Raw genomic sequence first — 71,665 nt, 5'->3', positions numbered from 1 at the left:
AAAGTAATATTTTTAATTGGAGTTAGTTTGACTTGATTGATTAAATATCATGATTTTAGCATGTTTTATAATTTTTATTTTGGCAATTTAATTTTTAAACTGTCTTTTTTTTTTACAATTTGAAACAATAAAAAAATTTCTGTCAAAAAAATATTAATGTGGACAGCGAAAATAAATATTGTCTCGACGTTCACGCCATCATTTTTTGATGAAAAATTGTTCGGTATTTTAAATTTCAAAAATTCGGAAGCAGCTGTCATACATTAACAAAATTAAAAATTCGTATTAAAATTGCAAAACATGCTAAATTTCATAATTTTTTGAACAATTAAACCTAATTTTTTCCAAGTGGCTAATCAATTAAATTCTTTAGAATATTTATATATTATTGAGTATATCAATTATAGTTTTTAGTGAATTGTTATATTTTAAAAAGTAAATATTTTAAAGTTGAAGAAGAAATGAGTATAAAAATTGAAGGATCTTGTATTTAGATAAATTAAGTGCTCTAAATATAAAAGAACAACTATAATAAAATAAAATAAAATAAATAAGGATTGGGATTCACTCAAGTGAACTTGAGAGGGTAACGTTCACAATCTACACCGTTAATTGTAAAATGAATGGTGTAGATAAAAAAAAGTATAATTTTAATCAAATTAATCTATACCGTCATTTTACAATAAACGGTGTTGATCGTGAACATGACCCCCTCAAGTTCAAAATGAACTTGAGATAATCACAACCCAATCAATTAATATTGTATGCTTGTTTTATGAGTGTCTAAATTACAAATAGATGATAAATAGAAGTACATGCGGACCATCTAAGGACTATCTCCAACCTTCTGATAAAAAAAACTGCTTCACCCTGATAAAATCACAATCAGAAGAACCACTGTATATCAGTAGTATGGCAATGTGATTATACAGAACACATAATGAAGCCAAAAACAAAATAATTTACCAACATATCGAATCAAACTGGTCAACTTTTAGCAACGATAATCCGCAGGGCCAAATGCTTGTTCCGACATGAACAAAAGGGATTAGTCCTCCTGAAGGAAATGCTGCATCTCAATACTTGTATCGAGACGAAGATCGAGATTTTTCCCCAAAATAATCAGACTTCAGACAATGGGAACTTTTGCACTTGAAGGCATTGGTTAGTTTCAGCTATTTGGATATTATAACATAATCTCCACGCTTCTCCACAAGCCTTCCACTAGAATCCTCCAGCCCATCTCTATAACCTCCTCGGTCAGCTTTACACTTTGATGTTCCAGGCAAAATCTGGTCTTTCGGCATCTATATAAGGACACGAGACAATTGGCTTCTGGTCGTTAAATCTCACAACCTTTTGTGTTTCACGTCTAGCCAGCTATAAGTGCAACATTTCATGTCTGTATTCCGCGTTAATCATTTCACTTCACTGGTCGCACACCAACACTTTTTACACGGAAACGGAACTGAGGCAGGGAGTCTTCTATCTATATAAGGACACGAGACAATTGGCTTCTGGTCGTTAAATCTCACAACCTTTTGCGTTTCACGTCTAGCCAGCTATAAGTGCAACATTTCATGTCTGTATTCCGCGTTAATCATTTCACTTCACTGGTCGCACACCAACAGTTTTTACACGGAAACGGAACTGAGGCTGGGAGTCTTCTTCATCATCGTCGTCGTCGTCATCTTCACTCGAGTCATCTTCCACTCTATCCCAACGAGCATAGTCCAAAGTTGAGTGTCCCTTGGGTTTTGGAATCGCTTGCCATCCTTTAGAATGCAGCTCAGATGATTCCTTCTTCCTCTGTGCTTGAGCTATAACTTCAGAAGCTACAGACTTTCTGTGCTCCACTTTTCGCTGTGCTTGAGCAATAACTTCAGAAGCTACAGACTTTCTGTGCTCCACTTTTCGCTGTGCTTGAGCAATAACTTCAGCAGCAATGGTCTTTCTAGGCTCCAACTTTTGCTCTCTACCTATTGCAAAAGACCCATTAATATTTGATGTTTTAGGCCAAATGACTTCAGCCTCAATAGTCTTGGAAGGTTCTGTTTTGTAATTAGCTCCTATCACTGCCACAGGTGCCTCTTCTTTTTCATCCTGCTCTTTCTTATCTCCATATTGTTCTATTTCTTCCTCTTCTTCCAACTCGGCTTCAGATTCAGGTATTGGAGCCAGCGACTTTACTTAAGCAAAACAAAATAATTACTTCAAATGATAGCAAGAGTTTAATAAAACAAAACAATTACTTAAACTGAAAGCAGGAATTTAACAATAACAAAACTGCAAGCTTGGCAAAGATTTAGAAATTGGATCAAGTAATTATTCTTAAAGTCGAGAATCGTTGATCAATAAGAAAAGGTTAGGCATCATTTACTGTAGCGAAACAATTTTCAAAAATTCAGATGCATTTCCAACAAAAAGTTTACTTCAAAGGAAAAAAAAAAGGTTTTCTTTGATCCAAAGCTAAAGTCATTAAGCAACCTCAAAAGCCATGTTTGACACATCATAAATATTTCAGCAACTTCACAAAAATGTAAAATAGCAATGACCTTCGATTCGATCCACAATAACAGCAAGATGTCTATCCACATTGGTCAACTACATTGAATAGCTAACAATGATCCAACCATAATTACGGGTCCTTTGGTGCAAATAAATTCAAATTTTCATATAAAACGAATTCTATTATAGAAACAGTCAAACATTTTTTTGGTAACAAGGATCACTCCGCACTGTCAAACCCCGGGATGTGGACATCCCGCAAGCCCACATACCTCGAAAATTAGCCTAGTCTCAACCACTTCATTCATTGAAAAGGGCTCTGGGGTTTGAACCCACGACCATGGGGCCCAGATGGCCGAGACTTATACCACTGGACCAAACCCGAGCGGGCAACAATCAAACACATTGATGATCTACTACTACCTTAAAAATAAATCAAATACGAATAACTACGAAGAGAATTAAATAACTCATACCAATTGCGTCCTCAACCGAGTTTCAAGACTCTGATAAAGCTCCGACGAAGGATTCAATTCCATAAGCCTATTCACATCAAACAGAGCCGAATTATACTCCTTAAGAGTAACCAACGTCTGCGCCCGTAGCATCAACGCTCCAGCGTGCTTATGATCAAGCTCAAGCACTGCCGTACATTCTTCAGCTGCCTATGATCACGATGCAAGTAACCAACCACCACTGTTATTAATCCATCCTCAAATCAATTCCAATTCAAATAAATTTAAAAACCACTGAATTTAAAATTAAAGCGAATAAAACAATAACGGTTACCTTTTTGAAATCGTGCAATTTCAAATAACAAGCGGCTCGATTACTGTGCAGAGCGATCTTCTGAGCCTTGGTTTTGGCCATGGAGAGAGTCTCCGTGTATAACCCTAAAGCTTCCTCGTAGTTGCCGTCTCTGTAAATCTGGTGAGCTGACTCGATCTTGTTCGATGGTACAGCAGATGCCATGATCACGCGGCCAAATATGAAATCTCCACCGTCCGATGAACAGAGAGTGATGAAGTTTTATCACAGCTGTGAAACAAAAATTAAAATGAAATGATTAAGACAGAAAGGTTTCTAGAGAAGGAAAGGAACAGGAAGAGGATTTTGAGCAATAATAACTTTGTGATTAACATAAGACACGGATTTTATTCAATTTTTTCTCCTTTTTTTATCTTTTTTAAATTTTAAATTTTGCGTGCGTTACGTTGCTTCCTTTTTTTGAACTTTTGAATTTTGTTGGTAAAAAGGTAGCAGGCCTAGACCTGATCACGGACCGGTCTGGCCCGTCCAGATCCGTTCACCTTGTGACGGAGTTGAATATATAATTTTGGATTGGGATTCTCTCAATCTCAAATTCAGTCCGAACACATAAAACCCCTGTTTTTTATAATCGGATTTGGATTTTTATTACTATATGATTTTACATGCGATTAAGCACAATGTCTGACGAAACTCGTATAAATATAACATAGAGATCATGTTTGTGTAGTAAATATTTCAAATCGGGCTCAAACCTACATCAAAAGTACTCAAGCCTGGTCTGATATTGCCCGAGTTCGGCTCATGGATATATGTGAAATAATAATGAGAAATCATTCTATACAGAGTCAATGGTAGTTTACCATATTATTAAATGTGTGAAATTTTTAGTTAATTTAACTACATTGCTGCCATCGTTTTAATGATATGGTAAAATATTTTTGACTCAACATGATGAGCAAAAATGTACCTAAAAATCTCTCATTAATATGGCTTCTTGCAATTGAACCATACGCATTACCTCTATACATGGATGAATGAAACCTTTCAAATGTTACTATTTGACATTTCGTTACTATTTTTGAAAACGCTTTTGAATCTTCAAATTATATATTTAAAATTTATTATAAAAATATTTATTCTCCTATTTTCCGTTTCGACTTTTCTCGATTTGGCATTTCCGTACTACATAGATTGAGGCTATCCACTTGATAAATAACTTTTCTCAATTATTTAAATGTTACAACAGCATAAATTGATTCTTCTAAGTGTGAAAAGTTCTATCAGCAGCTAGACAGTTAGACATCCTTTGCTACTATTTAGGATCACTTTCATCAAGCACTGGCAAGCATTTTTGTAGGATTTCAGCTGCATGACCAAGCTCCTGCTCTGTTACAATCAAAGGAGGAACAAGCCTCACGACATTTCCTTTTCCCGCAGTTAATACAAGCACGCCGGAATTTCGACACGCATCTACAAGTGGCGAGGCCGGTACATCGAGCTCAATCCCAATAATCAAGCCCGCCCCTCGAATTTCTTTCACATGTGAGTTTCCACCTAGCTTCTGCTTTAAAATTTCTTTCAAGTAAATCCCTTTCTTTGTTACACTAGCCAAGAATTCCGGTTTTGCAATTTTCTCTAGGACAGTAAGGGCAGCATTACAGACAAGAGATCCGCCAGCGAAAGTACTTCCATGGTCACCGTAATTTATGGCCGAAGCAACTCTTTCGGTCACCAATACAGCTCCAATGGGTAAGCCTCCAGCAAGTGGTTTGGCGAGTGTCATTATATCTGGGAAGACACCGTATGGTTCATGTGCCCACAGGTATCCTGTTCTGCCTAAACCACATTGGACCTGTACGAGAAAGAACACAAATGATATTCCATGATTGATTCATCAACACAGACAAAATGTAGCAAAAATAGGGTAATTCCTACGTATTTCAAGCGTACCAAAAGATAAGTGACACGTTTTTTGAGTTTCTTACACTTTGAGATTAGTGTTTACACTTTGGGTTGGATAATTGGCATATCTACCATTTGGTATATATACTCAGAGTTAGAGTAGAGTAGACAAATATTTCAGACAAACTAGTATTTAAGGGAGGGATTACTGTTTAGAATTTCCTTAAAAAAGGGCAAAAAGGGATAGATCTAGAACATTTAAGAAGAAATATACACACTGATTCCAACTTTCAACCTAACTATAATAGTCTACTACCAAATGAGATATTCGTGATAAAAGATAATCACACTTACTATTACATTGTGTCCTATGTGCATACATGCCAGATAATAGTTCATCTTATCCACATTTTGACTATATATCGATAATGAATAACAATTTACCTCGTCAAACACCAGGAGAGCCCCAGCCTCATCACAAGCATCTCGCAAAAACTGTAGGAACTCCTTAGTCGCACTGTAGATGCCACCTTCACCTTGGAGAGGTTCAACAAAAACCGCAGCAGTTTTCCCTCGTTGGATTAATTTTCTTGCTGCATCTATATTTCCGTACTCTGAAAAGGTGACCCCAGGCATGAGAGGTTCAAAAGGTAACCTATACTGCTCTTTGCTTGTCAGAGAAAGTGCACCAATGGTCCTCCCATGAAAGCAATTATTGAAAGAAATGAATTCAGTGGCGGGATCAGTAGCATCAGGGTTTGAGTGTCTCTGATACTTCCTAGCAAATTTGATAGCTGCTTCATTCGCTTCTGTTCCAGAGTTCGTAAAAAATACACGATCAGCAAATGAACAAGCTACGAGACGCTTAGCAAGCTCCACCTGCAGCAACACCAAAACTAAATCTAAACACAGCAATTCACAAAAGCCTTACCAGCTGACATAACAAGAATGATAGATTGAACTTAAACTGAAGCATCTTTCTGTTAATTTTATCTCCGAGATTATGACCAACTTGATTCAGTTTCCAAGCATTAAACTTCGTAAATTTAAATAGGAATAATATCACGCTTAATTGCTTAAAAAATCACGAACTTCAGAGTATTTTGTAATTTTAACACGAATTTTCAATTTTGACAATATCGGACACCAACTTTCGTACTTTTGCAATACAAAACACCCAACAATTTTCCGTCAGAAAACTATTGACGTGAACGCCGGAACAATGTTTATTTCGGTGTCCACGTCATCATTTTTTAACGGAAAATTGTTCGGTGTCTCGAATTGCAAAAAAATGGCAATCCATGTATTAAATTGCCAAAATTGAAAGTTAATATTAAAATTGCAAAATAATCTAAAATTCGTGATTTTTAAGCAATTAAGCCCCAATATTATAATGCAAATTACTTCATTAAATCCTAAATTTCTCAGAAAACAACCATTCAAGAACCATAAAGTGAAAATTGAAACATAAACTAAAAAAAATAAGAATTTTCCATAAGAATTCAAACCTGAGGAACAGAATAATACACATTGCTGACATGAGTCAACACATTAACCTGATCAACAATAGCTTTGACCCAATCAGGATCAGAATGCCCTAACGCATTCACAGCAATCCCAGAAGTCATATCCAAATACTCTCGCCCTTCAACATCATACAAATTACAACCTTTGCCACTCGCCAAAACCACCGGCGCTCTTGCATATGTGCCCACCAAATACTTCGCTTCAGCATCCATTACTTCCTTACTCGCTGTCACCGCTGTTACTGCTCCTCCATTATCCGGTGCTCTCACGTCCACGTTAAGACAAGCAGACACGACGGATTTCCTGCCGTTGAATCTGATTACTTGATTGAATAAACGGCGGTGATTAAGTGAGTGGGATACTGCTGTATTTGGACTGATGTGTGTTGTGGATGAAATCATTTTTATTAGCTGAAATTCAAATTGTAATCGGATGTATCAGCATTGAATTTATATAAAATATTAATTCGAAATAAAAAAAGTAATGCGATTGAGTAGAGCATTTAATTACTCATCTTCTTACCGGAGACTTTCGAGTTGGAGAACTGAAACCTGGTTATGTTGTCTGGTTTTGGTTGTGCTGACGGCTCCTGAGTTTAGGAGTGAGAAAGAGAGAGAAGCATATAATGAGTGGGCCGTGGGCTTTACCGTATTTAAAATGGGCTTTTAATATAAATATCTAAGAAAAAAAGAAAAATTAATACTGTAAATAATAAAATAAGAACAAAGGATCACTTTACCGCCTAAACTTGTCACAAAGTATCAAGAACATCCAAATTAGCAAAACTGGATCACTTTTACCCTGAATTTGGCAAAACCGATTCAAAAACACCCTTATACTGACGTGGCACCTTAATTGGGGAGTGGGTTTCTAATTACTCATAACTATTCTAATTAATTATATTTAAACACTAATTAATCACAGTTACATTTTAATTAATCGGGGGCCTTTCTGAACCTTTTTCAAAAAAATCAAATTTTTTTAAATTTTCCGGCGAGAAGCACCTCAGAGGCAAGGAGCAGCAACTTCTGTTTTTGACGAAGAACACTGTTCTTCGTGAAAACAAGTATCTATCTTTTTCTATTGTTTATAGAACGGTCCCGAAACGTATTTCTTTATAGAAAACAAGTATCTATCTTTTTATATTGTTTATAGAACGGTCCCGAAACGTATTTCGAAGAGTTTTCGAGAGTTTTAAAAACGAATAATGCTATATAATCCTCCTTTTTAATCCACCTTCTTTAACCCGCTTGACGTGGTAGCAAACTAATGGATGCATTAAAAGTTTTTTTTTTGAGATATACACTTTTGGAAGGAAATTGGACGAATTAAATGTTACCATGTAAGGAGGGATAATGAAGGTACTACAAAATGGTGGGTTAAATAGCATTTTCTTTTAAAAACGGAAACATTTCCTAAACGGAAACCCGCACCTTCTTCAAGGTTTCCGTGCATCATTTAGGCTATAGATCTGACACCAAACTCACTGAAGTAAAATCACCAAGTTTAAGCATGCCGATTCAAATGGAAATAAGATCTATGCCAGTACACACAATTCCAACTTTGATACGGATGCAGATTAAATTGCAGAAGAGGACGAGAAGTTTTTACTGTAATGGGCAGCCATGGACGAGGAGTCTCTTCATGTACCATCCCTATCTCTTTATTTTTGTCCATATCAACCACAAAGAAAAATACGTTATTTCACCTGCGCATGGAAAACAAACAACAGCGGTTTGGATTTTTTTTCCTTCCGGTATAGCTGAAATTGATATTTTTAATCTAATTGTCAATTTGAGTGGCCAATTGATCTTTTGTCCGGTGAATAACACATAATAAAAGGTAACATGTATATCAGGTAAACAATCAGAAAATCAATGGTTAAGATTAAAAATCATATCATCTAAAAGTTCTAAATACAAATGGTATCAAAGAGTCGGTGGTACTCTAGAATGACCCTCATTAAAGATTCATCACTAAAGGTCATTATTTTAACGGTGTCTGTGTTTTATATTTTTATTTAAAACTTTATATTTTTATATAAATTAATTGCGAATTATTCAAAATTGACTCGAAAAATTTGAAGTCAAACCCAAACTATTTGAATTTCGCCTCGATCCGAGATTGAGTATCAATTAAAAAAATTCGTGAATCTAAACGAGGCTTACACATTTAAAATGATAATTTAGTTTTTATTATATTAATTTTTTATATCTTTAAATTTAAATATATATTACCGTAATTGATCAAATTTTATAAAAAAACATATTAAATTCAATATCTATTTTATTTTTTATTAACTCGAGTCGAGCTCAAACTAAAAAATTTAAGCTTATTCAAGCTCAAGTTTGAACTTAACCTAACTCTAACTCACTCGATTTTTGAAATTTACTCAAACATTTATGTCTAGATATGCCACTAGACTTAGATACAAAACAATACACTAATTCTTTTGTATAAAAACAATATTAAACCTCGTATGAGCAGAAGACACTAGTTTTCTGTTTCTGGCTTTTGCCAGCTCTTCTGTTAACAAAAAAAAAAAAAACAATATTAAAATCATCAAGAACAAACAAATAAAAAACGGTCAGCACAACAAATCAATAAATATCAGATAACACATAAAATTATACAGATGGCTTTAGATATAATTGATACATCATACAACACAAATGCATAAAAAATATAGTAGTATATTATGTACAAATTAAATAATCAAACTTACCAATGAGTTGCAATTCTAATGTTATAAGCGCCAGACAACAAATTAATAAATCGTGGGTTCAAATTCTCCCATAAACAATTTCCCATTTCCAATTTTAAAAAATAATTATTAAATGCCTATAATAATTGTCTGATGAATTTATTAAAACATAAAATTTTACTTTATTATGATGTCAAATCCCGTATAGGTACGTAGTTTTAAATTTGTATATTTATGATTAAATTTTGATATTGTTAACTAATGAACTCGAATTTATTTTTCTAAGGTATTAACTGAAGTTTTGCTAAGTATACAATGCACGAATATTACAATTAATTAGCAACTGTGCAATGAATTTGAGTTGGTGTGGAAGAAGAATAGAAGGACTAAAATAAGCGAACTCGTGATTCTTATGTGATGAATTTGGCTGGAATGAATTCGGTCCCATTTAGTCATTAAATTAGAGTGACAACTTATTAATTACGCTGCAGGCTTTATTGCATTTGTCAATTTCTAAGTTTATTTTCAATATTCAACTACCTGATAGTACATGCTCTCGTTGTCTTCTTTTCAAATTAATTTCTTGTAAACCAAGATTCATCTGCCTCTTGAATTTAGCATAAAAAAATTAAACAAAAACGAATTTATAATGTTTAACATTTTAACTTATTTTATTGTTTTAAATTATTAAAAAAAATTAATAAGTTTTTTTTATTTTTATTAACTATTATTATAAAAATAATATTTTTATTTTAATAATTGGGAGAAGGGGAGCGCTTGTGGGAAGAATTGAACTCACGACCTCGGCAGTTTGCTGTCTAGCGCTTATTCCATTTAAGCTATAATTCATTGGTAATAATTATTTTTTAATTTTATCATAAAAAGATAATATTGTTTGAAGAAAAGCTAACTCCCAAAGTTGTATACATATTGATAAGTTAAGCTGTCATTCTATTTTAGTATGCAGATACGAATTAACTTTCAAAATTATTTATCATATTTTTTGTTTAATTCTAATATAAGATTTATTTCATTTTGTGAATGAATCAATGTATTATTGATACAAATATAAGCTATACTAACTAATTTTAGAAATTCAATACAATATCATTAAATAAATTGCTATATAAATCAAATATAATAAATTTGTTTATAAATATTTATTTTTACAAATGTTCTAAAGTGAGAGACTTGTCACCACATGTGCCTTTCGCCATTGAACATTATATATATGAAGCCACCTGTCCACCATCAACTACTACTATTACCGTGTTACAAGTGTGGGCATCGAATTGATAATATAAAAATTACTACTATATATTTTATATATTGACTAATCATTCAGCTTTGATTTAATGAAATTACTCTATATTCAAAAAAATCTTATAAAAGACTAATAAATTCTGAAATAAAGCATATAATTGAATATCTGAATTCTTAGCAGAGTATGTATTTTATATTGTAAAATAAATTGCAAGAGATCACCAAATTGGATACGATGAGGCTGTAGCGATCAGCTAAATGATACCGAATCTTTTGCTGCTTTTCCTCTAATAATAATAATAATAATAATAATAATAATAATAATAATAATAATACCAATTATAGTAGTAGTAATAATAAAAAAAGAAACAAACATGTGATGTTGCTTAAGCATTTGTGCATTAAATTATACAGGAAAAAAAGACCCATTATTTAGATGTGGACTTTCTTCAATAATTTAAGTATATTTGGTTTAATTAATTTGTTAATTTTTTGAAAAAAGAAACTTTAGCCAATTGGAACATGGGGTTAAACTGATTAATCAATTCAGTATTGATTAATTAATTAATAAATTTAATTTAATTTACTTTTATATTAAAATCTTTATATTCTATCCGTTAATTAAAAAATTAATCTAAGATAATAAATGTAGAATTTACTTAATTTCAAATGAAATAAAATATTTAAAAATCATCATAAAATAATTTTATAAGATTTACCAAGTAATTAACTATTCCTTATCCTGGTTTGTATAGTCTTTTTTTTTAAAGCGGTTTGTATAGTCATAATCATGCATTATATCAGAAATTACATGGGATATTTGATAATTTATATCCTGATAAGAAAGAAATTGCATTATTAATTGATTCAGGAGAAAAAGACAACCTAATAACAAGAAACTAATACCGTCATGACTGTGAGACTAATTAATATGGATAAACTCATTTAAAATTGGTGAGCACAAAATCATCCATTCTAAATGGAACAGAAAAACAAATCTCAATTATTTATGGGGAAAAAAAGAGAAACTGCATTTATCTATCTACATCTTTAATGTTTTTTGCTGAAAATCTTTAAATTTTATCAGTTTGATTTTCATATTTTAAACCTTTATAAGGTAGGCCTACGCACGTAAGATAAATTTTATACATGTAAATAAATAACATTGCACTACGCCCAAAACGAATCATTGGTATATTAGTAAAAATAAAAAAAATGATGAACCCATCTGCAAATTTTAAAAGCGTGACATATTTTGCAAAAACACTAAAATTAACTTAACCGTAGATAAATTTTATTTGTCAAAAATAAAATAAAAAAAGAATGCATGCTTTTGTTACCCACCAAAAGAACATCAGTATCTCCACATATTTATTGTGGTTGAGCTTTTGCATGATCATCACTCATGTTTCTCTCTCCAAGTTTATATATACATATTGTTCACATTCACTTATTTATCATCACATGCATATAAATATATGCAGTTTCTTTTCATAATTCCTCTCTAATTAATTTCTTCAAGAAGAAAACTATAGAATATAAATAAAATGTATTATTTATCTTTGGTAGCTTATTACATATTCTTTAATTTAACAAAAGTGGTGTATACTTTTTGTCTAGTGATATTATCAGTGTTTTACATATATATACTGTTAGAAAGTCTGAAAGATACACAGAAGCTGGCTGGTTGGTTTTGCAAGCGAGAGGCTATGAATTTGATGTATTTGCAATTTGAAGACAATTTTGGTGCGGTTTCTGACTTCAATCATTCATATAATCATCAGGTTTCTTTCTTGTCTACGTCTCTTGGATGATTGAGCTCTACGTATTGTAATATTGTACAGTACATGTATACTGTATTGTATTGTTTTACTTGATAAAATAGATTCAAATTAAAGCATAAGTTCTAGTTTCTTTCACATTTACTTTTTATATCAATAATTATTGGTCTATTATTTTGTAATTGTTCTATATCTATCAAATATATATAAGTGATAAGTATGCAATTAGGGATGTAAATAAACTGAGCGGTCGTGATCAGCTCGGCGTTCTTAATTAATAAAAATCCGGTTTGAACTCGTTTGTTGCTTTAATGAAAGAGTTTGAACTCTGATTTATATTTATTTATATGATTCGAGCTTTGTTTAGTAGTATTTGGCTTGTTTATATATGTTCGCAAGCAACTCGTATTTTTGAACTCGCCGAGACGGCTTTGTATATGAGCTCGATTGAGATCTTGTGAACTATAGCTCATATATAATTTCGATTAAGAGCTTGTAAGTGCACTCGTCTTGTTAATGATAAATGAGTTTGTGAGATGACTCGTATATTAGCTGGATTATCCAATTAACTCAAGACGCACAAATGAACTGACGTTGAGTTTGCATCGTTTAGCACCTAAATTACCTAACTAAATAAATAAGTACGTACTGCTAAAAACAGCTGATTTGTGATGGAAAAGTCCGTTACAAACTGTTCTTAATTTGTGACGTCGGTCACAATTATTAGCGTCACAAACTATTTGTGACGGAAATTTCCGTCATAAAAGTGAATGATCAATATTGAAAATATATCACTAATTTGTCACAAATTTGTAACGGATTCAATTAGCATGCCAACAAAGAAAGTTACTTCTGATGAAACAAAACTAAAACCATTGAACTTTACAAGAGTAAAAAAAATTGGGTCACTAAACCATGGTTTATGTATCAAAATAAATACCATATTATAGAATAGGTCACCTATCAGAATATAGCCCAAATTGCTGACTAGAATATATATAACCTAAGAAGTATGGAAATTTTGACAAAGTTGCGTGTCTTGTTTCGGAAACGTTTCAAATAATTAGCTACGGTTAAATGAATGCAACTATGACAGGAGGTATATAAGCTTTTAGAAATGGACAAAAAGTCACCAATCGCCCTCTTGGTCGAGGCGTTTTTGGAGGCGGAGCAGTTGTCGAAAGTTTTCCTACAGAGACTGTACTGGTATAAAACATGTAAAAAAAAAGGTTCATTTCGACCCTCCACCTTGAGACAAACAATTGAAAGAGTCTAATTTTTTTTAAAAAAAATCAACTTGCCAATTTCAGCCCTAATATGACATCAGTCTTGGTGGTCAAAGATGTAACTAACCAAAAATTAACGAGCTCTTTTTTTCTTTCACAGCCGCAAACTTACATTCTTTTGATTTTTTATTTCAAGTTGGAAGGTCGAAATGAACTTTATTGATAGAACATGCATTATCAACTTTGAAACGATTAATTGTTTATATTTAATGTCCGCCTAAGTCTTTTACACAAATGAGCTTCAGGCTAAGAGTTGTCTCTCTGAGTTGAGCGATCGTGCTTGTTAACTAATTGCCTACCATGTCCCATACCATCCAAGATTCCCAAAAAAATATATCAAAAAGAACAAGATATTTTATACTCGAGCAGAAAATTTGGCCAAGTTATTTGGATGTAGTCCTGCTCAGCTTGCCCTTGCTTGGTTTCTTGTTCTTCTTGACAAGTCAAAACTAAGTCCTGCAAAATGGAGATGAACAATTGCACTTGAATTTCTTGATTTTTATCTTTTATGAGTACATCATCTGTAACTCCCAACTTAATTCAAATTGTTGTCATTGAAATTAAATTATTAGAAATAATTATTGTATAAAAAAAGAATAAATATTTTGGGTGAAAATTGCTAAGTTTTACCGTCTGTATTGAGAGGAGAAAGGAAGTTTTTATTAATTGCAATACAATGATTACAACTTAGTAATTCTACTGAGCAATGTTTAGCTTATTATATACAAGCTGCCAATGCTTAAGAAAACAGAGAAAAAAATTACTGCCTCTAACAAACTCTAAAAAAGACTAACACACTTAAACAACAGGTTTAACTGTGGTGGCAGGAAGCTGAAGTATGCAGGAGTGAAGCACGTATAAGCTGCTGGACTGGACCTGTGAATGCTGGACAGCCTGACTGAATCGGATTGAATTCATGGTTCGTATTAGTCTGGAGCTTTAGAGACGGTTTACACTGCCTAAATTACAAGCCGTCTCTATAAAAGACATGTTACAGAAATTTCATATTCCAAGCAACAATTGAACATAAATTTTGATAACTGGAAAAGAGTTATAACAATAATAAATAATACCCGATGAGTTCATTTGGTGAAGCGAGATCAAGTGCATTCAAAATTTTATCAGTCAGCATTGTCTTTTGTCTTTGGTCCGCGATCATTATGACCCTTATTACAGCAGTCAAAGCCCTTGCAGCAATTCCATAGCCACTACAATCACATACCACAGTTGGTCAACTCTTAATGAAAAAAATAGTTGTTTATGGAGATCGAAATTGACATCTACCTCTCGGTTGCCTGATACAGAACATAAAACTTGGCATCTGAGTTGCAGCTGCTTCATATAGGTGTCAAGGATTTGTTTCAAACTCAGATTTGTTCTAGAATCTGCATTTCAAGGCTTAAGGTCTGAAAAACTACCGACCTTTCAATTTTTTTTCAATAGCACCCTCACCTTGTAATTTTTTCAATAGCACCCTATTTTGTATTTTTGGCTTTCAATAGCACTCTAAATTAAAAAAGTTAGATGATTTGATTATTATAAGGATGAAAATTTTCAAAAAAATTAAATTTAAAGGTGAAATCATACTTTTTTCTACTTGGACACTTTTAAACAAGTCCTTTAATTTTAAAAAATTCAAATAAGTCTTTGAAAAATGAGTTTAATTTGATGATTTAGGGTGCTATTGAAAGTCAAAAATACAAAATAGGGTAAAATTGATTGTTTTACAAGGTCGGGGTGCTATTGAAAGTCAAAAATACGAAATAGGGTGTTATTGAAGAAATTACAAGGTGAGGGTGCAATTGAAAAAAAATTGAAAGGTCGGTAGTTTTTCAGACCTTAAGCCGCATTTCAAAAACAGATTGTATTGGAAAAAAATTGAATAGAAAATATGTATAAATCTAGCAAGACTATTACTAACCTTTGTAAGAACATAAGCAGCATATAAAAATTTGATAAATCCGTCGCTTCAAGACTTATAGTGTATGGAAGCCGCAAAATAAATATAAAATGAACATTTCAAAGTGCCTGGAAGCTGAATACTTCATAATGTGGCAAGAGGCACTCTTTGCTAAATTCAAAATCTAAAATGAAATAAACAATTATCTAATACAGAATAATGCTTAGTACTAAAATTGTGAATATTTAACACAAATGCATGCATTCCATTGCCAACTAATCATCTGGCTGACTACTTAAAATAGCATTTCAATACAGAAAAAAATAATACTTTCCACCGAAGCTGCGGCTTAAAATAACAACTTCTGAAATCAAAGAGAATATCAAGATGGAAGTAGAATAAGCTTGTCTTACATTGGGATCGTAAGGATCATTAAGGGATGGTTCAACGACAGCTTTATCTAACCAAGACTCAAAGGGTAATTCTGCTTCAAAAGGCACTTGTTCATTCGGGAAAACAAGCTTCACATCTGCATCTGAAATTAGCAGTAACAATTGAACGCAACTCCTTTGCAACATCAAGAGATTGGCAGTCCGTAGCTGCAATTGCCACATGTTCATATAGTACCATGCGAGTTAGAAATAGCGACTAATAATTCAAAGGCAGTAACTGCACGAAAAAAAAGGATGATAGGTGGGAAAAGATGAATTTACCTGGAGTCAATCCTAATATACTAAATCCTAATACCTTAAATCCTAAACCATTATCCTAAAACTAACCGTAAATATACTAACATTAAACCCTAATCCTAAACCCTGAAACCCTAATCCTAACTCTAAATATACTAAACCTTAAAACCTAATCCTAAATATACTAAATCCTAAACCGTTATCCTAACACTAACCGTAAATATACTAACATTAAACCCTAACCCTAAACCCTGAAACCCTAATCCTAACTTTAAATATACTAAACCTTAAAACCTAATCCTAAATATACTAAATCCTAAACCGTTATCCTAACACTAACCGTAAATATACTAATATTAAACCCTAATCCTAAACCCTGAAATCCTAATCCTAACTCTATATATACTAAACCTTAAAAACTTATTCCTAAATATACTAAATCCTAAACCTTAATCTAGAAACCCTAACCCTAAATATACTAACCTTAATCTTGAAACCCTAACCCTAAACATACTAACCTTAAACTGTAATCCTAAACCTAATACATAAATGCTAAATACTAAACCCGAAGTATACTAAAACCCTATTCCCAACCCTAAACCCTAGTTGTACAAAAAATATAACTACAGATGCAAATTTTGAAAAAGATTTCACCATTTAACTAAATAGTCATATAGATTATCGAAAAATATATAATTAAAAAAAAATATATGTATAACTTGTAAAAACAATCATATTATTTTTAGAATTGATTTATTTGTTTACATGGTAAAAATTTCATGATAATCATACAACTCAATAACAATAAAAGCAAACTTCACAATTATAAATAAAAAATATATAATTCCAATTTTAATAGAAGAAGAGCACTTATCTTTGAGTTTGTTCCTGACGTGAAGATTGTAACCATTAACCAAACTACTATAGTATGTAGCAGACAATGTAAGATAATGACACATAGGAAAAAACTAATATAGTATGTAGCAGACAAAGTATTTTCAGGCTGCCTGGATCCAGCTGAAAAACGCAGAGGTCAATACTCAGTTTCGATTAAGGCATAGGAAAAAACTGGGAAGTCCACCTACTGTCCCTGAGTAAGCACGAGAAAGACATAAATGATCAATCTGAAAGTAAGTTCACAAAGTTAATACCCTTGTTAGAATAAAAACAATCAGAACATGAAAGTATATTTGGAGATTAAACACTCTATATATATACCTTTGACAGTTTATATGCTCTGAATAGTATCTTTGAAACACCTGTTATAAAAGCAGCAAATACTAATAGTGAGCAGCTATAGAACACTAAACATCAAATCCTATAAGAGAAACTATCTATTTTTAGTGTCGTTTTTATTTTATAATTTTCTGGGTAGTTCTTCTCCAAAAAGAAAAATTTGGGTAGTTATTTTATATTTTATCACTAAATATAGAGATCAGGTAGTTCTATAATAGTAATCATACAATTCCATAAATTCCAACTAAAATTACAGTCAGAATAATGTAATTCAGAATTAAGAAAAGGGGAAAAAATACTTATCGTTGTGCTTGAGGCATTCAAAAGAGTAGCCTTGATGACTAAACTAACACTGGATCAATGACATATGGAATGGCATCTTGTATACAAGAGAAGTATAAAAAAACATTTACCTTTGACATGGCAAGCCCTGTGACATATATTTCTTCATCAGCAGACTCATCATAAAGTATCCGCCTACATCCCCACCTTAAATGAAACCTGCTCAAGCAGATAAACATATATTCAAAAAGAAATGCTGAAGAAACGTAAACAACAATGAATAATAATCTAGCATATATACTAAGTTTATTTGATATCTTTGTCTTACAGCCATACCTGCCTCCTTTATCTTCAATATATTTTCTAATGGGACCGCTCAGATATACATCTGGAGAACCCTTGAGCATGCGTAGTAAAGAGGCCTCTGTATTAGTGGCAAATAAGGAGAATATAGTGAGCATACAAAGAGCATTGATGTTATCACAAGGGCATACGCAATAGGATCCCACATTCTCTGAATACTAGCACGTGTACCATCTTTACACAAAAACCAGTCGGAGAAGCTGATCTGGAAGAACAAAATGCAGTTGCAAGTAAAAGACATTTACACTGGAAATGAAGGAGAGATACCATAAGTTGCATAAAAAAAAACTGAAATGAAAATTTAGTTATTGCTTACGCAATCTAAATCCCGTATAGTCCTTCAATGCTCCATCTGGATCAACTAGGGCCTTTACAACTGGGCTTAACGCAAGAGCCAAAGCATTTCTTGCTTTATCATATGTCTGCACTTGCACAGCATTCAAGAGAAAGGAACTGTGAGTATTGCAGTGGACAAGGAACTACATACTAGTTGAAGGAAATGGATACTATGAGAATAAGGGTGAAGCCCAAATTATCAATACACGACTCAATAATTTCATGCAAGTCCATAAATCCTAAACTTAAAAGACACGTAATCCCTTAAAAGCTTTTCTTTTGCACTATCATTATTGGCGAAATGTCAAAGGGGCAAACTTAGGCTGCAATACTAAGATATGTTTACTCAATTAAACTTGCCCTTACAACGTTTTTAAGCTCGCACTAAGAAATGGATATATGGATAGAATCAGAATGGACAACCTCCCGGCAAATATTACCTTAAGCTGATTTGTAGTTAGAAAAAAGTTGGATCCCATGTAGTGGAGCTCCTATTGGAAAACGAAAAATCGAGCTCTGCAATCCAAATTGTAAACTTATTAAAAGATCTAAAAAAACATGAGATTCGCTATGCCACAAATGAGTGAGTGTGTTCCTTCGCCAGTAAATTCTTATCTGCACCCACCTATATTCATCTATAGATTCAAGAACAATAAACTGAGAATAAATCAATTGCAGCATTTATTGGTAAAAACGAATTGTAAATCTCTGGCACATGATAAAAATATGTTGAGCATTCAAAAGAAATATGACTGGGAGACAACACTCTTGACTTGACAACAATCAATAATAAACCCAAGGGCATACGCAACAGGATCCCACATTCTCTTAATACTAACACATGTACCACCTTTAGACAAAAACCAGTCGGAGAAGCTGATCTGGAAGAACAAAATGCAGTTTCAAGTAAAAGACATTTACATTGGAAATGAAGGAGATGCCCATAAGTTACATAAAAAAAACTGAAATGAAAATTTAGTTATTGCTTACGCGATCTAAATCCCGTATAGTCCTTCAATGCTCCATCTGGATCAACTAGGGCCTTTACAACTGGGCTTAACGCAAGAGCCAAAACATTTCTTGCTCTATCATGTCTGCACTTGAACGGCATTCAAGAGAAAGGAACCGTGAGTATTGCAGTGGACAAGGAACTACAAACTAATTGAAGGAAATAGATACTATGAGAATAAGGGTGAAGCCCAAAATTTCAATACACGACTCAGTAATTTCATGCAAGTTCATCAATCCTAAACTTAAAAGACGAGTAATCCCTTGAAAACTTTTCTCTTGCACTATCATTATTGGCGAAATGTCGAATGGACAAACTTAGGCTGCAATACTAATATATGTTTACTCAGTTAAACTTGCCCTCAATTATAACGATTTTGAGCTTACACTAAGAAATGGATGTATGGATAAAATCAGAATGAGCATCCAACAAATATTACCTTAAGCTGATTTGTAGTTGGAAAAGGATGGATCACATGTAATGGAGCTCCTATTGGAAAACGAAAATCAAGCTCTGTAATCCAAATTGTAAACTTATCAAAAGATTAAGAAAATATGAGATTCGCTATGCCAAAAAAATAAAATTAAAAGGAACGTAAAATTCAAAATTTTAGATAATTATTGCAATTTCACCCCACCTTATTCACAAATGTGTGAGTGTGTTCCTTCGCAAGTAAATTCTTATCTGCACCCACCTATGTTCATCCATAGATTCAAAACAACAATCAGAGAATAAAACAATTGCCACATTTATTGGTAAAAATGAATTGTCAATCTCTGGCACATGATATAAATATGTTGAGCATGACAACATTCATCAATAAAATTTCATAATACAGTACTAATCATGAATACTTCACCTTCTTCAAAACCGGAAAAGATTATTGTAGCAATAAAAAAAGACACAAAATCCCATGTTCCACACTACCTCTGGAGTTCTAAAAAAATCAAGTTACTAGGATTAAAATAAAGTGTGCATAGAAACAAAAACAAAAGAGATCTTTGGGGTAGCATCAGATAGCTTAAAGAGTACAATGAGCAGCACCTCACGACCTTGATCCAATAGCTCCACTGCAGTTGACATCCCGATAAGACCACCTCCAATAATAGTCACTTTTAGTTTTGGTCCTCTATTATGCTCTGGTTCTAGTGGAAACAACCCTTTGGAGTTGGAAAAAATACCATTCAGTAAAAGGTCAAATTTAAGTCCAAAAGCAAAAAATAAAGGAACAAAGGGTCAACGCGCCCCCTAAACTTGTGACACGGTGTCATCTAGCCCAATTTATACTTTTTTGAGCAATTAACCCCAAAACTCTTCATTTTTGGGTCAAATAACCCCATAATTTATATTTTTATTTTAAAAAACAGATTTAGGATAATTTTATCGCAACAATTAGGGAAGTATGTAATTACTTTTTTGCATCCCTCACCTCCGATTTGTATTTTACGCGTTTTAAAAATATAATTACGGGGTTACTTGACCCGAAAATGAAGAGTTTTAGGGTTATTTGCTCAAAAAAGTATAAATTGGGTTAGATGACCCCGTGACACAAGTTTAGTGGGCGCGTTGACCCTTTGTTCAAAAATAAAGACCAAATTGAAACTAATACAGCTCAAAAACACCTAGTGTCTTGTTGTGCATTAATGACACTAAACAAAGAGAAAGAAAAGAACAGAACAAGAGCATGCCTAGAATCTGAGCATAATTTACTGGGTCTTGAACCTAGAAATAATTTCAGACTGCAGACCAATTCATTTGAACAAATTTTTCATATTCTCCTCCAACAAATTCTGAAAACTACCAGACGCTACATATATCTTTCTCACCGTTAAAACAAACCAAGCTACAAGGATCAAACTGATCTAGAAATATGTGATTAGTGGTTGAATTTCTTGAGATGGCTTATCAGTTGGACTAACTGATACTAGTGAAAATACTAATTAAATTCCTTAAATTCCTTAAAAATCAAACAAAGACACTAACTTCAAATTCAAGAGCAAAGAAAAGAAACACCCAAAAACCAGATAAACATATTACGGCTTCAAGAAAACACAACACAAACTAAAGCAAAATAAAGAACAGCCAATTTACCATTGAGAATCACATCAGAAACTCTTTGTTTCCAAAGAATCCAAAACAGACCTAACATAAAACAATTTCTGGGTCCTCGCCACCTGACCCACCAACCTTGAGCCACAGGAGAGCAAGAAGCCAGGAGTCCTCTATCTGGTCCTAGCAACCGAATTAAGAACAAAAAGTGAGAAACTTTCTAAGCTTAAATCAATGAAGTGTCAATTTTAACACAGCCCAGTTCAAGTTTAAAAGAAACAATTTGAATTAAAGTACATATAAGCTAGAGAATTAAACGGAGAAGAATTGACATCTACCTCTTGGTTGCCTGATACTGAACATAAAACTTAGGATCTGAATTGCAGCTGCTTCATATAGGTGTCAATTCTAGAAGTCTGCATTTCATAAACAGATAAGCATTGGAAAATAAATTGAACATAACATAAGTATGAATCTAGCTAGCAAGACTAATACTAACCTTTGCAAAGCAGCATATACGAATCTGACAAGTTTGTGAAAAATAAATATGAACATTTCATATCTTGGAAGCTGAACACTCCATGATGTGGCAAGAGGCACTCTTTGCTAAATCAAAAATATACAATGAATTAAACAACTATCTAATAGAGAATAGTGCTCAGTACTAAAATTGCGTTGTATTGTGAGAATAATGCATATAGAATGTCACGTGTAAGTGCGGGCATTCCATTTCCACCTAATCAACTGGCTGACTACTTAAAATAGCGCATTTCAATACAGACAACAAAATACTTTCAAACCAAGCTACAATCTAAAATAACAAATTTTGAAATCAAAGAGAACAACAAGATGAAAAAAGAATAAGCTTGTCTTACCTTGGGATTGCATGATCATAAAAGGATGGTTCAACAACAGCTTTATCTGACCAAGACTCAAAGGGTAATTCTGCTTCTGAAGACACTTGTTAAAGCAATTGAATGTAATAACTTTGCAACATCAAGAGATTGGCAGTCCATAGCTGCAATTACCACCTATTCATATAGTGCCCATTCTACACCAAGTAAAGAGCACACGCGAGTTAGAAATACCTGATTACTAATGCTTAATTAAGAACATAACTTAAACTATTGTTTTAAAAATGGAAATGACAAACTGACTTATCTTCTATGTGAAAATGACAGAGCATGAAGATCTAAAGGCCTAGAAGGGGCATCAGTTAATCTCCTTTTTTCTTCTCAATCTATAACTCCCTCTCTTTGCTTCTAATTTTTCTGTGTGTTCTGCTTCTACATTCCTTAATCTCTCAGCCTCTTCATGCTTCCCGGATTCCCCCTATGCAAGTTTCTGAGTCTCCTCTTCACACTTCTCATAATAAATTCTCTCTCTTGACTCCCTGTCTTACTTCCGGGATGATCTAATTTATTCTTTCTGAACTATCCTACCACTCTTTCTTGGAAAATTATCCTATTGTCAAGCATCTGAGACACCTTATTCTTCTTTTTGAGGTCCCCATCATGACATTGTCTCAGTTCATTCTCTAGTTGCTGCTCAAGTTCATGTCTTTTCCACTAATCGACGTTGAAAGGCAGTATCAATCAGTGAAGATGCCTCTTCTTCCCTCTAGCAATGCCTATAATATTTCTCTCTCACTGCTTTATTTCTTAAAGGATTTTGCTTCGTCTTCCTTTGCTCAAGTTCAAAAGCATGCCTCTTTTGCTCCGCCTCTTTGACAACTCCTCCCGATCCATTTCCAGTAATTGGCGTTCTTGTTCTTCCTACCTCTTGTCAATAATTACCAGCAAGAAATTTCTTATGTTCTTTATCCACAATCTCCCCTAATCCAGGTAAAATATTACCAAATTTTGATGATTTATTTACTGGAGATTATTTCACAGTTCTTGCTTTATTTAAAGACTCGGCAAATTTTGCAAGATGATCTCGTATATCATCCGATTCAAGATCCAACTTAACAAGTATATACCATTCTTCACATGATCAACTGAGATGGAAAATACTGTTCTTAAGAAGAAACCTACTTTTTTATATTGCTCCACCATATAATGGAATCCTGGAAAGTCATATAACCATTAAACAAAAACAAGTAGAGACACAATACCCAATACCCAATAATCAAAAATCAAAAAAATAATTAAATCTCAAAGTTATAGATACAGGCAAACCCATTTTCAATCTCCCACATATCTCCAAACAGTTGGTAGATTCCTAGAAAACAAACAAGCAAAAAGTTAATAATCCCACCAAATTATGAAATTCTTAATTGAAAAAATACTTAAATTAAAGCAACCTGATTTATCGATCTTTGTGAACACATAATGCACCAAGCAACTTAAGAATTTCAACTTAAGAATATCATCCTCCTATTCAATATCATCACGAATCCTGCCATTCAAACATTTTCTGATGTGATGACACCATAGAAGTTGGCACAAGAAAGCATTTTGTAAATACATAAATAGACTACTTTATTTTGAGCAGATAAATGGACAACTTACGTAGACAAAGCATACACTATGATTGTATGAAATGCTCCATATGAGGTGATGTAATCTCAGGACACCAATACAAGCCTCCCAAAAGTGAATGCACTATTTTCTATTTAGTGATTTGTTGAGGTCCTATTCAGAAAATTATGCAATTGCAAATTAAAAAAACAGTTGCACATGCACTGCTAAACACCTGTGCATGTGGTATATAACCCCAAATTAAGTAGAAATAATTATGACATAGACAATTACCTCTGGGTGTTGAAGGATTGATACTAAACTTGATATAAGAGTCATAACAATTGAGAAAAACTTCTTGATGAACCTATAATTATAAATAATTGATTTCAATAAATAAAATACATTCAAAAGAAAGAGAGAGGGAGAGGGAAAGTTGAGCACATACCTTGACTGCTAATTTCACCAGTAGCACAACAAGCATTGTTTGTAACAGATACAGTTCCCTTGAGCTTAAGTGTGCTCTGTGATATACATATATTAGGTAAATCTACAGCCAAACCAAAATAAAAAGGAAACCATGAAAATAGGTTTACTAACCAGTTGTTTGGCTGCAACATCAAGAAATATGGCCAATTGAGGGCGCAAACATACACCACGCCTGAGGACGCAAACATACACTAGGGTAATACCAACCATTTTGTTTTGCTAACAGACAACACTTCTCAGCCTTAATTCAACTGTACCCAATCAGCAGAGAAGAATTTACTTGAGTTCTGCCAGTGACATACACCCTTGCAAGGTCGCCAAGCAGTGCAAAAGCACTTTGTCGATCATCAGAAGCATCGTCTGCGGAACATTGCAGCAACAGGTCCCTCAAATTGCTTTGTGAAACCTGTAAGGAAAAGTAGAGGTGGTCATTAAGCAAGTGTATCATACATGAAGCCATTGCAAAGAGTGAATAATTGAGATGACAGATGGCGCATCTCCAGTCCGTGATCGGGAAGTAACTGTACCACATGCATCCCATCATGACCAGCATCAAGAATTAGTAAATAAAAACAAGATTTCCTTTGTAAGATAAGCAGTCATGTCCTTAAGAGCTTTCTTTCTTTGCAGTACGTAATGAACTAGTATCGCACAGAGATAAATTTCTATGGCAAGTATATAAGCAAGGGTCAAAGGCACTTCATGCACATAAAAATAAACGTCATTTCTTACAGAAATAAAGTATAGAGGAAAAAAGGAGTACGAAACTCTCAATCCCACTATCAAGACCCATCAGCAAGGGCAGAGAGGAGACAATAAAATTTTCATCCTGAAACAGGGTCAACCTGAAATGTAGAATAAATAGCAAAGTCGTGCCATTAGGACAACTATACAAAAATAAATCAAGAAAAAATACATCACTATGCAAGTGTTTAGACGTGCTGGCATATCAACTCTACAAATACCCCGTTGGATGTACTGAGAATAAAATACAGCCATGGAAGCAAGCGGGTTTCTTTCATTCTCCTTGCTATGCATAAGGTAATGAACATACTAAAAGACAGAAAATCAGGAACAAAAATCATTCACAGAAATACACTTAAAAAGAAGATACCAACAAACTGAAGACACAAAATCACAAACACCAAGACAAAACTAGACAAAAAAACAATACCTACCTAGAAGCAAAAATTATTCGCACACAAATACACTTACAAATAAGACACCCACAAACCAAAATACACAAAATCTGAAAATCATAAACACAGAGACATGAAATTACACTCACAAAGATATACACAAATACAAACACACATTGAGAACATAGAAAAGCACAAACACATAGAAAAACACAGAATCAAAGAAACGTAAAATACAATCAGAGAAAACAACGAAATCAAAATATGAAAACAGATCAAACTAAAAGTCACAAAATACACAAAATTACAAAAGTTAATGACCTAAAGAAAAACAACCACAAACTAAAGTAACAAAATCACAAAATTACACTCACAAATACATACACACATTGAGAACATAGAAGAAGCACAAACACATAGAAAAACACTCAGAGAGGAAAACAAAATCAAAATATAAAAAACAGAGCAAACAAACACAGATATATAGAAAAATCCATAAATCAGAGAAACACAAACAAGAAGATCAAAAATAGAGACTGAGACTGAGAAATGAAATGGCGGGTAAACAAAAAAAATAATAGTGGCGGGTTTGGTTTTATAAGGTAATGAACAATCCTCATAATGATTTCCCTTCTGAACAGAGGAACTTCCAGAGCCACTATACTCATTGTCAATGTCCACTTTATACCCTTGCAGCTTCCACTAGCTATTTCACTGGATTTTGCTGCTGCACTGCAAGCTTCTGCGAGTGACCTATTATCGGATAGACCATTTGACCCTTTCATCGTATTCCAGCCTACCAATGGATCAACCTAGATAACCACTACGTCCCCTTCCACCTGTAGGTAGAAAATAATGATTTCAAACCATTAGAATATTACATCCCATTCAAAGTGAATGTGGTGTCACTATAAAGCTTCAACATGAATACTTATTGCTACTAAAGAGTATAGACTAATCAAGAATCTTATTAGAATGCAAAGACATGACACTGTCTAACTACTCAAGAAGAAATTGATCTAAAAACTAATGACAAATGTGGAAAATTAAAAGTCCCTCAAACACCAAACTTACAGCTCTGTTTTGTGCAGCAAGTCCACTAACGAACACATCTGTAGATACAACCTCAATTTTACAGTATGCCTGCAACAAACAGTATGTGCAAACCAATGAGCAATGACTCCTGACTAAGAGCTTAAGATAAAGAAACATCACTGAATTAATAAAGAAAATACCTCATTTCTCTTGTGAGCATTAACACGGAAAACTGTTTTAAACACATCACCTTTCTGCCAAATATCAAAGAAAGCAAACCAAATTAAAAACCTAGCAGAAAAAGAAGGACAAAAAATATTGTAATCAAATTCAATTAGCAAACAAACCTTCATTGGATCATGACAAGAGTTTAAAAATGCCTTACCAACAATAACCTGAGATGAGGTGTTCAACATGGCCATTTATATGCATAGCTGGCAGGGAACTGAAATCGTCAAAATCTGGCTGCCTAGATGAGAAGTTGCACTCATAAATATATAATTCTTTGTTTTATTGCCTCCATTTCCACATGACTGTGACAACTCTCGTCCTCCATTCACTAAGAACAGTCAATTAAACAGTGTGTTAGACAAGCACAAAATAAAAAAGTGAAAAATAGTATAATGTAATACCTAAACTAGGAGATTCTTGCTTAGATCGGCGCTTATTTTTCTTCTTCTCCTAGTCTTTATCATCAATCCTTTCAACCACCACACTCAGGACGTTTGGTCACTCATCATTCCAATACTATTCTTACTAAATACCCAAAGCTCATAAAAACAATCCCAGAAGAATTGAACGTTCACGAACACAGAAAAAAAAGCAAAAACACAACTAGGCACACAAACCCACTCAAAAGAGAAAAGAAAAAGAAAAAGAAAAATTACTCACGGCAAAATCATTCACAAATATAGACAACAAACACTGAGACACAAAAATACAAAAACGAACACCCAAAGAAACTAAAAATTCACACACATGTAAAAAAATTAAAAACAAAAATGACTAACACGAACAACCTTCGCACTCATCATACAGACACAAAATCACAAACACACAATCACAAACTAAATTACACTCACAAATACTGAGACACAAAATTACACTCACAAATCCAAACACAAATACAGAGACACAAAATTACACTCATAAATATATACACAAATACAAACACACATAGATGAAGCCCTAACACATAGGAAAAAAAAGAATCAAAGACTCAGAGAGAAAAATGAAATGAAAATATAAAAGCGGAGTAAACAAACACAGATATATCCATAAATCAGAGAAACACAAACAATTACTGAGACAGAAGCACAAGACTCGGAGGGAAAATTAAAATCAAAAATACAACTAGGCACAAAATTACACTCACAAATACGAACACACGTAGACTCGGAGAAAAACATATTAAAACACAGATGAATCAAAGACTCGGAGAGAAAAATAAAATAAATCAGAGAAACACAAACAAGAAGATGAAGAACAGAGACTGAGACTGAGACTGAGAAGTGAAATGGCGGTAAACAAAAAATTAATAGTGGCGGGTTGGGTTGGGTTGGGTTCGGTTTTATAAGCATAAAATGTAATCCTAATGACAACTGGTTTTTGGTTTTGATTTGACTATAATCCCAAATCCATTTAGGAATAAAAATAAAGTAGCCACGCGGCCTATCTTTTTAAAACGCCAAAATTAATGCTGCAGTTACTTAAACACTTACTTACTTACAGCTGTTAATTCTTTTTTTTTTTACCGAAAAGAAAATAAACAAGTAATAACACCTTAATGTAAAATATCTCTATTAGTTGAAGCGTACAATACCCTTTGGGACCAATTTTTTTTTTATTTGAAGCTTTTAAAGACCTAACACTTTCATAAATTTAATATATTTCAATATAAAAAAGAATTAATTCCAATAAAAAACCAAACGTTTGTGGATTTTATCAGTTATACCAAAACTTTCAAAACCGCCCATTTTGAAATATTTGAAATCTTTTCTAGTCATTCATGAATCAAACCGAAAAGATTTCAATCGTGAGTGCTCTAAACTAGCCGATTTCAATTGATTTCTATATAAAAAGTTTTAAATATCTCACATCATTCAAAATCGGATAATTTAGCTCATTCTATTAAACGTGACATCAAGGATTCCAATTTTTTATTTTTAGCATAAAAAATTAAACCGTTCGCTTGTGTGGCATTTATGAATATTTTATTACAATAACCCACAAATAAATTAAATTTTTAATTATAATATTTTTATTAATATTTTATTTTAAAAAAGTTTTAAATTAATTTTTTCAATATAAATTTACTACTCCCTCCGTCCCAATAGAGTTGTCCACTTTAAGAAATTTTTTTGTCCCAAAACTCTTGTCCACTTTCAAAAAGCAACTAATTTTTACATTCAATTTTCCTATATTATTCCTATTTAAAATCCACTAATGAGTAAATTGCAAGTGCACCCTATATTAAATAGGGGTATGACAAAAAAGTAAAGAAAAAATCATAAAATTCATAAACAATAAGTGCTTTTTTTAAACTGTGTGATAAAGGTAAAGTGGACAATTCTATTGGGACGGAGGGAGTATGTTTTAGTTCGGTAAGAAAATAAGATTTTACATATTTTTTTAGTTTAACTTTTGTGATTTTTTTTTGAACAAAGGATCACTTTACCCCCCGAACTTGGCGCAAAGTATCAAAAACGTCCAAATTAGCGAAACCGGATCACTTTTACCCCGAACTTGGCAAAACCGTTTCAAAAACACCCCTATGCTGATGTGGCACCCTAATTGGAGAGTGAGATTCTAAATACTCATTAATTCTAATTAAATACTCATTAATCATACTAAAATACTAATCTTAATTAATTCAGGGGCTTTTATGAACCTTTTTCAAAAAAAATTGAATTTTTTTTTACAATTTCCGGCGAGGAGGAGATCCTCCTCGCCGGAACCTGCTGCTCGTCTCAGACGAGCATGTCGGTGCTCGTCCGAGACGAGCAGAACCTTGCTCGTCTGAGACGAGCAAGGATGTGCTCGTCTGAGACGAGCAGATCTGTGCTCGTCTCAGACGAGCACAGATCTGCTCGTCTGAGACGAGCACAGATCTGCTCGTCTCAGACGAGCACATCCTTGCTCGTCTCAGACGAGCAAGGTGGTGCTCGTCTGAGACGAGCAAGGATCTGCTCGTCTCAGACGAGCAGATCTCTGCTCGTCTCAGACGAGCAGGTTCGTGCTCGTCTGAGACGAGCAGGTCTCTGCTCGTCTCAGACGAGCAGGTGCTTGCTCGTCTCAGACGAGCAAGGTGCTTGCTCGTCTCAGACGAGCAAGAACGGAGGAGCTGCTGCCGGCAGCTCCTCTGAGACCCATGGGTCAATTTTTTGACCCATGGGTCTGATTTAATGTTTAAATTTTTTTAATTTTTTTATTAAAAAATATAATTTTTGGGGATTAATTTGGAATATAAGTAAAAGTTGGAGGATTAATTTGTAATTTTAAGTTTGAAATTAAAAGGATGAAATTGTTATTTTTTTAAATTATTAGGTATTAATTTAAAATGTTTAAAAAAAATTAGGACTATTTTAAACTTTTTTCAATCAAAAACCACCTTAGAAAACCAAAACCCCTATTAAAACCGGAGAGTGAGGTACACTCTCTAGGGTGAGAGTGGGGAGGGGGGTTTTTGTACTAAATTTGATAAGTTCAGGGTAAAAGTGATCCCGTTTTGCTAATTTGGACGTTTTTGATACTTTGTGCCAAGTTCAGGGGGTAAAGTGATCCTTTGTTCATTTTTTTTTTGATAATTTGGGGAGGAGGAACGCTTGTGGGAGGAATTAAACCCACGACCTAGCAACAGGGCCGGCCTTAGAAGATATGAGGCCCTATGCAATTTTTATAGAGTCTTTATAAAAATATCAATATTCATCGAGTTGTTTAAAAAAAATAAGCTCGTTTTATTTTTTCACAAAAATATGCCCACTTTTCATGTAAATGTTTTACAAAGATATATTTTTGCTAAATCATTAGTCAATTTTTAGTAGATCGTTGCTAGATTTTTGATAAATTTATTCTCAATTTTTAAAAAATGTAACTTTTGCAAAAAAAAGAAAAATATTAAAGGCATATTTAGCATAATTTTTTTATTTGAAAAATAAATACACAAAGATTAACCTTAAACAATTTAAAACATATAAATTATTAGTGATTTTGTTGGTCTTAGTACAAAAGAGTTTGATTAGTTTTTAAAATAAAAATTAAAAAAACAATTTACTAAATAAATTAATATATAAATAAATAAATATATAGATAGATAGATAGATAGATAGATAGATAGATATTTTAAGGATCTTATATAATATGAGCCTCTTAGAGTTTACTTTTTTGATTATTAAGGGATTTAAGTAATTTCATAATAAATATTAAAATATCATTAAAATAATCAATATATGTATATTTTTTAAATATTTAATAGTATAATATTATTTTTCCAATGGACCCCATAAATATTTGGGGCCCCTTAGAATATATGGCCTTAGGCATAGATTTTAATGGCCTATGCCTAAGACCGGGCATGCCTTGCAGTTTGCTGTTTAGCGCTTATAATATTTGAGTCATAATTCATTGGTACTTTATGATTTAAAATCAAATCACATCAATAACATATTGATTTGTATAATTTTTAAATAGAATTTAACATAAACATGTTATGTCCAATTAAATTTTTAAAACAAAACGAAATTAATTTTGAATTTTAAGCATATTTATATAGGATTTTGTTTATTATAAATATGTTATTATATATTAAAGAATTATAAACTATTTTTATTCGAGCCTTTTAATAATTTTATATATTTTTAAGAAAAATACAAGTTCATGAGACCAAATTAAATTTATTTATTTTTAATAAAATACAACTAAGAAAAGATGATACAAGTGAATTTTAATCGAACGTGGAGGAGAAGAACATCTGATTTATTAAATATTATGAGAAATTAGCAATTGTGATCTAATGTCAGAATAAAAATAATAATTATCATTTATAATAAATTGTATCATAAATCAACATACAATTAATGATTATATATTTAAAAAATGCCTTAAATTTTTCAAATCAATCAAACAATTGTAACCTAGTAATTTTCTAAAGTCAATTTTGGAGTCGAAAAATAAAAAAATACACCCGAATACTTAGGTTGACACCTTAGCGTATGTATGAATAACTTTCCTCATTACAATAATAATATTAAAAAGAAAAAAATACATTATTTGAATACAAATCAATAGGTCATCTATGATATTTTTGACAAATTAATTATCAATTATTTATGATAAGAGTTACAATATTTATCTCATATATTTTCACAATACAAGACATAATTTCCCTTATAGGTTAATTGCAATCGACCAAATGTTTAGCTAGCACGGATACAGAAACGGAAAACGGAAACGATACGAAATAGACACGAAAAAACGGTAAATTTTTAAAATGAAAGACAGAAACGTGGAGAAACGTGTAAATAATAAAAAATATAGGAATATATTTATAATATTAAAAATTATAAAAATTATATATATTAAATTTTATTTATACATTTATGTCAATTAATAAACAAATCTAATAACAATGAAAAGATAAATTTTATTATAGATAAAGTAAACGATAAAAATTGTGGACAATTGATTAAAAAAATTATTAGTTGAGAATTTTTTAGATTTTGTTATAATTATATAATTTTTTTTATTTATAAAAACGGCCCGAAATATTTTCTTAAAACTTTTCGAGAGTTTTCGAAAGTTTCCGTGCTTCTTACCAAATGTTGAATTAGAGGGTCCAGTAAAAAGACAATTTGACAAGAAAATGATATAAAATCAGACGACCGTTGAGGCAACAACATAAATGGACAATTCCGTCATTTCCTTCAAACATAACCGTTACAATTAGGCACCGTCCAAGGCTATTAACGTAAAAACACAACAAAAATCCTCCAAATTCGACCGTTATCAAGATTCAAAAACAAAACCCCCATAATCCATTATTTCACTTCATCTCTCTCAATCAATTTTCACTTATTGCCCGTGCCCTTCTCTCTACAAAATTCAAATCATGACAGACCAAACCACACCAAACCCATCAATTATGCAGCCAAAACCCCAACACCCGCTCCACCAAATAGCCGAAACACCAACACACAAGCTTCTCTTGAAGCAATGGCTCAAAGAAGAAGACTTAATCTTCCACAGAATCTCTCTAAAAGAAACTCAAATTGACTCGGTCCGTAAAGAAATCACCCATCTCTACATTTTCTTCTTCCTCTTCCACTCAATCTCCTTGCTCATACTCTTCAACGGGTCATCATCATCCTCATCGCACACAGCGAAACTCGAGTCGTTATGTAAGAGATCATGGATCCCCTCGCTGTGTTCGTTGCTGTGTTCGTTGGGGATAATTTGGGCAGTGAGGTATAAATCTGACGTGGAGTGTCACATGGAGAAGCTGTTAGAACGGGAAAAAGAAGATTGGAAACTGTTGGGGAAGTGTGTTGAAGAGTTGAAGAGAAAAGGAGTTGAGTTTGATCTGTTGAGAGAAGTTGATGCGCTGAGAAGAGCTAAGAGTTTGCGTGTGGAAGCTAAGGTTGTAAGGAAATGGTCTGCCAGGGATTTTGTTAGTTTGTTTTTCTTTAGTGTTTCTTGTTTGGTTCTTGGATTGACCAGAATTATTTTGTGTAGTTAATTAGATGAATCTTAGTTTTTGTTTTCATGGCGGAATTTGATGATTATTTGTTGTTGCCATTGAAATTGGGTGGCAAAAATGGTAGTGCAGAACATTTTGTTCTGTTATTTTTGGTGTAATGACACACTATAATGGAAAATTAATGATATGAATCTTATTCTTAAGGCAATCTATTTGATTATGATGCTTGCTCAATTTCATGGAAATTTTATGAATTTGTTTGGTTTGGTTTGGTTTGTTTTGTTGTGCTTTAATTGACCGGCCGCCGTGATAGAGGTTAATTGACCTAAGATAAGATATTTTCATCTTTAATTGATTAAAAAGGACTAAATTTGAGTTAATTACAAATTTAGAACCGCAATGACCCTTAAATTATATAATTTGTGCTAAGATTTCTGCTCATTTTATTTTTTAGCCAAGTTCCATACAGATAATCAGACTAGAACAAGCATTTTAGCTTTTCTCCTTCAAAATACAGTTTGTTTACAACAAAATTTTGGCATCAATAGGCTACACTCCACATGCATCAATGGATCAATAATGACTACAATAGCAACCACTCTAATATAGTAAATATATACATGATTTCTCATCTCAAATCACAAATAAAATAAAACTAACAAAAACGAAATGAAAATGCCAAAATAATTACAAATGAAAAGAATGTTCCTCTTGTTACATTATCATCGGTCAAAAAGCTGCTGTCGTTAAATTTCCGGCCAGTCAAGTAATTGGGTTTGGAACTTACAGTGGCTACTTCAGTATCACCGCATAACATAGCGACTGCACGGGACATTGATGGACGGAGAGTTAGAAATGTGGCATGTGCAATTTATCGGGGAAAGAGAGAGAGAGAAAAAGAGGGAGGAGGGAGACAGAGAGAGAAAAAAAAGAGAAAATTAACACATATTATATTATCAGAGTAAAATCATAAATATTAAACTCAGAATATAATTCTAAAAGAGCAAAAATTATAATATATTTTTATTAATTTTTCTTTATTGATGTATAAAGTCCTATTATTTTTATATTTTTAGTAAATTCCTAAATCTATCTTCTTCTTTTTTCATGGCAGAATGTAATTATTATTTGTTGACGCCACTGAAATTGGGTGGCAATTGATAGTGCAGAACATTATGTTCTATTATTTTTTGTTTATTACAATGTAAAGTTCATGATATAAATCTGATGCTTACAGATTCATGGGAAAAAAACATATTTAAGAATTTTTTGGTTGAACTATTATTTTAATTTGTTTGTTGAAGACTTAAATTAAAATAGATTATAGTAACAAAATTAAAAATTTAGAATTGAAATTCTCCCTAAACCTTTGCAAGTTCGACTTTAGCTTCATCTATTAGTAACTCCATAAATTGTATTAATTCATTGGAATTTTGAAATTTTCCAAAAGAAATAGAATACACACATTTTAGCTTCTAATTTTACAAATATACACTCTAATTTTATATGTGCATGATCTCTCAACTCGAATCACAACTAAAATAAAACAGACAAAAATGAAAAGTAAATACCAAAATAATTACAATTGAAAAGAATGTTGCTTATCTACCTTCTCCAATGATCTCATGGAGAATTGGTGTGGTACTTTCTTTTGGATCAGGCACCATGCTTGTAATTGAAGATGAATTGTAAAAGCTAGAATCGGTTCCTCTTGTGACATTATTGTCGCTCATAAAGCTGTTGTCCTCAAATTTCCAGCCAGTCAAGTAACTAGGTTTTGAACTTACAGTGCCTACTTCTGTATCACCGGATAACATAGCCACTGCACGTGACATTGACGGACGAAGAGTTGGTGAAGTTTGGGTGCATAAAAGAGCAACTCCTATCAATCTTGTTACTTCCTCTTCGTCAAACTCCGATAATTTGGGGTCCACCAGTTCTTTCTCACGGTTGTTTTCGTGCAGGTGCCAGGCCTGTAATGGGATACATTTGAAAGCAAAAGGATTAAACGGCCATTCAATTTCCTTGACAAATTGCTAATAGATGAAATTAGCAAAGAACTAAGAAATCATTTAATTGTACCCATTCAAGTAGGTACATTTTTTCTTCTTCCTGGCTCGGGTCTGAATTTGGCCTCCCTGTTGCGAGTTCCAGGGCCACAACTCCAAATGCAAAGACATCAGCCTTTTCTGTCAGGTGTCCACGCATGGCATACTCCGGTGCAAGATACCCACTACAATAGAAATAATGTCACGAGATAATACATTATGGTCATATAAATTCCTTTAATTCAAGAAATAATTACAATGAAAGTTATTTTAGGTGCAAAGAAAAACAGGGGTTAGTAATTCCGATCTCACATTGTTCCTGCAACACGGGTGCTTATATGGGTCATTTTCTCATCATAAAGTTTGGCCAAACCAAAGTCTGAAATTTTCGGGTTGAGATCAGAGTCAAGAAGAATATTGCTGGCTTTCACATCTCTATGTACAATTCGAAGCCTTGACTCCTCATGAAGGTAAGCTAGACCTCTGGCTACTCCCAAGCATATTTCATAACGTCTTGACCAGTCAAGATTCAAACTTCTTTCTCCTGTATTATGCAAACTAACTATTTTTTCACAAAATGCATATTATGTGTGTGTTTGCGTGACAGCAAATATTTTGCAAGTACTGTACCAAATAATGCTTGATCAAGACTTCTGTTCTCATGAAACTCGTAAACCAGGAGACGATTATATCCTTCAATGCAGCATCCATGCAATTTAACAAGGTTACGGTGTTGAACAGCGGAAATAGTAGCAATCTCTGTTACAAACTGGCTCTTCCCTTGGCGAGAAGCCTCAGAAAGTTGCTTTACAGCAATCATTCTCCCATCATTAAGTTTTCCCTATAAAGGACAGAATTCAGATAAAGATAATTAGAAAGAAAAGTACACACTCCATGAACCAATCGAATCTCATTATTGGAAGGTAGATTTGATGCTGAGCACCGAAACCATGTACACTGGCTGTGTATCTATACTACTTACTGAAGGTGGCAATAATCATTAACAACTATCTCATTGAGATTAGACTAACATAGTACTAAAATAATTACATACCTTATGAACTGGTCCCAATCCTCCCTCTCCAAGCTTATTGGCAGGGCTGAAGTCATCTGTTGCAGTCTTCAGTTCAGCATAACTGAAAGTGTATGGTCTAGCTTCTATACCTAGGAACTCTGAAATTACAACAAAAACAGCGGTTAAATGAGAAACTTCTTGTCTAGTCATTGAATGTAAGCTGCTAGGAATCAATTAGAACTATTGATTAATATGTGAAAGTAATTGATTATAAATGAGTTAAGAGTATAAGAGCCCACATGTCTATAAAATGGTATTGGGTCCAACCATGACCATAATATCTAGAACTAATTATTTGGGGGTTCTTAACAGAATCCAATGAAATTTCATTGGAACAGGGAAGATGAGATGAAAGCCTACAAGCAATTAACAGTAAAATTACAAAGTATAATGGTGGATACAAACATGCACTCGCATATATGACAGAATGATTTTTTGTTTTCAGTTACCTTCATCATCGTAGGTGCTTTGCCTTTTTCTTTTTTGAAACACAAAGAAAATCACACAAACAAGCAGAAACCCTGCTGCTTCAACCCCAACGACAATGCCTATAATTAAACCTGTCCGGTCCTTTTTGCTGCTTGGTGGGATGTTGCTAACAGTTGGTCTAAAATCTGCATAAAGCACAGGTTAATATACTGTTATCTGGACGAGTAAAGTCCAAAATTTACTATTTGTCTATAGTAATACCTGGGGTAGCACTGATTGCTGAAATCAATGGTCCATATGTACCTTGGAAAGGAATGCAGCAAGTTCCTTTTCCAGCCCAAAACAAATGAATTTCAAGGTAATTTTTGGATACATGGGCCTTGAAGTTCCTGTCAACAGCTCGTTTAGAGACTCCACCTGCCTCTTTTCTTATGTCAAAATCCTTTAAAACACGATCTCCCTGGAATAACAACTTCAAGATTTTAATTAAAAAAAAGGTACTGGCTATCGGATAACAAACTCACTCTCTCAAAATACCAAATGAAATTTTTTTTTGCATGGGATATATGCACTCTTCTTGATTTTCCATACAATACATTCTTTAAAAGTATGGTATATAATATATATTTTATAATTTCAAACAAATCTTGACGACTGCCGTCATAGTATAAAGTCTAGTTGAAAAAACAGTGACTAATGAGCAATCTTCCAAAACAGATTCAAAGATTAAATAAATAAATAAAACTTAAAATACTTGATATTAAAATTCAAAAGACAGACCTGGATGTAAATATCAAAAATGCGCCTCCCAAGACTCCTCCACGTGTTTCCATCCTCAATAACTATTTCTGCAAACTGAAGGTTGACAGTGTAATTGCCATTCTCAAGCCCCAAACCATAGTAGCGTATTGATGAAGCAGAGACCCTAGCTGTCTGAAACAACTCCGGGTCTAGAGTGTTTGTGACTTGAGATGGAGAGAAAACTTTATTTTGAGGATTGTTGTTTCCTGTAAAATATCCAACATTACTGACACCCCACCTACTCGTATCAGTAACATAATATGTTGCCGGACCAAGATTCGCATTATCCCTCTCATATACAATATTATTGGAAGATGTCTTCTGCGGTCCGCCACATTTAATCGCAAATTGAGAATCTATACAGAAAAGCAAGATAGGCTCTTGTCAGGAATTTTACAAACTATCTTGATTCCAAGATTTAAAACTGTGTGTTCCAAATGGTGTTTTTAGTTGTACTTACAGACTGGAATTTCTCGATTGCAAGGAAAATTTCTTTGAATACAGTTCAGGCCTGATGGTAAACCACTGAAAGCGAAAGAATTAGGGAAAGTATGTGAAATAGTAAGCCGATTATATATATGTCAGAAAAATTATATATAACATGGAAATAACTTGATTCTCCTATATGGTATAAAATTATACTTAGCATGACCCTCCTCCCCACAGCACAAGATATTGGACTTTGAGAGTTAGTAAAACTATGGAATCGGACACTCCTGAAGAAGCAGATGTTTACCTCTAACTGATACAACCAAGTTTTCGACATTTATTTTTGTTCGCAAAGGGAGAGTAGGAATTTTTATTATGGACATTTATTTCTTGCTGGCCTACGATTTAAAATAGCAGATACTTGCATACTGCATTAGTTAGCATGCCGCAAAGAAAATTACTTCTGATGAAACAACACTCAAAACATAACTTTACATGAGCAAAAAAAATTGAGTCACTAAACCATGGGTTATATATCAAAATATACCGTATTTCAAAGTAGGTCACCTGTCAGAATCCAGCCCAAATTGCTGAGTACAATATGTATAAACTGTAGTTTAGTGACCCCCAGATTTTTTATCCAACTTTACATGGCGAAATAACTACATGCACAACTTATGCGGTATCAGGAATGTTCTCATTTAGCTTTTAGATTATATTGCAAGAAGGAGAGAGGTAATTAAAGAGCAGAAAAAGCAATTGTTAAACTATCTACTGTTAAATGAAGGCAACTATGACAGGAGGTATTTAAGCTTTTAGAAATGGACAAAAATTCACCAATCACCATTCATAGCTGAAAATATTGAAGAAATCTTTTCATTAGTGAATTTAGCAGATTTTAGGCTTGGAATGACTTCCTTCTGATAAAAAAAAGGCGTTTTAGCAGTTTATCAATCACACAAATGATGTAACGAATACATTAAATAATATTGATGATTAATCAGTAACCTCAGTTCCCCCACCAGAATGCTTGGGCATTAAAAGGTAAATAAGGAATCAAAAGACTTACCTGCTATTTGAAGGGTCTATTGTGAAGTTATTTGCAACTAAATTACTGCATGGACACAACAAAGACATAAAGATTCTATTGTGAGTTTCTATCATCCATAAGTCCGCAGGAAATGATTCTCATACATTGTTGAGAAATATCGTAGAGGAGTAAAAAACAATGGAGCCTAAAACTTACACTTGTAATTCTGGATCCAATACCCAGGAAGGCAAGATTCCAGCTAACTTATTGTATGAAACATCTCTGCAAATTTTAAATTTTCAAAGAAACAGTAAATAAATATTCCAGCTAATTCATGAAATACTGCAATCAAGAATCAATAATTTTCATACAAACTGTCTCAACTTGAGAAAGGCATCAAGCATTTAAATATAATAATAATTGATGTCAATCACTCATACATCATTTATACATACATATTTACAAGCTGTGAACTCTTTTGTGCTGAAAGAAGACCGTTTAAGTTGTTGTTTCCAAGAAACCTGATCATGAATAGAACAGTGCATGCTTCAGTACAAATTAAGTATTAAGATGTAACATCACATGAGTAAGCAGAGATGATATCTTACAAGAAAGAGAGCTTGCTCGAATTGAAAAGCGGCTCTGGTATCTGCCCAGTTATGTTGTTGAAGCTCAGATCCCTAGAAAAATGACCGTTACAACCAAAAGATTTAAGTGATAGCAGAGCTACTAGAGAAACTATTGGTAGTAATAAGTATAAGGCTAAGGCAACTATCCTCCATGCAACTAGACCATGTAGCAGAGCTTTACCTAAATTTCTACCTTTGGAGTTACTTCTAAGTTATCAGCAACTAATCACATATGCACATACAACTGAAAATCTTTATAGTTAAGATTGATAATTTTAAGGAATTATTGGTAAGGCTTTGGGAAAAGAAAAAAAAAAGCAAATGCAGCCATGTCAATAATAAACCGGTGAGATACTAAGACTGGCCAACCCAAGGGTACACTAAAGATATTAAAAAGGATCCATTAAATATATTTAACTTACAAGTGTGTCAAATTCTGATACTCTCCAATATTTGAAGGAATTGAATCTGATAATTGTCATTCCTCAGCACCCTGCATGATATGTACTTATTTGTCATAATACCATAAAGATATCTTCAGAAAAGCAATGATGTAATCTAACACCGAAACTTAAAGAATCAGAAGAAATAATCCTGTTGCCTTACAAAATTGTTAAGTACATCATGCCTTTAATAAATGCCAGTGAAGAACTTCCATTTGATAGACCGCTTATTCTCCTACATTTTAGTAACAATGTGTAACTATAATAGATATGTAAGGTACAAACAGAAACACTCAAACCTGAAGGCACTCACAGTTCTGTCAATGATACAAGGTTGGATAATGCTAACGGAATTGGACCTTCAAAGGAGTTACCTTCAAACCTCCTACAGTAAGAGTTCAGTATCTGAATAAATTCCACTGACTAGTCTATTAGAGCAATTGCATAAAATAACTAATAAATCTCATTTGATCGATTTTGATCGGACAAAAAATAATAAAGATTTGTCTTACAAGACGGAAAGTTTTGACCAATTCCCTATGAAGTCAGGTATCTTGCCTGTAAGTTCATTATCAGATGCCCACCTGAGACCAACAATAGTAACTACTCAGGCAAAAATAAGAATACTATATTGTGTTGATAAAATTCAGTAAAGATATTATCAGATAAAAGTTGCCCAAATGTCTTACACAGTTTCCACGTTCCGAAGGTCAGCAAATGTGGAAGGAATCTCGCCACTAACTCCAGAGCTATCAAAATAACTATCAAGGTAAACAAATTTCATGAGTCTAAAAATTCATAAGTCTTGAGAGAAGAACTTGTAAAGTAGCCACAGCATGATAAGAGAAGTGGGTTCTAGAATGGATTTAATTTCACTTTTTCACACAAGCTCTAGTTTTTATATGTTGAATCCGGTTCTTTCTACTTTCTTAGATTTAGCTTTTCTCTTAACAGGATGGTGTAATTTATAGCTGCCTTTTTGTAGGTTTATTAAAAGAATAGAAACATGGTAGAATTACAACAAATCATAACTTACATTTGTTCTAGCCTTATACAATTCCCAAGCTCAGACGGTAGAGGACCAGAGAAGTTGTTGGATCCAAAACCACTGCGACGTCAAAATAACAGTTCAATTTTAGATATTGGAGACTGAGTCTACCTAATTTCTCCTGTTAAATATATCATCAGGAAAGAAAATGCAATTTGCATTTGCATGAGATTCATCTAAAACTAAAAGCATTAATATTGAACTCAGTATTAAAGAATTGCACTTGAGAACAAAAATATGATGTCATTTGTTGAATAGCAGTATCATCAGACTTCCATTTCGAAGAAACTTACATTATTCTTAAATCAGTAAGCAATCCAAGTTCCTTCGGAAGTTCACCAGAGAGGGAGTTAATGCCCATGGTCCTAAACAATACATAACCTTATAATGAGTTTAAATGGAAGAATAAACCAATTGATAATCATTGGCATGTCACATAAAGCAAAAGTAAAATTTAGAATAGCTCACAGATATTTCATGCGCGTTAAATTGCCAATGGATGGAGACAGGTTACCAGTAAGCATATTCTGAGCCAAATTCCTATAGAAAAATGGAACAAGTTTAGTACATTTTAAAGCATATGCATCATGCGTATTAATGAAAGAATTATAAGTGACAATGTAGTTTGTTTAAATGTATGCTGCAGTTACTTACACACACGAATAATAAATCTTACAAATTGGTAAGGAAAGTCAAAGTCCATAGCTCGTCTGGAATTTCACCTGCCACGTCAAGCGCAAAAACTTTCCTACGAACAATAATAAGAATCTAAGTAGTGGAATATTTTTATAGATCACGCGGTGCAACTCATAATTAAAAAAATTGTTGTTGAGAGGATTATCTGGATAATTTACACTAACTTTCCCTTGACTATCGCCTCTGTTTCAAAATTGTTTCAAACTTTTATTTAATAACATAGTTGTCTGTGTCATTATTCATGCACCCTTTCAGTCAATTTTGATGATGTGGCATTGCCGATTAAAGTCCTATATGAACGCTTAAAATTTTATTTTTTGATACACGAAATAAACTACCAAGTTAGATGATAAATCGAAAAAGATTAACGGAATTAGAAAAAATTACGGTGGGAACAACCAAATTATTAAATAAAAATTTAGGGGCCATTGAGGTGTGAATTAAAATTTAAGAGTGTTCAGGGAGAAAAATGATAGTCCAGTGATCATTACTGTTAATTACTTGGATTCGGATAACCAATGATTCCTTTTATAAAAAAAATCTGTCTAAACTAAATAGCACCTAAACAAGTAAAATGACAATACCATTTTTTACAAATATAGCAAAGGAAAGATTACATATATGTAATTATAAATAAAATTATATGTAAAGAATTACATTAAAATCATGAGAACAAATTTAAATAACATTCTAATACACTCATAAGATTAAATTTTGAAAATATAACTATTATTTAAATAGAAAAACTTACCAAAAAAAAAAGAATAAGTAGTTTAAAATTATTTTTATATATTAAACTCTTAGAAAAATGTAGTTAAAGTTTTTAGATATTAATTCTTTTTTAATAGCTTTGAAATGAATTTTAAATTTCCGGAAGAATTTGTATTTTTAAAAAGTTTCACACACAGAAAGTTAGTTTTGTTTTAAAAAAAAATTGAGTGCTTTCTTGGTAAGAAAGAAACAGAACATAAACCTGAATGAAGATCAGACATAATTATCAATTTATATAATGAATTTTCACTTGCATAAAAAATAATTATTATTAGATTATATAGAAATTATTTATTATTATATATAAATTTAGTAACAATGTCTGTGCATAGGCAGAGATATACAATCAACCCTTTAATAATTAATATACATGGTGAATTTAAAATTTATTAATTATTAGAATTATTAATTTATTAATTTATTAAATATTACATAAGACCTAATATTGAAGTTGGTTCTCTCAAATTTTATTAATTATTAAAATTATTAAATTATTACATATTAATTATTAAAGAATCTACCGTACATGCAAAACTCGGTGGCAAATTGATAATAGTTAGTATTTTTTCGACTAACTGAATAATAACATTACTTTTTATGTTAATTGACCAAAATGTATCTGTTCGGGATTTGAACTAGAGAGGGCCATGTTCACGATTTACACCGTTCATTGTAAAATGAACGGTATAAATCAAAAAAGTATAATTTAATTAAATTAATCTACACCATTCATCTTAAAATGAACGGTGTAGATCGTAAACATGATCCCCTCAGGTTCATTTTGAACTTGAGGGAATCCCAATCCATGAAGGGATCAAATTATATTGAAGTTAAAAAATTTAGGATAAACCCATTATTAGGTCCTTAACTATACACTTTTTTATTAATTAGTCCCTAAATTAAATTTTGTCTATTTCTAATCCTTGAACTTATAAAATACGTGTCTTTAAGTCCTCCCGTTCACGCTGCAAAATTGGCGAGTTACTTCTATGAAAAATATGCCACTTAACAAATCCACCGAATGACTAGAAGACACGTTTTTACTGAGTTTATGGATAAAGAAGAGAAAGCTAAGTTTAAAAATAGTTAACTTAAAGACGTATAGTTTAAGAAACTAATAATGGTTAAGCCTAAATTTTACTCTACAATTTTTCAGCCATAGAGGCATAAAACCAAACAGATGGAATGCATAATAAAAAGAAACCAAAAAAAGGAAACATACAGAGCAGTGATGTGGCAAATGGTGCGATTATTGTCAGAGCAATCGCATTTGATAGAGGGATTGTAACTCGGATCGTCTATGGTAGGAGAATGGCCGAGGGCTGCTCCACTGCATAGCTCTCCACTTATGTTCCATTGATTTTGAGCAGCTGATATTCCCCATTTTTTAAATATGGAGTTCAATGCTCGACCTGTAATTATGCCACTTTAGATCAAACGCAAATTTAAAAATTAAAGGGAAACTTAATTAGTCTCATGATAACTTAGCAACAATGATGCTAATATTTTTTTATTTATTTTTTTGAAGCTACAAGTCAAGCTTCTAGCTTATGTTATTGTGGTCGCAAATTCAAAAGATGGCGCAGCAGTGGGTCCAAAATGTTTCAATGCGCTTTAAGCCGCCATTACTTTATAACAGAATCAGAATAACAGCTGATAAAATTAGGTTGACTTATCCAACAGTGGCCTGTATTATATATCCAGATCCTTCTTTTTCATCATTAAAAAACAGATGTCAAAGCGCTTTGAAAACTAGTCCCAAATTTTTACAATTGCCAAAATAGTTGTAGCATTATAAAATAGTTATCAAATTGTTGTATTTTTACTAAATAGTTATCTAATTATAATTTTTATATAAAATGATTATCAAAGTATAATTTTTTTGAATAGTTATCAACCTTTTGCATGGCTGTATAACTTTTCTTTATCTACATGTATAATTTGGTATCCATTTTAAAACAAATATTATTGTACCGTAATTCATTTCTTATAGTTTGATAACCGTTTTGTATAAGTTAATAGTTTGGTGACCGTTCAATAAATTTTTTATACTTCGATAATTATATCGTGGGCATAGTTCGCTAACCAAAATATTTAACGCCAAATGAACAAAGGATCAATTCACCCCCTCAATTTGGCACGAAATATCAAATGAGTCATTTTGAACGTTTTTGGATCAAACAGACCCGCAACTTGCGTCTTTCGCTCAAATTAACCCCTCTGACACAAAAACACCCCAAAAAGAGAGTGAGATTGTAAACCCAAAAATTAATTCTAATTAACTACAATTTAATTCTAATTAAACACAATCAAAATTATAATTAACACTAATTAAATCTAATTATTCTAATTTAACACCTAATCAACAGTAACTAACTCAAAAAAATTAATTAAACCTAAACTCAAGCTGCTGCCGCCGCCACAGTTCCTTCCATCCCTTGCCGAGCAGCCAAACTGGATTAACCTAACCTAATTAACACCTAGAACTAGCCACGGCTGCTCTCAATTCCCAAACTAAACTACCGCCTGCCTCCATGATTTATAGCAAAAGGATAAATAAAAGAGGAGCAAAATTATGGTTTTATTCCAGCAAATCAATAAAATTGAAACAAAAAATACAACAAACCAATTTCCAGTAAATCAAACCAATTCAAAGAAAAAAATAACAACCGACGATAAACGGCGATAAAGCAACGAACTTCAAAAGTCGATGAACGGTTGCAGGTGATGGCGACGCTGGTTGCTAGAAGAAAACGATGGTTGCTGCTCGACAAGGATGGCGAACAACCGGAAATGGCGAAGGCGATAGCAGACGAATTACGCCTAGCGAGAACGAGATCCTCAGAAAGCCGGAGGAGTAGTTTTGCTTCGTCCAACGAGATGCAATCGCCTGAGTAGAGGTTCTGAAGAAGGTCGGCAACGGTGGCTGTTGGTGATGGAGGTGGCGGCGCAAGGAATTTGAGAAGATGATTAGGGTTAGGTCATATAAATTTTGGTTTCATTAAACATGTAAAAAGTGCAATAAGTTTCCTATATTTTTATATAAAATTTTAAATGATATCTGAAGTTTTTAAATTATATGTATTAAATAGATAATTAAAAATTATTAAATATTAAATTAATGAATTTGATTAATATTAAGGATCATTTTTAACTTTTTTCCATTTTCTAATGGAGAGTGTGTTTCAAGAGCAGAGGTGAGAGTGGGGGAGGGTGTGTTTGATCCGGTTTGGCATAGTTGCGGGTTAGTTTGATCTAAAAACTCTGAAAATGACCTTTTTAATATTACGTGCCAAGTTGAGGGGGTGAAATGATCCTTTATTCAAGGCCAAATTCATGTGAGTATATGTTAACCATCAACACTTAAAACCCATCCATCATTTTTTTTCAAGAAGCAATTATTAACTTATCAAGAGCTAAAACAAATTCATCACAAATATCATTTACAATAACATGTAATTATGTACATTAATTTAGGACGAAGAAATTCAAAGATGATTACGTACCTTCATCAGGATCAGTAGTAACTCGAGTTTGATTATTCTGTGCATCAACTACTACACCGATAATACAAACCGCAAATACAGCAAAAACTTGAACTGGTGATGCTGAATCTCTCAACATCAATTCTATATTTCTTTTTTCGCAGCGAAATGGAGGCGATGGGAGACTAAGAAGAAGAAAAGAAAGTAAAAGATGAAAAGTAATTATGACTTATGAGTTTATAACCAAATATAAGAGTGTATATATACATATATATGTATGTATAAAAGTCGTCAACTTTGAATTTGAATAAATTCAATCCTATGTTAATTTAGCAGTAGCATGAACTCCACATTAATTATGCGCCTTTGTATCAATTTGAAGATAGTAGACATTTTTTTTTTGCCCATCTGGTTTACAAGGCTTCGTCCTGATTAATCCGAATCCGACCCGCATCGCGCACCTAGCATGGTAAGTGAGTCTGCCAGCAGAAATTTTCTGCATTCAAAAGACTCGAACTCGGGATCTTGTTTAAGCGATAGCAAGCCGCTTACACTTGGACCAATCCCGTTGGTATAGTAGATATTCTTTTAACAAAGGTCAAACATACGCATTATTGATCGAGGATATACTTGCTGCTGCGTCCATGAACGTGCACTTGAGCGTCTACCTGTTGATATGCTCCTACAAGCTTACAATATTCAGCAACAATCACACACATGATGTGTGTGCATCCATGTCAGCATTACACACTTTGGCTAACTTTGGCGACAATTAAAACGAATTAAATCAAAACAGACTATAATTAACAAAATTAAAAAAAATTGACTTGTTAAATTTTCCAAAAATATAGAATACATACATTCTAGCTTCTCCATAAATACACACTCTAATTTTACAAATATGTACATGATCTCTCAACTCAAATCACAAATAAAATAAAACAAACAAAAATGAAAAGGCAATGCCAAAATATTAGTTACAATTGAAAAGAATGTTTCTTATCTACCTTCTCCAATGATCTCCTGGAGAAATGGTTTTGGACTTTGTTTTGCATCAGGCACCATGCTAGTACTTGAAGATGAATTGTAAAAGCTAGAATCGGTTCCTTTTGTTACATTCCCGTCGCTCATAAAGCTGCTGTCCTCAAATTTCCAGCCAGTCAAGTATCCAGGTTTTGAACTTACAGTGCCTATTTCGGTATCACCAGATAACATAGCCACTGCACGCGACATTGCCGGACGAAGCGCTGGTGAAGTTTGGGTGCATAAAAGAGCAACTCCTATCAACCGTGTTACTTCCTCCTCGTCGAACTCCAATAATTTGGGATCAACCAGTTCTTTCTCACGGTTGCTTTCATGCAGGTGCCAGGCCTGTAAACGGGTACATTTGATAGCAAAATGATTAAACGGACGTTCAATTTCATTGACAGGTTATTCATAGATGAATTTAGTAAAGAACTAAGAAATAATTAAAACGTACCCATTCAAGAAGGTAAATCTTTTCTTCTTCCTGGCTAGGGTCTGAATTTGGCCTCCCCGTTGCGACCTCCAGGGCCACAACTCCAAAGGCAAAGACATCAGCCTTTTCTGTCAGGAGTCCACGCATGGCATACTCCGGCGCAAGATACCCACTACAATAGTAATAACGTCACGAGACAATGTATTATGGTCATAGAATTTATTCCTTTAAGTCGTGAAATAATCAAAATGAAAATTAGCTCAGTTAAAAAGAAAGACAGGGGCCAGTAGTTAGGATCTTACATTGTCCCTGCAACACGGGTGCTTATATGGGTCTGTTTCTCATCATAAAGTTTGGCCAAACCAAAGTCTGAAATTTTTGGGGTGAGATCAGAGTCGAGAAGAATATTGCTGGCTTTCACATCTCTATGTACAATGCGAAGCCTAGACTCCTCATGAAGATAAGCTAGACCTCTGGCTACTCCCAAGCAAATTTCATAACGTGTTGGCCAGTCAAGATTCAAACATCTTTCTCCTGTATTATGCAAACTATGTTTAACTATTTTTTCACAAAATGCTTATTATGTGTGTGGTGTGACATCAAATATTTTGCAAGTACTGTACCAAATAATGCTTGATCAAGACTCCTGTTCTCATGAAACTCGTAAACCAGGAGGCGATTATTTCCTTCAATGCAGCATCCATGCAATTTAACAAGGTTACGGTGTTGAACAGCAGAAATGGTAGCAATCTCTGTTACAAACTGGCTCTTTCCTTGGTGAGATGCCTCCGAAAGTTGCTTTACAGCAATCATTCTCCCATCATTAAGTTTTCCCTATCAACAACAGAATTCAGATGAAGATAATCAGAAAGAAAAGTACACACACTCCATGAACCGATAAAATCTCATTATTGAAAGGTAGATTTGATGCTGAGCACCAAAACCATGTACATTGGCTGTGTATTTATACTAGTCACTGAAGGTGGCAATTCTTATCAACAACTATCTTATTGAGATTAAACTATCATAGTTGAGTTAAAATAATTACATACCTTATAAACTGGTCCAAATCCTCCCTCTCCAAGCTTATTGGAAGGACTGAAGTCATCTGTTGCAGTCTTCAGTTCAGCATAACTGAAAGTGTATGGTCTAGCTTCTATACCTAGGAACTCTGAAATTACAACAAAAACAAAAACAACTGTTAAATGAGAAACTTTGTCTAGTCATTGAATGTAAGCTGCAAGGATTCAATTAGGATTATTGATTAATAGGCGCAAGTTATTAATTACTCCATCCGTCCCAATAGAGTTGTCCACTTTGTCTTTATCACACAGTTTAAAAAAAGCAATTATTGTCTATGGGTATTGTAAAAAAATTCTTACTTTCCTTGCCATACCCCTATTTAATATAAGAGTCCACTTACAATTTACTTTCAATTTACTCATTAGTGGATTTTAAATAGGGGTAATATAGGAAAATTGAGTGTAAAAATTAGTTACTTTTTGAAAGTGGACAAGAATTTTGGGACAAAAACATTTCTCAAAGTTAGGGAGTATAAATGAGTTAAGAGTATAAGAGCCCACATTATAAAATGGGATCGGGTCCAACCATAATAACTAGAACTAACGATTTGGGTGTTTCTTAATAGAATCCAATAAAGTTTCAGTGGAACAGGGAAGATGAGAATAAATCCTACAAGCAACTAACAGTAAAATAAAAAGTATGTTTGTGAGTAACAGCATGTACTACAGATATATGACAGAATGATTTTTGTTTTCAGTTACCTTCACCGTCGTAGGCGCTTTGCCTTTTTCTTTTTTGAATCACAAAGAAAATCACAAAAACAAGCAGAAAGCCAGCTGCTCCAACCCCAACGACAATGCCTACAATTAGACCTGTCCGGTCTTTTTTGCTGCTTGGTGGGATGTTGCTAACAGTTGGTCTAAAATCTGCATAAAGCACAGAACTTAATCAACTGGTATTTAGACGAGTAAAGTCCAAAATTTACTAGTTGTCTATAGTAATACCTGGGGTAGCACTGATTGCTGAAATCAATGGTCCATATGTACCTTGCAAAGGAATGCAACAAGTTCCTTTTCCAGCCCAAAACAAATGAACTTCAAGGTAATTTTCAGATACATGAGCCTTGAAGTTCCTTTCAACCGCTCGTTTAGAGACTCCACCTGCCTCTTTTCTTACATCAAAATCCTTTAAAACACGATCTCCCTGGAATAACAACTTCAAGACTTCAATAAAAAAGAAAGGTAAACTACTGTCTCAAAAGAAGAAAGAGTAGGGTAGCGGCTTCTATAGTTTTCCTAATAAGAGGTTTTAAGAGAATGTTTTGCAAATATCATTATTTTCTTAAGAAGGCACTGGCTATCAGATAACAAACTCGAACTCAGAAAATACCAAATGAAAATGTTGTTTACATGGTTGGAATGCACTCTTCTTGTTACCGGAAGTATTACATATATTTTATAATTTCAAACAAATCTTGACAATTGCCGTCATAATGTAAACTAGATGTGGAAAACAGTGACTAGTGAACAATCTTCCAAAAGAGATTTCAAAGATCAAATAAATAAATAAAATGTAAAATACTTTATATCAAAACTCAAAAGACAGACCTGGACGTAAATATCAAAAATACGCCTCCCAAGACTTTTCCAGGTGTTCCCATCCTCAATAACTATTTCTGCAAACTGAAGGTTGACAGTGTAATTGCCATTCTCAAGCCCCAAACCATAGTATCTTATTGATGAAGCAGAGACCCTAGCTGTCTGAAACAACTCTGGGTCTAGAGTGTTTGTGACTTGAGATGATGAAAAAACGCTATATTGGGGATTGTTGTTGCCTGTAAAAAGTCCAACATTACTGACACCCCACCTGCTCGTACCAGTAACATAATATGTTGCCGGACCAAGAGTCGCATTATCCCTCTCGTATGCAATATTATTGGAAGATGTAATCGGCGGCCCACCACATTTTATTGCAAATTGAGAATCTATACAGAAAAGCAGGATCAGGCTCTTGTCAAGAAATTTGCAAACTATCTTGATTCCAAGATTTAAATTCTCTGTGTTCACAGATGATGTTTTAGTTTTACTTACAGACTGGATTTTCTCGATTGCAAGGAAAATTTCTTTGTATACAGTTCAGGCCTGATGGCAAACCACTGAAAGTCAAAGAACTAACGTAAGTATGTGAAATAATAAGCGAATTATAGTATGCCAGAAAAATTCTATTTGACATGGAAATAACTTGATTCTCCTATACAGTATACACTTATACTAAGCATGACCCTCCTCCCCACAACACAAGAAATAGGTCTTTGAGAGTTAGTTAAACTATGGACACGGACACTCCTGCTTGATACATCAATGTTTTCCACATTTATTTTTGTTTGCAGAGGGAGACTAGGAATTTTTATTATGGACATTTATTTCTCGTTGGCCTACGATTTCAAGGCAGATATGAGATACTGCAATAGCATGCCAACAATGAAAATTACTTCTGACGAAACAAAACTAGAATCATTGAATTTTGCAAGAGTAAACAATTTGGGTCACTAAATCATGGGTTATGTATCAAAATAGGTACCATATTTCAAAGTAGGTCACATATCAGAATCCAGCCCAAATTGCTAGCTAGAATATATGTAAACTATAGTTTAGTGAAGCCCTGATTTTTATCCACTTTACATGGAAAAATAACTACATGCACAACTTATCTGGTATGCCCTCATTTAGCTTTCAGATTAAATTTCAGGAAGAAGAAAGGAAATTAAAGAGCAGAACCAAGCCCCTTTAATAAGAATTTAAGACTTAAGACTTAATCAATCGACCACTAAGCCTTTCTTTGTAGGCGGTGAAAAAAACAGTTGAAAAGAATTAGCTACTGTTAAATGAATGCAACTATGTCAGGAGGTGTAAAAGCTTTTAGAAATGGACAAAAAGTCACCAATTGCCTTTCATAGCTGAACACATTGAAGCAATCTTTTCATTAGTGAATTTAGCACATTTGAGGCTTGGAATGACTTCCTTTTTTCACTCTAATGCAGAGAACGAGTCCAAGATAAAAAAGCGTTCTAGCAGTTTATCAATCACAAATATGATATAACGAATATACTAAATAATATTGATGATTAATCATTAAGCTCAGTTCCCCCCACTAGAATGCTTAGGCATTAAAAGGTAATAAGGAATCAAAAGTCTTACCTGCTATTTGAAGGATCTATTGTGAAATTATTTGCAACTAAATTACTGCATGGAAACCACAAAGACATAAAAAATATTATTGTGAGTTTCTATCATACATAAGTCAATAGTAAAATGATGCTCATACATTATTCAGAAATATCGTACAGGAGTAAAGAACAAATGAACCTAGAACTTACACTTGTAATTCTGGATCATTGACCCAGGAAGGAAAGATTCCAGCTAAATTATTGTATGAAACATCTCTGCAAATTTTAAATTTTCAAAGAAACAGTAAGTAAATATTTCAGCCAATTCATTGAAATCAAGAATCATCAGCATTCACTAAAATTGTCTCAACTTGAGAAAGGCATCAAGCATTTTAGTAAAATAATTAATGTCAATCACTCATACATCATTAATACATACATATTTACAAGCTGTGAACTCTTTTGTGCTGAAAGAGGACCATTTAAGTTGTTGTTTCCAAGAAACCTGAACATGAACAGAACAGCACATGCTTCAGTACAGATTTAGTGTTAAGATGTAACATGATACGAGTAAGAAGAAATGATATCTTACAAGAAAGAGAGCTGGCTCAAATTGAAAAGCGACTCTGGTATCTGTCCAGTTATGTTGTTGAAGCTCAGATCCCTAGGAAAATGATCATTACAGCCGAAAGTCTAAGTCATCGCAAAGCTACTAGAGATACTATTGGAAATAATAAGAAGAATGCAACTATCCTCCATGCAACTAGAGCAAGTAGCAGAGCTTAACCTAGTTTTCTTATGCCATCCCAGACGGTTTCTACCTTTGCAGTTACTTTTAAGTTCAGCAAGTAATCACAAAGGAATTATTGGTAAGGCTTTGGGGGGAAAAAAGAATATGCAGCCATGTCAATAATAATCCGTGGGATACTAAGACTTGCCAACCCAAGGGTACACTAAAGACCTTGCCAGCTAAAAGTACATCTAAAAGGATCCATTAAATAATATTTAACTTACAACTGTGTCAAATTCTGATACTCCCCAATATTCGAAGGAATTGAATCTGATATCATATCATTCCTCAGCACCCGTGGGATACTAAGACTTGCCAACCCAAGGGTACACTAAAGACCTTGCCAGCTAAAAGTACATCTAAAAGGATCCATTAAATAATATGTAACTTACAACTGTGTCAAATTCTGATACTCCCCAATATTCGAAGGAATTGAATCTGATATCATATCATTCCTCAGCACCCTGCATGATATGTACCGAGTTGTCATAATACAATAAAGATTTTCTTCAAAAAAGCAATGATGTAATCTAAAACCGAAACATAAAAAATCAGAAGACATAATCGTGTTTCCTTACAAGACTGTTAAAGACACCATGCCTTTAATAAATTCCAATGAAGAACTCCCATTTGATAGACCGCTTATTCTCCTACATTTTAATAATAATTTGTCACTATAATAGATCTGTAAAGTACAAAGAAAAACACTCAAACATGCAGGCACTCACAGTTCTGTCAATGATACAAGGTTGGATAATGCTAATGGAATTGGACCTTGGAAGGAGTTACCTTCAAACCTCCTGCAGTAAGAGTTCACTGTCTGAATAAATTTCACTGACTAGTCCTTTAAAGCAATTGCATAAAGTAACTAATAAATCTCATTTAATGGATTTTGATGTGAAGAGAATTAACAGAGACTTGTCTTACAAGGATGAAAGTTTTGACCAATTCCCTATGAAGTCAGGTATTCTGCCTGTAAACTCATTGTCAGATGCCCACCTGAGACCAACAGTCATAATTTCTCAGGCCAAAAAAATAAAATAATGTATTTTGTTGATGAAATTCAGAAAAGATGTTATCAGAGAAAAGTTGTGCAAATGTCTTACACAGTGACCATGTTCCGAAGGTCTACAAATGTTGCAGGAATCTCGCCACGAACTCCAGAACTATCAATATACCTATCAAGGTAAACAATTTTCCATCAGTCTAAAAGTTCATAATCTTGAGAGAAGAACTTGTAAATAGCTACAGTATGATAAGAAAAGTGGGTTCTAGAATGGATTTAGTTTCACTTTTTCACACAAACTCTAGTTTTAAATGTTGAATCTACTTCTTTATACTTTGTTAGATTTAGCTTTTCTCTTAACAAAGTGCTGTAATCTATGACTGGCTTTTTGTCGGTTTAAAAAAGAAAAAAGAGGTAGAATAACAACAATAAATCAAAGCTTACATTTGTTCTAGCCTTGTACATTTCCCAAGCTCAGACGGTAGAGGACCAGAGAAGTTGTTGGATCCAAACCCACTGCGACGTCAAAAGAGCAGTATAATTTTAGATAACGGAGTCTGAGCATATAACTATGTGATATATCATAAGGAAAGAAATCACAGTTGGTGTTTGCATGAGAACATTCATCTAAAAGCATTAATACTAAAATCAGAATCAAACAGAAATCTGATGCTATCTGTTGAATATGAAAATCATCAGACTTGCATTTAAAGAAACTTACATTAATCTTAAATCAGTAAGCAATCCAAGTTCCTTTGGAAGTTCCCCCGAAAGGGAGTTAATGCCCATGTTCCTAAACAAAATAAAAAATTTATAATGAGTTTAACTGGAAGAATAAAACTATTGATAATCACTGGCATGTATGTCACATAAAGCGTAGAATTTCGAATAGCTCACAGATATTGCATGCGTGTTAAATTGGCAATGGATGGAGACAGGCTACCAGTAAGCATATTCAAACCCAAATTCCTATATAAAAACAGAGACAAATTTAGTACATTTTAAAGCATAAGTGACAATGTAGTTTGTTTAAATGTATGCTGCAGTTACACACACGAATAAGAAATGATTCTTACAAATTGGTAAGGAAAGTCAAAGTCCATAGCTCAGCTGGAATGTCACCTGCCACGTCCATCGAATAAACTTTCCTGCAAACAGTAATAAGAATCTTAAGTAGGTGGAAATTCTAACACATCAATTTTAACTAATGAAATTATTGTAAGAGACATAAAACCAAACAGATGGAGTGCATTATAAAAAGAAGAGAACGTACAGAGCAATGATGTGGCAAATGGTGCGGTTACTGGCAGAGCAGTCGCATTTGATAAAGGGATTGTAAGTCTGATCGTCGATGGTAGGAGAAGAACCCAGGGCTGCTCCGCTGCACAGCTCTCCGCTTATGTTCCATTGAGTTTGGTCTGCTGATATTCTCCATTTTTGAAATATGGAGTTCAATGCTCGACCTGTACTTATCAATATTTTTAATGTTAATGGATTATCTTGAACCTTGAACCGGTGGACATACCCACCGGTCCGAATTTTAAAACATTGCTTATAACTTTAATTATTGTGGTCACAAAATTCAAAAGATGGCGCGATGGTGGGTCCAAAATGTTTCATTATGATTTAAGCCGCCATTAACAACTGATAAAATTAGGTTGACATATCAAACAGTGGTCTATTATGCTATTTATATGCCAACAACCTTCTTTTTCATCATTAAACATCAAATTTCAAAACACTTTTAAAAATTACCCCACATTTGGCCAATTTTAAAGACAAATAAATTCTAATTCTAAATTATATTTATTTTTAAGATTTTAAATTTAACTAATTATTATTTTACATAATTAATTTTTAATTTTAATTTAAAAAAAGTTATTTTGATTTAAAATGAGAATTATAGACCCGTGGTTGGGATATATTTATCGCAATTTATAAAATTTACAGACTAGAATATTCAAATTATTTTTCAAAAATATATTTAATAAAATGGCCAAAAGCTTAGATCTAAAAATGATTTTACCAATTGATTTTGATAATAAAAATTAATACAAGTTAGAACTCGTCAATAATTTTAAACAAATAAAAAATGACAAAAAAAGGCAATTATTATTTATCAAGGACTAAATTATTGAAACCAGTACATTCACTACAGCTCATCATCACATGTAACAATGACAAATCTAAATTTTGTTTTAATGTTTATCTTTTTGAGCAGAAACAAATCAATCACAAATATCATCTATAATAGCATACAATTATGTACATGAATTATATATATAGTAGTAGATATGGAAGATGAAGGAATTAAAATATGATTTTTGTTAGTACCTTCATCAGGATCAGTAGTAGCTAGAGTTTGATTCTGTGCATCAACTACTACACCAATTATACAAATAGCAAATACAGCAAAAACTTGAACTGATGACGCCGAATCTCTCAACATCGATCAATTCTAAGTTTCTTTTTCCGTAGCGAAATGGAGGCAACCGGAGACGACGACAAAGAAGAGAAAGAAATAGATGAGAATTTTTTTTTGCTGAGGATTTAATGTGATGCTATAACAAAATCTAAAAGTATATATATGTACATGTATAAAAGTCGTCAACTTTGAATTTGAATAAATACAAATATCTGAAAGCCTATGAAAACTTAGCAGCATGAGCCCCACATTAATGTACATTTATATCAAGTGGAACATAGTAGACATTCTTTTAACAATGGTCAAGCATTGAAATGGATATTATATTATTACTACTAGTATTAAATTTCAAAATGGATTAATAAACAATTAAAATGGGAGTACCACCAGCAACAAAAAATAAATGGAATAGTAAAAACTCTTTCTTCCATGTCGAAAAGTCTCGAGTAGGGATGAGCAAAAGGTCGAATTTACTTAATTAACCGATCAAATTGACGATATTCGGTGTATTAAGTTAGTTCGGTATGGTTTTAGTTTTGATTTTTTTGTTTGTTATTCGATTTGGTTTCATTTTAATTTTTAAAAAATAAAATTAACCAAACCTGTCGAATAACTTAATATTTGATATTATAAGAAAAGCATATATTATTTTTTTGTATTTTTTTCGGTTTTAGCTGGACCTACCAATATTCCAACAAATTTGGTTTTTGGTTTAGTTTGGTTTTCAAAATTTTGTTTGTATTTTTCGGCCAATTTGATTGTGGTTATATTATAATATCGGTCAGTTTTACTTTTGAGAAGGTCAATTTGGGAGAATTTGGTTCTATTTTATCCGGACCGACCAAATGCTCATCCATATTCTCGAGTTAGAATCTAAACAAAAAAGAGATACCAATTTGTAATGTCTTAACTAAACAGATTTGAATTGGAAGCGTGTAATTGAAATAAGAAGAGTTGAATTATCTTAATAATTAAAGTAAAAAATATTAAACATACACCCTTTAGAAAAAACAAAGTTTCAAAATAGGGATGCAATTGGCTTTCCCAGAATGTGAGGGGCACCAAGTTGATCGAATTGTTTGCAATTTTTTGAAAAGTTATAACAGAAAACGCATTACCTGAACATTGACTTGAATTTTGTAAGTGTTCATACTGTAAAGTTTGCCAATGATAGTTTGATAATAAATTTTCAAAATATGGCAATCTACATGTTTAAGCTATTGATATGTTACATTAAATGAAGATTTCCGATAATATACAAAATGATGCATCACATTATAATCACATAAAATAATGGCCTAATCACTCAAAAACCCCTCACCTTTAAACTTTTTTTCAATTCCACCCCGACGTTGAAAATTTGTCAATTTTACCCACTTTTGAATTTTCCGTTTTCAATTGTACCCCAATATTTTAATTTTTGTTAATTTTTTTACTTAAATGATGAAATCATTCAATTAATTAAGTCTAAACATGAAATTAAATTCTTTTTTATTCAAAAAAGTAGAAATAAGTCCTTTATTTTTAAAAACTAACTAAAAACCATAATCAAATTAACACTAATTTAAATTCTTAATTAATTTAACTAAATTTAAATAAATTTTAAAAATATATAATCAATATATGCGAGACATGGAGAATGTTTTAAACAAATTTCCAAACGCAAAAGACGTTAATTTAATTTTTCAGGGTACAATTGAAACACAAAAATGCAAAATAGGGTAAAATTGATAAATTTTTCAACGTCAGGGTATGATTGAAAAGGGGCTAAAAGGTCGGGGTTTTTTTTAAGACATTAGGCCTAAAATAATAAACTATTCATTAATTGTGTGATAGTCAACAAATATCATATTAATCATTTCATTAAAAAAAGTCATTTTAATTAGTAATATTTTATGAGAATTTAAATGTTTCTTTTTGATTGTTTAATTATATTCAATAATATCACGCATCATATTATTAATGGATGGTTGATACATATACGAGGCAAACTCAATTCATGCAAGTATTTTGTCATTAAAATTTATTTTGCATACCCTATTGAGTAAGGGTTGTTTATACAGATATCTAAATTTTCCATTCTATTTATGTTTATGAGTTGTAGTAATATTTTAAATTTAGAAATCAAAATTCCCATTCATACTTTTAGAGTTGGTTTTTTTTTTTTTTTAAGATTTCTAGTTTACATAAATTTGCATTTTTAATTGAATTCAATCCTGAGGTATGAATATACATTTTTAAAGCAAACCGAAAGGCTTTCACAAATAAAAATCTATAGATTATTAATATTTATTTTATGAAAAATGAGTCATATAATATAATTTTATATCACTCATCTAGTAAGTGGGCCTCTTTTGTTTGGAAATGGACTGCAGTCCCTGCATGATACGGGGGAGACAGACTGTTACGATTTCGGCCTAGTGAGATGGGAGATAAGTTAAGGGCCTTCGGCCCATATTTAGCGAATCTCACTTAAAAGGTGGAGATTGGTTCATCTCGTTACCTAACCCTTTATGTTTGAGAAAAATTAATAAGTACCCTACATGGTTATATTTAATTAGATTTTTACTGTTGACCAAAAAAAAGTTGATGACATATTTTTTAAGTTTTTAAATTGCACAAATAACTTTATGATATTTGAGGATTACTGTCAACTATAAAAAAGGAAGGAAGTGGTTGCAAGAATCAAAATCTCCTACAAAATCTCAAAGCATAAATATATAGCCATTAATATTCAAGAATCTTTAATAATCCTTAATTATAGTAACTGATAATTTGAATTATATGCCATAAACGGTAAAAGAGAAACCAAAAAACTAAAAACAACAAGCATTTGAGAAAAAAAAATCCAACAAAACAAAAAATTCATCAACTCATTATAAACAATTAATAAATATGAATACACGATATAAATTTATTTATTTGTAAAAAAAAGCTGATATACTGTCAGTTTATATGTAGTTAACCATTTATAAATTAAATTTAATAAAAAAACTATTAACATCCTAAAATCATTTTTAGATAAATTTAACAATAATATATCTTAAAATTAACAGTACATCAAATTAGTTAACTGTCAGTTAACCAGTAGTCACTTATTAGTTAACTTTAACTAATAAAAAAAATATAATTAACATTATGTATTCATGTTTTAGATAACCAACACAAGTATAGTTAATCGTTAGGAAACATATAATTATCCCTTAATTATTTTCAAAATTATTCAAATATAACAAAAAAACAACTGAACGTCAAATTTCGATTATTTTAAAAATAATCATACGTATAAAAATAAATGTTAGTTAACTATGTATCACATATTAGTTAACTGTAATTAAAAAAAAAGTAATTATCAATATATATTCATGTTCTATATAAAAAATAATACAAAATTAGTTAACTATTAATTGATCATTAGAAAACATATAGTTAACCTTAATTATTTTTACATCATTGCTAATATCACAATTACAGTAAAAAAGACAACAGTTGTCAGCCACCACGCCTTCGTTCATCGTTCGCTTTCGTTGATCGTTCGTCTATCTTCGTCCCACTCCAATGACTGCTTTTTTCGTTCAACTCAAACCGCCTTCGTTCATCGTTTTTTTCATCAGTTTGACAGAAAAAAACTACAATATAAAAAATAACAAAGACGATTCAAAAACTTTAGAAATACTTGCAGAATTAAAGTTTTTGTTATAAGTTAACCAATAGTGTACTAATAGTTACCTAATGGTTAACTAACATGGATACTAACAGTAATTATTTTTTAAAAATTCAGGAATGACAACGTTGAAGGTTGTTGTTTATTACAAAATCAAAGAAATTTTATTAAAGACGATGCGGAATTCTGAACTGTAAAAGCAATAACATATAAGGAATTTTTAGAACAATTACCTAGACATCAACGGGCGAAAGAGCAATCGGTTTGTTCTTTTTCACGACATTGACAGTGAAATCCTCGAAATCATTGTCACTCCCTTCTTCTTTTACATGAACTTCAATATAAAAAAACAAAGACGATTCAAAAACTTTAAAAATAAATTGTAGAAGAAGAAAAATAACCTACCACCGCCACGACCTCCCGCCGAGCGCCACGACCGGCATCATCTTTCTCTTTTTAGAGGTTTCGTCGAGTTGGTTGGACTCCAGCGGCGGCGGCTTCAGATATGATTGAGGTAAAAAAATGAAAGAAAATGATAAATAAAAAGGACAAGTAAATTTAAATTCAAACAAAAATAGAAAAATATTTGGTTAATGAGAGGATAATTAAAGTCAGCAAGAATCTTGGGAAAATCTAAAAGAAATAGGAAAGTGTCTGATGATTGTGGGTGTTACCAAATTAACAGTTTTGTATTCTGTCAAATTCAAAAGTTTATTTGTGTAAAGCATAAAGTTATAATTCAAAATTAAAAATTTTCAACCGTATAATTCAAATTTAATTTTAGTCACAGTAAAAATCTAAATATTTTAGCCCAACACAGTATCTGAGCTAATTTTCTCTACCTAACCCTTTATGTTTAGCTTTAGTATCCACCTAATGCGAGATTTTGGGCTTGTTTATGGGCTTGTTAGAAAAAACATGGCCTTTATTCATTAAGTCTTTTGAAAAATATTCTTTAATCTTATATTCTATAAATATTTCAAGAAAGAGAATTTAATAGGATCAACACCAAGCAAAAAATATTTTTAAAAAAGAAATTAAAATTTTATAAAATTCAAAATATTTAAAGCTAAAATTTAAAACTCCACCATAAATACAATAAGAACAAATAAAAGTGTTGGAAATAGCGTAGTAATAATTTAAATTAAAAATAGCAAAAAATATAAAATTATATTCAATTATATAAAGCAAGAAAAAAAATTTATTAAAAAAAGATATACCTGTATTACTTAAAAATTAAGTCAGCTACGCGGCTGACTATTGGTGTATGTTATGTCAACGAACGCGTCTCAGGCCGGATTGACTAACCTAATCCTTAAGGAAAGAGGGCCCGGCCAATCAAATAAGGTTTCTTGCAGCAGTCTCTTAATTTTATTTTTCATTTACATTGATTATAATTTGTACCTAAACTTAATTTCATGTCTCATAAGTTGTTGACGAGTCAAATGAATCCTTGAGAGACAGAGAGAAGTAAACAGAACTTATGATGTCTCATTGCACCATGAGTAGATAGAACAAGCATCACATGTACTGTTTTTGTGTAAACATTTTGTTATTCAACAAAAGACCAAGAAATAACTATTGTTCAAAAGTTCAAACCCTTTAATTTGGAGTTAAACATTCAATTCAATTCAATTCAATCCTATATCATTTTCATATTTTTCGGTTGAGAAAAACGCAAATCTATTAGAGAGTTGTTTTCATGTGTCGTTAAGAAAAAATTACAGAATTTTCTAAAATTGGTCAAAAAATGATAGAAATACTTTTTTAATCATTTTTATGTATGCATATTCTATCTTTATACCTTTTTTTTTACTTGGTACATTATTTATCAAAAGTATACTAGCTATATATCTATGAGGCATTTCTTTTTTATTAATTATCTATGAGGTACTTAATGTGTATAAACGATTTATCTTTTACATGTAAAATAAAAGTGTAAAAAGAAAAAAATATATATATTTATATAGATGGAGGTGAGTTATTTTTTTGTTTAAATAATATTTTTCAAAATTAAGATTTTTCTTTGGATAATTGTATAATTATTTTTAGTAGTAAATATTATAATTCCAAAATGCAATTGATGGAAAATGACATTAGCTCATTGGGCCAGGAATCAATACGGCCCACTTAGATCTAGTCTTCTTGAGCCGAGCTCAAACACTTATTTTTCTATATAGTCTTGTTATAGACTGTATGATTTTCACTTTCGTAAATACATTCTTAAATTTTTGGTCAAATGTTGTAAACAGGCCAAACCTTTCACAAAAGTTTCCCAAAAATTCTGACCTTTCAATTTTGTCGATTTTGGCCAAAAACTGATTATTTGGTTTCACAAAAGTCCCGACCTTTCAATTTTGTCGATTTTGGCTAAAAATGGATTATTTGTTTTCACAAAAATCCCGACCTTTCAATATATGTGCATGCCACTTAGGCGTCACATAGGCAAATTGATATCAAATTGAGAGTTGGCCACAATTGAAACCAAATAATCTGTTTTCGGCCAAAATCGACAAAATTGAAAGTTTAGGACTTTTATGAAACTTGTATGAAAGGTTTGGCCTTTTTACGACATTTGGCCTAAATTTTTATATGTAAGTGTTATTATTTTGAGAGAGGTACGAGCTAGTAACGTTAGTTGTTAGTGTTACATATTAAATCAGCCGAGACCACTAGCGGCAATTAGTCTCGAAAAATAAAACCTCAAACATACATTTGAAGAACTAGCCGCTTGGACTAGTTTTATATATTATTAAAAATTATGTTTGAGTCTGCAAAAATATAATGTACGAATCGAAATTGACAAATAGTAACTATTAGACTCGAACTCGACCTGAATGTGTATTTTTTTCAAAAAAAATTGAAACCTATTTGGTTGAGTGTGAACTCGCAGAAACCCAGCCTATAAATAGGTATAAACGCGAGAGAAGAATGAGCCATGCATGAGTTACATCATGGCTTCTTCTTGCATAGATGACAGAATGAGTCAATTATAACAGCACGCAGTGGACCTATTTACATAAGCCATTAATACAAATTTAATCAAATTTTCGTTACTAAAAAACTTATATCTTTGACTTTTTTTTTTCTCCAGGGTAGAGTTAATTATGAAGATTCAACTTACAAGGGATGAAAGTCATATAACAAGAACTTATATATGATCTTTCAAAAAAATTAAACTACAAAATAATAGACAACAATAAGATACAAGCAAAAGAAATCGAAAAACAAAGAAAATTCTAGACATAAATCCCCAAAACTTAACACAACGAAATCGTTAGAAGGGTGTTTCGAAATTTTCTTGCACCGATTTGTCAATCAAACCGCTTGAACCGTTGAAACCTACTATTTCCGATCGTCGATCTTCATCTTCATTATAACTCTATAGAGATAGATCCATATCCTTTTCATTTCTTAGATCTACAATACTTTGGAGTTAGACTCAAAACAAACACTAAAATTTATTGTGGATCTAAGAAATATAAACAAAGGAGGGAAAAGACTTAAACTTTATTGCTAACAAGCAAGAAACAAAACCCAAATCAAACAAAAACTAGACTTTTATTTTTAGATTTATTGAACTAAACAAGTAGATCTAGAAAAACTAGTAATATGGGCGGGGAGAAGATGATCTTTCCGGCTAGCCGGAAAATCATCCTCTCCCACCCTCAAAAAGATGAAGAGAAATGAAGTTTTTTAAGAGAGAAGTGAGAGCACCAAAATTTTAGAGAGAGAGAAATATTTACAAATCCTATCTTTGACTTACACCACCAACAAAACAATACGTCATTTTGGTGGGACATTACGGTTGATTTTCTTTAATTTTGCTCCAACCACAACATTTATAAATATTTGTCTGGGCCTCAACTACAGTACCATTTGTCTGATTATTCTTTTTTGCTCCCTTTTTCAAGTATAATAAAATTAAGGGTGATGCTATCCGGATAGAATCTATCCGGATAGAAAACTAATTTTTTATTATTTAATTATTTAATTAAATATAAATTACAGCTTTATCCTTTTGTAACTTTTATTTACCACAATTAATTTCAAATATTTACTTTTAGTTTATATTTCTCTACAACCCATCTCTTCTCTAACTACTAATTTTTATCCTGTCTAACTATTTTTTAAATTAAATTGTAGTTATCTCTGTATAATGTTTACATTAATAATTATTATTTTTTCCTCACAATTACTATGTATTCTTTATTTTAATTAAAGAACAGTAAGTATCTATATTTTCTTACTTAGCCAAGAAATGACATAGCAGAAGAAGTATAGCAGCTCATGAAGAGCTACAGTTGCAGATGTAAATGGCACCGGTTGATAAAGAATAAACATCTCCAAAAAATTTAGTTGATGTCTCTTATTTTTCTTTTTTCTTTTTGAGAATATGTCTCTTATCTTCTAATGAACTTCATATGCATATATTTTCTACATGACAACTCTTCATGACACCAAATTTCATTCCTGAATAAATTTTTTTATTAATAAATTTAATAATATTTTATTTTCTAAAATTGATAAATGTTATTACTTTATATTAAGAGTTAAATGTATATAAAATTATAAACTATTTAACATATTTTCTAATTTCATGATTTTTAAATTATATAATTTAAAAAATATTCTTTTATATTATCTCTACTGCGATTGCAAATTAATTAATTAATGATGATAGAAATATTAGAACTGATATTAGAGGTTTGTATGGTTCGAGAAAATCTAAGAATTGATAAATCTCAAGAATTTTATCAAATTAGTAATTTTTTAAAATGAGATCTTAGAAACAATAATGTAAATTGATTCAGTTTGATGATTTTATTTTAATACGGTTCGATTCAAAAATCTGGTTCTAGCATTTCAGTATAATTATTGTGGTGTGGAAATCTATCTAGGATCAATAACCATACCAATTATACTGTTGGTTCAGTTTAAATTGGTTCAGAAAAGTCAATAGTCAACATATATATTTTGAGTCTAGATACTTTATGTTCGACTTTTTATTGAGATGACACTAATTTATTGGTGTAAAATGACCTACACCTCCGCGAATTACACCAATGGAGTCGTGACACCTCAGCACCGTGTATGAATTTGAAACAAAATGATAGTTCTTGCATGAAAATGAGAAAATTTAAACTGCGTGATTAAAATGAGAAAACGTGTAAAAGTTGGTGAATTTTATTGACATTAACCCAAATATATATATACATAAACTTAGGGCCTGTTTGGTTCAGCTGTTTCATATAGCTGGTGGTTGTTAGCTGTTGCTGGTAGCTGATAGCTGATAGATCATAAGTGTTTGGTGTGATTTAATTAGTTGTAGCTGTTTATATATAAAATGACCGTAAAGGGCATAACTTTTGTTTTTCTTTATTAAATTATAGATATATTATATCATATATTATTTAATAATAGTATTAATAATTAGGCCTAATGTCTTAAAAAAACCCGACCTTTTAGCCCTTTTTCAATCATACCCTGACGTTGAAAATTTGTCAATTTTATCCTATTTTGTATTTTTGTGTTTCAATTGTACCCTGAAAAATTAAATTAATGTCTTTTGCGTTTGGAAATAAATTTAAAATATTCTCCATGTCTCGCATATATTAACTGTATATTTTTAAAATTTATTTAAATTTAGTTAAATTAATTAAGAATTTAAATTAGTGTTAATTTGATTATGGTTTTTAGTTATTTTAAAAATAAAGGACTTATTTGTACTTTTTTGAATAAAAAAGAATTTAATTTCATGTTTATACTTAATTAATTGAATGATTTCATCATTTAAGTAAAATAATTAACAAAAATTAAAATATTGGGGTACAATTGAAAACGGAAAATTCAAAAGTGGGTAAAATTGACAAATTTTCAACGTCGGGGTAGAATTGAAAAAAAGTTTAAAGGTGAGGGGTTTTTGAGTGATTAAGTCTAATAATTATTATTTTATAAGAAGCAATATTTAGTTTAAACTTAATTAGATATTTTTTTGATAAATTTATAATAAATTTTTCAAAAAGTAATTAAATTATATTTGTTTTAATATAAAAAAAAATAATTTTATATAATTTATAAATGATTAGAGTATTTAAAAATAAATTAAATAATTGTATATATAAAAAAACAATATATTCTAATAGGGGTAATTTTGTCTAAATAATGAAACAGCTGTCAATTGTTAGCAAAAAGTTCCAAAATGGAGTTTTTCAAACAGCAGCTGTTGGAGGTTCAAAAAACTCTGAAAAATTTCTCACCAAACACTTTGGTGGAGATTTTTGAAAAGTAAAAGCCAAAAGCTCCACCAAAAAGCTGAACCAAACATCCCCTTAATTGTCATGTTATTATTTTGGGTTAATGTTAAAAAAAATCACGAACTTTATATGTTTTCTCATTTTAATCACGCAGTTTAAATTTTCTCATTTTAATCACGCAGTTTAAATTTTCTCATTTTCATGCACGAACTGCCACTTTTTCTCAAATTCATGCACGGTGCTGAGGTGACACTCATTAATTGGTGTAAAATGACTTCCACCTCAGCAAATTACAGCAATGGAGCCGTGACATCTCAGCACCATGCATGAATTTGAGATAAAAATAGTAGTTCGTGTATGAAAATGAGAAAATTTAAACTGCGTGATTAAAATGAGAAAACGTGTAAAGTTTGTGAATTTTTATGACATTAATCCTATTATATTCAACTGAATTTACGTTAAACATCAAACTTTAACAAACTGAATCGATATTGAATTTTTGTTATTCCATTAGTTAAACTAATTAAATTAATCTAAACGTGTTTTTTTATATGATAGACTAGAGGTGGATATGGACGGTTCTAAACGTAAACCGGCTAACATCTAAAGGAGGGCGGTTCCGAGCCGATTTTGTATTTCTTAGAGCCAGAACCTTCAGTTTTGAGTCCGATCCACATTATTTAACATATCTTAGATTCCATTATTATATGATAGGCTTTCTTGCAAACCTATTCGGGTTTAATAGTAAACTATTAATTTTAAACGTGATTTGAAAAATTAATTTACTTTTAAAAAACTGTTTTTTATTTTTTGAATCGACTAGAACTAGAATCGACCGGTTCCAAACTGGCCCAGAACAATTAAAGGGGCGGCTCAACGTCGGTTCCATATAAAATGGATTCGGGGGGGTTCCAATCTGAAACCGTTAGTTCATAACCTATGGCTACCCCTACGTTAGACAGGTTAAAGTCGATAATTTTTTTTTTTATCTCTGGTAAAAAAATAGTTTATTTTTTGTAATTAATTTATTATAACATATTGCTCAATGTTTTTAAAAAGTAACTTACTTAATGTTAAAATTTATACTATGAAAAATGATTCATAAACAATAATATAGTTTTTATTTTGTAATAATTGTTATTAAACTTCTATAAAAAAAATAAGCATTTTCAATGATAAATTGGGTCTCTATAATATTCTTAGGAAAACTTGTAATTTGAATGTGGGTTGACAGCCGGCTCTAGGTGATAAACCGACCTTCAAACCGGAAAAAGCAAAGTTTAATTGTAAAATTGATATTGGTTTCGCCAATACTGGCACCAACATTAGCAGTGAGCCAGTGACATTATTAAGTGAAACAATCAAATACTTATTCATAAATTTAAACAATAATTATAAAAAATTATTATGTTACTTAGTAAAAAATATTATTATTACTTATCTCTAACTAATTTTAAACTTATCATGTTTGTTATGTGTTTGAAATTTATTGTACTAACTGTTTTGATATTATTATATTTTATTTAGATGTAAATATTTATTTATTTACTGAAGGTTATAATTGTCTTCTAATTTTCACTTATAGTTAAAACTACTTAAATGTCTTTCATATATTTTAAAAAATGATCAAAATAGGTCTTTCTATCCGGATAGATTCTATCCGGATAGCTTTTTCCTAAAATTAAATCGTGTAATCCGGTTTCTGAATCAGTGACTCGAGACTAAATAACTCATCTCAACTATTTTGATCAATTGATGACAATTTTTTAAATTTTTATATCAATTAAAAATAAAATTGGGTCATCTCGAATTTTGAACTTGTTAATTTATTTTACGAATAGAACTGAATTGTTTAAAGATGAGTGATAGTTTGAGCGACCGTACCCTCTTCTCAAATTAAATCTCTCACCCCACAACTTATAATCTACTATCTTATCTTAAAATCTACTTACATCATCAATAGTGGCATATCTAGACGGACAGTTTGACAAATTGGCAATTCTAATAAATACGTACCACGGAGCAATTTTGTTTTAGTTTTGGATATATTCCTAGCAAAGTAATTAGAAGAATCTAATTGCATATCCTATAGTATGAGATCATTGCTATATATAGTGAATTATATCAGCCAAAGAAAAAGTGTGGAGCATCAGATAAGCTGGTATGCATATAGAATTAAAAAGCAAATAATTCTATTTACCTCATTTCTTGCAACTTAGGATGACAATCAACATTGTTTAAATATAGTTTCATTGGCTGATTCTTCTTTTTTCAAGCCAGGCCTTCCTTAATTGTATACCGAATGTATATTATATTTAAAAATTAAAAAATTGAAAAGGATTGTTTTCAACTATATCTCTGTCTATTATGAACTATTATAATAATAAGCGGAAAATTAAGGGCGGAATAGTGGCATAGCTGATCCGACCGTCTATCATCCGTTGTTGTTTTTTTCGCTTATTTAGATATAGTGTCTTTTAAGTCGTTTCGTTCTGTCTTTCTTACCAATCTTTCGGCGTTTTTTTCCTTAGTTGTTTTATACCGAGGATATCCTTGACCGAGTACCCTTGTACTTTAGATAGTAGTACTGTAGTAGTTCAATAATTTGGATTAGGTTGGTGGGTGTGTAAATGAAGCTAGGGTTTGGTAATTGATAATTATAGAATTTATTGAAGAGTAAGCATTTTCATTAACTGCCAAAATTATTTTAAGAGTATAATTCAATGTTGAAATAGCTAGCAGTTGTGAAGTTGTTATCTGATAAATGTCACCTTCTGGCCCCTCTCTGCCTCTATCTACATTGGACTCTATGTTTAAGTTCTGTCTCACACCTACACCTTTTTATGAAATTTGTAATAAGTCTGATCAAACTAATTCTCAAATTTAAAATATAGAAAAAATATAATTGATGACTCAAATTTATATCCACATTCTATAGGGACTAGGGTCTACTTAATCACTTTTTAGTGCATTTTGTGAAGTTAATTTGAATAATATTTAGGATTTGGATTTTCTTTTACCATTTAACAAAAATTAATTATGAAGGAGAAGCAAGTTGTCTAAATAGGCCACACTACTCTTTTTTTTTTAGATTTATGACTAATGATCTAAAATTGTAAAATCTTTTAAATTAAGTTAAATTATACAAAAATAAAAAAATAAAATAGTTAGAATTGACAAAAAAAATTAAAAAAATTGGATCTTTGGAATTATTAACCCCTGCATTTCTATGTAAGTAATTGACAATAAAAAAGAAAAACTTCGGGTACCTTTTGTACGGAACCATGTCCCAATCAATTGCCAAAAGTAAAAATAAAAATGTGGAAATCACATGGTTGCATAAATCTTCACTAACTTGCTAATTAAGTCCACAGAAGAAAAAAATGGTAGTCTGCACCTACTCTTTTATCATTTTATTTTCAAAGTTCTGTAACATCAATTCAAAATCAAGTTTCTTCATTTTCATTTTTTATAGGTTGCAAATTTGGAATTTTGGATTTTATCAACCTACTTGGTGGGTTAGGCTGATGTATATTGCACTAATCATTATAATATCGCACTAACTAACAAATTATCGTCTTTTATTATAAATATTTGAGTCAATTTATCCTGCATCAATGATTTGATCGCATGTCCCCGCATATTGGTACTATTTTTCGTGAAATTAGTCGCAGTAAAATAGCAAAAAAATGAATTAATACATCAATATTTTGATTTAAAAACGACATAGCCTTCCTGACGTACTGGAGTTATAACATTTGAATTTCTCACTGACTGGTACTTCGATGAGTTCAATCACAGATTCACAATCCAATTTAATTTTTTTTTAATAATAACAAACAGGTCCAGCCTCTTAAAACTTAAAAAACTACTAAAAATATGAAATAATTCAACCGATTAAACCATAAAAGCGCATGAATGTTTATTTACTAATTAGAATGTAGTAATTTATTAACTTCTCAGTTTATTCATTAATAAAAACTGTAGTTATTTATTTTAAAAATATAAACTTTGTAACTAAATATATAGATATTCTACATATGATGTAATTATATTAGTTATGTAATTTAACTATAAAAATATGTTAATTATAAATAATAAGTAGAGTTTTTCTGTCACTTCCTACTACTCTATGAATTTTTATGGATATAAAGCACAAGTGGGTTAAAGTGCAAGTATTAAATAGGTCCAAGCATTTAAAAGCATAGTACGTAGGAAACAAAAAAAGGCAGTTTATCTTTCCGTCAATTAAGCTACTCAAGCTAAAGTTGTGAACATGAAAGATTAGAAATATAATCAAAACTATCACATTAAACATATCATAACTTTTTTAAAAAAATTATTGAAGAGGAGAGCGTTTGTAGAAAAAATCAAACCTATGACTTTGATCATTTGAATTACAGCTCATTGAGATTTGTCATAGATTCGTAATGTTACTCGATTGATTTTTAAAGATAATAAATAATTTTAAATTTAATTTTTAAATTGATTACGTTGGTTGTAGATAGAGGTAAGCAGAAACCAAACCATATTAAAAAACCGAATCGAAGTTTTTTTTTTGTTTTTTTTAATGAAAATGGTTTGGTTCAGTGGTTGATTTAGAATTTGAAATTCGGTTAATGATTTGTTTTGGGCGACAAAATAATCAAAAAGACCAACCGAACCAAACTTTTTAAAATGAATAAGAATTCTGTTTACTTTAGATTTAAATTTCGGGCTTTTTTGTTATTTATCTAAAATTTTAAGATATTTATATAATTTTGGAAATAAGTGTAAACCAAAACTGAAAACTGAAACAAACCGAACCGATTAAAAGTTTCAACTAAAATTGTTTTGCTCTTTGGTTAAAAAAAATAAAAGTTTAAAGTTTAAAGAATCTCATTAGGCTTAATTTCTTAAAAACCCCTCACCTTGCACTTTTTTTTCGTTTATACCCTGACCTTATAAAAACACCATTTATACCCAATTTTGAGTTTTTATGTTTCATCCCTACCCAAAAGCATTAAATTATACTCTTTTCATTTGGAAAAGAGTTTAAAACCTACTTTTTTCTATTTTTAAAAATACAAATAAATCCTTAAACTTAAAAAATAATCAAATACATCCAAATAATTAATTGATTTTTTAATTTTATAAAATAAAATAAAAAATTATTATTATTTTCAACTTTTTGTCGGAAATATTTTTTTAAAAAATAAAAAAAATTAAAAAAAATTCGGAAATATTTTTTAAAAAATAAAATAAAATAAAAATTATTTTTAACTTTTTAAAGAAAATGGTATTTTTGTACTATTAATAACATTAATATCTAATTAGTATATAAGTTAAAAATGAAGGATTATTTTAAACTTTTTTTCAAATGAAAAGAGTATAATTTAATGCTTTTAGATAGAGATGAAACATAAAAACTCAAAATTAGGTACAAATGGTGTTTTTATAAGGTCAGGGTATAAACGAAAAAAAATATAAGGTGAGGGTTTTTTTAAGGAATTAAGCCATCTCATTATGATCCGTTTTAGTTGATTCAAAACCGAGCCAACCGATGCTTAGAACAGTAGACAACAGT

General features: G+C 31.9%; 5 protein-coding genes, 1 long non-coding RNA gene and 1 pseudogene across 37 annotated transcripts; 1 reads left to right on the top strand and 6 right to left on the bottom strand.

Moving 5' to 3' along the window:
* Positions 1-529: 529 nt before the first annotated feature.
* Positions 530-3,656, bottom strand: LOC126675491 (uncharacterized). The gene is made up of 3 exons (XM_050370135.2): positions 3,298-3,656; positions 2,985-3,173; positions 530-2,184 (listed from the first exon to the last, which is right to left on the bottom strand). The coding sequence occupies exons 1-3, from the start codon at positions 3,478-3,480 to the stop codon at positions 1,606-1,608; spliced, it is 951 nt and encodes a 316-aa protein (XP_050226092.1). The 5' UTR covers positions 3,481-3,656; the 3' UTR covers positions 530-1,605.
* Positions 3,657-4,484: 828 nt separating this feature from the next.
* Positions 4,485-7,340, bottom strand: LOC126674717 (acetylornithine aminotransferase, mitochondrial-like). The gene is made up of 4 exons (XM_050369208.2): positions 7,231-7,340; positions 6,690-7,118; positions 5,626-6,060; positions 4,485-5,131 (listed from the first exon to the last, which is right to left on the bottom strand). Exons 2-4 carry the CDS (start codon positions 7,107-7,109, stop codon positions 4,592-4,594), a joined length of 1,395 nt encoding a protein of 464 aa, XP_050225165.1. The 5' UTR covers positions 7,110-7,118; positions 7,231-7,340; the 3' UTR covers positions 4,485-4,591.
* Positions 7,341-14,380: 7,040 nt separating this feature from the next.
* On the bottom strand, positions 14,381-17,351 carry LOC130014732 (uncharacterized). Of its 5 annotated transcripts, none has more exons than XR_008790366.1 (5): positions 16,056-17,351; positions 15,664-15,826; positions 15,027-15,127; positions 14,816-14,950; positions 14,381-14,719 (listed from the first exon to the last, which is right to left on the bottom strand). XR_008790366.1 is itself a non-coding variant. In XM_056105190.1 (3 exons), the coding sequence occupies exons 1-3, from the start codon at positions 16,073-16,075 to the stop codon at positions 14,554-14,556; spliced, it is 303 nt and encodes a 100-aa protein (XP_055961165.1). In that variant the 5' UTR covers positions 16,076-17,351; the 3' UTR covers positions 14,381-14,553. The 5 variants fall into 5 exon arrangements, 1 of the variants encoding a protein (XP_055961165.1); XR_008790367.1 differs by having other exon boundaries at positions 15,664-15,770; XR_008790368.1 differs by lacking the exon at positions 15,664-15,826 and having other exon boundaries at positions 16,056-16,241; positions 16,356-17,351.
* Positions 17,352-18,042: 691 nt separating this feature from the next.
* On the bottom strand, positions 18,043-28,314 carry LOC126672976 (uncharacterized). 28 transcript variants are annotated; one of them, XR_008790387.1, is made up of 24 exons: positions 27,364-28,313; positions 27,117-27,290; positions 26,932-26,985; positions 26,771-26,839; positions 25,321-26,535; positions 24,838-24,963; positions 24,669-24,729; positions 24,517-24,592; positions 24,363-24,435; positions 24,120-24,242; positions 23,912-24,006; positions 22,482-23,829; positions 22,106-22,212; positions 21,945-22,022; positions 21,649-21,789; positions 20,602-20,717; positions 20,417-20,494; positions 20,195-20,251; positions 19,997-20,070; positions 19,539-19,706; positions 18,529-18,634; positions 18,384-18,417; positions 18,186-18,273; positions 18,043-18,068 (listed from the first exon to the last, which is right to left on the bottom strand). It is a non-coding gene; the product is annotated as an uncharacterized LOC126672976 (long non-coding RNA). The 28 variants fall into 28 exon arrangements; XR_008790376.1 differs by lacking the exon at positions 18,043-18,068 and adding an exon at positions 25,085-25,222 and having other exon boundaries at positions 18,184-18,273; positions 18,359-18,417; XR_008790380.1 differs by lacking the exon at positions 18,043-18,068 and having other exon boundaries at positions 18,184-18,273; positions 18,359-18,417; positions 22,482-22,657; positions 22,764-23,829; positions 27,364-28,311.
* A 4,432-nt stretch (positions 28,315-32,746) lies between these two features.
* LOC126673837 (uncharacterized) lies at positions 32,747-33,628 on the top strand. The gene has a single exon (XM_050368139.2). It carries the CDS (start codon positions 32,838-32,840, stop codon positions 33,462-33,464), a length of 627 nt encoding a protein of 208 aa, XP_050224096.1. The 5' UTR covers positions 32,747-32,837; the 3' UTR covers positions 33,465-33,628.
* Positions 33,629-34,902: 1,274 nt separating this feature from the next.
* LOC126675412 (probable LRR receptor-like serine/threonine-protein kinase At1g56140) lies at positions 34,903-46,475 on the bottom strand (annotated as a pseudogene).
* A 646-nt stretch (positions 46,476-47,121) lies between these two features.
* On the bottom strand, positions 47,122-56,299 carry LOC126675413 (probable LRR receptor-like serine/threonine-protein kinase At1g56140). The gene is made up of 24 exons (XM_050370049.2): positions 56,088-56,299; positions 55,027-55,216; positions 54,830-54,901; positions 54,651-54,722; positions 54,475-54,546; positions 54,198-54,269; positions 53,854-53,925; positions 53,675-53,746; positions 53,476-53,547; positions 53,326-53,397; positions 53,140-53,211; positions 52,550-52,621; positions 52,397-52,462; positions 52,168-52,233; positions 51,989-52,033; positions 50,882-50,946; positions 50,399-50,775; positions 49,796-49,994; positions 49,553-49,717; positions 48,821-48,939; positions 48,392-48,602; positions 48,071-48,302; positions 47,790-47,940; positions 47,122-47,680 (listed from the first exon to the last, which is right to left on the bottom strand). Exons 1-24 carry the CDS (start codon positions 56,200-56,202, stop codon positions 47,309-47,311), a joined length of 3,093 nt encoding a protein of 1,030 aa, XP_050226006.1. The 5' UTR covers positions 56,203-56,299; the 3' UTR covers positions 47,122-47,308.
* Between the last annotated feature and the right edge of the window lie 15,366 nt (positions 56,300-71,665).

The sequence above is a fragment of the Mercurialis annua genome, linkage group LG3 (assembly GCF_937616625.2).
Source record: "Mercurialis annua linkage group LG3, ddMerAnnu1.2, whole genome shotgun sequence".
In the NCBI taxonomy this organism is placed as follows: domain Eukaryota; kingdom Viridiplantae; phylum Streptophyta; class Magnoliopsida; order Malpighiales; family Euphorbiaceae; genus Mercurialis; species Mercurialis annua.
This window is presented reverse-complemented; position numbering and strand designations above follow the sequence as displayed.

What these genes read in the sequence shown, in the direction of transcription:
- LOC126674717 (XM_050369208.2), bottom strand. Translation starts at nt 7,109, where the DNA reads ATGATTTCATCCACAACACACATCAGTCCAAATACAGCAGTATCCCAC. An exon ending in TGTATTATTCTGTTCCTCAG is followed by an intron (nt 6,061 to 6,689) that starts GTTTGAATTCTT and finishes GTGTTGCTGCAG; the next exon opens with GTGGAGCTTGCTAAGCGTCT. An exon ending in CTCTCCTGGTGTTTGACGAG is followed by an intron (nt 5,132 to 5,625) that starts GTAAATTGTTAT and finishes TTTCTCGTACAG; the next exon opens with GTCCAATGTGGTTTAGGCAG.
- LOC126673837 (XM_050368139.2), top strand. Translation starts at nt 32,838, where the DNA reads ATGACAGACCAAACCACACCAAACCCATCAATTATGCAGCCAAAACCC.
- LOC130014732 (XM_056105190.1), bottom strand. Translation starts at nt 16,075, where the DNA reads ATGATCCTTACGATCCCAAT. An exon ending in ATGATCCTTACGATCCCAAT is followed by an intron (nt 14,951 to 16,055) that starts GTAAGACAAGCT and finishes ATGTGATTGTAG; the next exon opens with TGGCTATGGAATTGCTGCAA. An exon ending in TCACCAAATGAACTCATCGG is followed by an intron (nt 14,702 to 14,815) that starts GTATTATTTATT and finishes CTTGTAATTTAG; the next exon opens with GCAGTGTAAACCGTCTCTAA.
- LOC126675413 (XM_050370049.2), bottom strand. Translation starts at nt 56,202, where the DNA reads ATGTTGAGAGATTCGGCGTCATCAGTTCAAGTTTTTGCTGTATTTGCT. An exon ending in TTGAGCCAGCTCTCTTTCTT is followed by an intron (nt 52,463 to 52,549) that starts GTAAGATATCAT and finishes GTTCATGTTCAG; the next exon opens with GTTTCTTGGAAACAACAACT. An exon ending in AGATTTACCTTCTTGAATGG is followed by an intron (nt 47,681 to 47,789) that starts GTACGTTTTAAT and finishes ACCCGTTTACAG; the next exon opens with GCCTGGCACCTGCATGAAAG.
- LOC126675491 (XM_050370135.2), bottom strand. Translation starts at nt 3,480, where the DNA reads ATGGCATCTGCTGTACCATCGAACAAGATCGAGTCAGCTCACCAGATT. An exon ending in AATTGCACGATTTCAAAAAG is followed by an intron (nt 3,174 to 3,297) that starts GTAACCGTTATT and finishes TCGTGATCATAG; the next exon opens with GCAGCTGAAGAATGTACGGC. An exon ending in CTCGGTTGAGGACGCAATTG is followed by an intron (nt 2,185 to 2,984) that starts GTATGAGTTATT and finishes GCTTAAGTAAAG; the next exon opens with TCGCTGGCTCCAATACCTGA.